Below are 69,580 nucleotides of genomic sequence, written 5' to 3' on the forward strand. Positions count from 1 at the left end.
CTACGTGGAAAGGCTAAGATGGGTGTTAGCCATGGCTTTGAACACTGCTGACCTCTCGTGAGCCCTTCCTGAAGAACCTTCTAGAAAACTGACTTCAGACAACAAACATGACAGGAAGGGCATCAATACCAGGCCAGGCAGTAAGCATAAAGCCACAGGCATTGAATATGAGGGAGACTGACCAAGGCCAAGCAAAGATGGGAAGAATCAAGACATAGTTCATTTAGTTAAGTGTTTGCCTTCAAGCATGAGGAACTGAGTTCAATCCCCGGCATGGCGGCACTTGTATGTAACCCCAATATCAAGGACCAGAAAGAGGGGATCCCTGCTGCCTAGCCTGATTGCTGAGCCCCAGGTCCCAGTGAGAGACAAGAATTGGATGGCTCCTGAGAACTTAAGGATGACCTCTGACTTCTACATGAACATGTGTGTGCATACATGAGCACACACAAAACATGCAACACACTCAGGGAAGGGGGCACCACCAAGGCAGAAGAAGAAAGCTGCATGTTGCCTCAGGTTACATTCTGGGGGGACATAGAGGGGAGAGGCAGAGAAGAGCTTACTTGCTAATCCTAACACTGCTGAGTAGAGAACAAACAGAAAATAGTCAAAACATAACAGGACTGTATATAGGAATAAAGACACAGGCTGGAGAGGTGGCCCTGCAGTTAAGAGCACAGGCTGATCTTGCAGAGGACCCAGGTTCAATTCCCAGCACCCATGCGGTGGCTCACAAGGGTCCATAAATACAGTGTCCTCTTGTGGCCTCCATGGGCAACAGGCACTCACACGGAAAAGTAAACAAATGGGTTTTTTTAAATGTAAAATTGTAAACCTTCATAAACACTGAAAGAATAAAACTGCTCCTCCTGACATCCAAGATGGAGCTGCTTATGTATATCACATGACAACATATGTGATAACACACTGTGACAGACTGAGTTCAGACATATAACACATAAGTCATGTCAATCAATGTAACTGTGAGCCACTCGCCTATTAAAAGAAAAAGATATCTGCATTGGTTTAAAATAAAAAGGCCAAAACCCAATAGTATGCTCTATACCATATATTTCTAAAAACTGAGATTTATAAAGGAAAAAAAAAAAACCCAAAAACAAAATCAGAAAAATTTGTTGAGGTTGTGTGGGTGGAGAGGTGGGAAGGGTCTGGGAGGAGTTGAGGAAGAGTAAAGAATACGATCAATTACATTGTATGACCTCAAAACATTATAAAAAACAACAGGATATAATGTGCAATAGGCAAATAACAGGTAAAAAGAAATTTTGTTGAGCCAGCAAGATAATTCAGGGTGCCTGCTGCCAAGCTTGCGGACCTGAGCTCAATGTCCGGGAGCCACAAGTTCTCCTCTGACCGCCACATGTACCCAACAAAAATAAATAAATAAAATATAATATAATAAAAAATATTTTAAAACATGGTTACCACTTCAATAGGCTGCCAGTTTTGGTGAAAATTGTATAGTAAGTGCTGTGTGAAAATGTGGTGCTTGGTGGCAACCTCCGGAAACAGGAAGTGTAGGAGGGAGAGAGAGAGACAGAGAGAGAGAGAGATCACGTGGGTTGTCCTCTGGAAATGAGAGGCTTCTGACCCATCTCCTGCATAGGCCAAGGATATCCCTCAGCTGCCAGCCACCTGGATTTGCTTCTGCAGAAGAAAGTGAAGGTGACACCTCCCAGGGCAGCTCATACCTGATGATGGATTACCTGAGCACTGAGCCTGGGTACTGGCTCAGCATCTCTGGAGGTCTTCGCCAGCCCCACAGGTGCCTGTGGCCTTGGCGAGGTCCCCTGCTGAGACGGCCTTACTTGCCCCCAGCCCCTACCTGCCCCTACTTCCTCCTCTTCCTTCAATCGCTGAGAACCTGTTCCCAGGAGCTTCAACCCAGGACAGAAACACACACTTTTAAGACACTGAGATACTGTTTGTCATCTATCCAAAAGTGTAGCAGAGCATCTGCTGGCAAGGTTAGAGGAAGGATTCCCATGTTGCCAGTAGGAAATTAATCAGTATCTCACAAATTACACGAGCATTAACCTTTGATCCAGAAAATCATGGGATTTGTTCTGAAGATATCTAGTAAAAACATGAAAAAATACACGCACTAAGATAGAGATTTCTTGTAGAGCAAATTCTGTAGTAGCAGCTAAACATTGTAAAAAGAGTTAACTATGAGTAGGGGACTGGTTAGGTCACCTATGCATGCCCACCTGAGGTGACATGAAGCCGCTGGGAAGAACCAATGGCGTTTTGAAGTAATGTACTGTGCTTTCCTGGCCCTGAAAGGAGAAGGAAGAGGAAAATGTGTGTGGATGTTCTCACTCATTTAAAACATTCATAGAAGCTAGAAACCAAACGTCACAGTGATCCCAGCACTTGGGAGGTAGAGGCAGGAGGATCAGATGTTCAAGGTCATCCTTGGCCACATAGCCAGTTAGAAGCCAGCCTGGGCCACAGGAGTGCCTGTTTTACAAAAGCAAGAATGGGGCTGGGGAGAGGGGTCTCTAGGTAAAGTGCTCAATGCTCAAGCACGAGGACCTGAGTTCAAATCCGCAGACAGCACGTAAAGCTGGGCACAGTAGCATGCGTCTATAGTCCCTGGGCTCATACAGAGAGATGAGGGGTAGGGACAGAAGAACCCCCAGAAGTTCAAGGGCCAATTAGCCTGGCGAACACAGCTGGTAAACAAGAGACCCTGTCTCAGTCAAGGTGGATTTTGAGATGATAAATTAGAAGATCACAGAAGAAGAGGGGATGGAAGGAGGAAGGGGAGGAAAAGGGGAAGGAGGGAGGAGGGATGGAAAAACAAGGGGGCAATGGTGTCTTTTGATGCCGTAGCAGGCAACTGTGGTCATTAGCAGCCCTAGCCGCTTCATGAGATCCACAGGAATGGCTTACAGTCAGCCTAGCCGCTACTGTGGGCATTCGCACTGTGGTCCAGGGACAGGAGGCACTTCCTGGATTACTTGCATTACCCTTTCCTCGGGTTTGTTTGTGAAGCTCATCTGCTACTTCCATAACCAATGTCCCTAACTTTCCCTAAGCCACTTTCCTCCTTGCTTGCAGACCTGGACTGAAGATTGACCCTGAGTAATGTACCACTGCCCTTAGGATGCGCAGCCACAGCAAGGGCACAGCTGGTGAGAAAGGCTGGCATGGGAGCATCAGGGAGGGGGAGGGGCTGAGCCAGAATGGTCTCAGGAATTAGTCCCAGAGTGCTGAGGTTGACACACGGATGCACAAAGAAGGCAGCATTGTCTTCTTCCACTCTGGGCAAAGGAAAGGATGCCTAAGGAGAGAAGCAGACCATACACATCCCTAATTCCATTCTTTCCCCTGTGCCCCCAAGCTGTGGGGTGCAGGCACAGAGAAGGGTAGTCAGAGCTGGTATGACTGCCCATCAGGCATCAGCTATGGTGTGCTTCAGTCTCTGGTTCTCCCCTCTCAGCAATGATGGCTCACACTTCAGCCTGCAGAGAAGAGGAAAGGAACTTTCCCAAAGATAGGGCGGGAGCCCTCTCACCTTAAAAAGACATTGAAGAGATGTTGACCGGAACTCTCTCAGGTAGGCATAAACTTATTGTGTGATTCAAATGCTGATATCTGTATCCCCCATGTCTGGTTGCAATCCTTGTTCTGAGAATCTCCTGCCTCAATGTTGTGTAGACACTGCTCCTCCATTATCCCCTGATATGCCAATAAAGCAGCTTAACAGCCAATCACTGAGCCTGGGAGAGAATAGGGCTGGACTTCCTGCCACCAGAGGAGGAGGAGCTAGAGGAGGAAGTTGGGGATTAATCCAGGGAATTCAGCTAGAGGTAGTGTCCAAGAAAGATCTGGAAGGAGCTGGAGCTGAGGAAAGCTACAAAGTGCAAGTATCACTGGGATGTTTGCTGGGAGTAAGACAAAATAACATAGAGGGTTAAGTAAGAAAAGACTAAAACTGCTCAAGATTGTGTTGTACAGCGTTATAAACAAATATAAAAGAGTCTCAATTATTTGTGTGATAGCCGGGTTAAGAAAGAAGCTAAGAGAAACTAACAGAGTTTTATAAAACTAATTCCAATGCTCTCACCTAGAAGAACACCTCTCAGGTGTTCCACATGACACTTTTATGCTCACCTCATTGGTCAAACATAATGGCTGAGATTCCTGATACCCACCCCTCAGAAGCTTGTGGGCTGAAGGCATGGTTTCCGAGTGACAGGCCTATGAGAAAATAAGAGGCAGTGCCCAATGAAAAGGACTTAGGTCATTGGGAATGTGTGCCTGAGCAGTATATAGGGACCTGACCTCCTCCTTGCTTCTCACTGCTTCCTTCATGAGATGAGCAGTCTCCCCCTACCACACATTCCTGCCACGATGCACCATGTTGCCATAGACACAAACAAACCTGACTGAGCAACCATTGTCTGGACCCTCTAAAGCCAAGAACCCAAATAAACCTAACAGTTTTGTTCACAGCCATCAAAAGGTGCCTAACACCAGATCTTAATCACAGAGTGTGGTGGTTCGAATAAAAATGGGCCCATGGGCTCATATATTTGGATACTTGCTCACCAGGGAGTGACACTACTTGAGAGGGATTAGGAGGTGTGGCCTTGCTGGAGGAGGTGTGGCCTTGTTAGAGGAGGTGTGGCCTTTGGAGGAAGGTGTCACTGGGAATGGGCTTTGAGGTTTTAAAAGCCCAAGCCCAGCCCAGTGTCTCTCTCTCTCTCTCTCTCTCTCTCTCTCTCTCTCTCTCTCTACTCGTTGCCTGCAGCTCCAGATACAGAACTCTCAACTGCTTCTCCAGCGCCATGGCTGCCCGCACACCACCATGCTTACCGCCATGATGAGAGACTTCTGAAACTGTAAGCCAGGCCCAATTAAATGTCTTCTTTCGTTAGAGTTGCCACGGTCGTGGTGCCTCTCCACAGCAATAGAACAGTGACTAAGACGCAGGGTAACACTAAGCTGCAAAAGTGGTGGTTAACGTAGTCCTCATTCTCGGAGCCCATAAGCTCAGCTCAAAATAGGAGCTTCCACGTTAAAGAGGAATCATATACACGGAGAACAAGTGTGCTGCAGAACTTGGCAGTACAGAGCTGGGATGGTCGTCTGCTGTCTGGGAGGCCCTACACACGTGAGGTCAGCCCTGGCCTGGGGTTCCCATTCTTTCTCCACACCCCTAAGAAGCCACTTTCAAGGCTAGAGAGATCCTCTACCATGAGGATCGAACTTCTACAGATAGTGCCTCACAGATGCCTGTGACTCAGGTCCACAGGCTCTAACACCGCCTTCTGATCTCCAGGGCAAACATACACATGTGTACACATGTATTTACACGCAGTAAATAATGTTTAAAGTCATCCTCGCTAGCATACTTGGGGATCAAGGAGATGTTCCGCTCCTGGTGGGGACACAGGGCAGCCGTGACCTTGTGATGACCTTGTGATGGTGCCTGGCTCCTAACCACCTCCCTCTGCCCCACTGTACCTACTGGGTGGCCTTCATCCTAGAAATGTCCCCTTGCTCTGTCACCTCTACTACACAGCAGAGTGTGTTGCAGACTTTTACGGAAGATACATATACCTATGGAAGATACATAACCCAGCACTAAATGCCAACACCAATCTCCTGAAAATGTCACCTGACACTTCCATCCAAAAATAATGTGCCTCCTGGGTCCTTCTTCTCACACTAGGCCTCCCACCCCCTCTCCCAGGATGCCTATGAAATCCCAAAGGTGATTCCCGTTGTGCCCTCTCTGGCCTGAGCTCACCGGGGCCACTGTCTGGGAACTTTAATAATCAGCGGGCTAAAAAAAAAAAAAAAAAAAAAAAAAAACATTGTAAACAAAAGAACCTCTTCTTCCCAAAATGCAAATTCTGCTTCTAGCCATGCTCAGCTCAGAGGACAGCGAACCTCCTAAAGCTCAGCTCAGAGGACAGCGAACCTCCTAAAGCCTTTGCTCTGCTGCATAGAGAAGTTAGGCATGATGGCTCCACTTCTGGTGAGAAAGTTTGGCAGGAGGGAGGGAGGGAGGGACAGACACATGACAATCACATCACAGCCTGAGGGAGGGTAGAGCAGGGCTGCTCAGCCACAGCCCTGTCGCAGTTTAGGTCAAGTGGGTCTATGTGTGTGAGGGGGCGGCCTGTCTTGGGCCTCATGTGGTGTTTAGCGACATGCCAGCCTTACCCCTCACATGCCACCTCCACCCCTAGCTATAACAACCAAAACTCTACGGAAACATTTTCAGATCTATCCCAGGGGAGCAAGCTCTCCCCCAACAGAGGACGGTGGCTACATGAAGAACATGCCTGTTTAGACACAGGGGCAGGACAAGTCTCTGTCTGGCGCTGTCCCTTCTGACATGAACACGTCCTCTCAGGTCATTTGAGGCTCTGCTGGCAGGAGCCCAAAATGAGGAGTTAGAGGGGGAAGGAGTCTGATGGTGGAAAGCTAAGATGGAGGGCTGTCATCCAAAGAGAGGGTGACAGAACGGATTCCATGCCACTTCTCCCAGGAAGAACAGTACCTTCTGAGGTATTCTAGTTACGTTTCTGTCGTCGTAATAAAACACCCTGACAAAACACAGCATGAAGGCAGGAGAGGGTTTATTTGGCCAATCATTCTGCCTTCATCAATGGTCTGTGGCTGTGAAGAGACACCATGACCGTTGCAACTCTTATAAAAGAAAGCATCCAACTGGGGCTGGCTTACAGTTTCAGAGGCTTAGTCTGTTGTCACCACGGCAGGGAGCATGGCAGCACACAGGCAGACATGGTGCTGGAGGAGCTGAGAGTTCTACACCTTGATCCGCAGGCAGCAGACAGAGAGACACTAGGACCGGCCTGGGATTTTGAAACCCTAAAGTCCACTCCCAGTGATGCACTTCCTCTAGCAAGGCCACCCCTCCTAACCCCTCTCAAGTAGTGTCACTCCCTAATGGCGAAGCATTCAAATATATGAGCCTACAGGGCCACTCTTACTCAACCCACCACAAATTCCAAGTTACAATCTATAATTGAGGGGAAATCGAGGCAGGAACTTGAGCATCTAGTCACATCACAGTCAAGAGCAACGAGAGAACACACACATATACCTTGATTACTTGCTTGCCCTCAGCTAGCTTGCTTTTCTTCAACATCATTCAAGATCTCCCGCCTAAGGAATGGTGCTGCCTACAGTGGCCTAGGTCTTCCTACACCAAGTAGCAATCAGGCAAGACCATCCCTTATAGACATGCCCCCAGGCCAGTCTGGTCTACATAGCTCTTTGTGGTTTTTTTGTTTGGTTGCGTTTTCATTTTTGTTTTTGTTTTTTGTTTTAGTTTTTTTTGAGACAGGATTTCTCTGTGTAGCCTTGGCTGTCCTGGACTTGCTTTGTAGACCAGACTGGCCTCGAACTCACAGAGATCCACCTGCCTCTGCCTCCCTCTCCTAAGTGATGGAATTAAAGGCATGCGCCACTACCTCCTGGCTACATAGTTCTTTGTTAAGACACTCTTCCCAGATGATTCTAGATTGTATCAAGTTGACAGTTACACCAATCAGCACATAAGGAGATGTGGAGTCACAGACTGAAGACTCGGGGTCAATGCCTTCTTACCCAGAGGAAAACACCCCAATCCAGGCCAGTAGTGAGAGAGCTGATCAGATCGTACCAAGGTGTGCTCCAAGGACTAGAAGCATCATAGACTAACCGCTTAGTAGGAGGAAGTAGCCAGAAGACCTGCATTCTAGACCTGACCCTGCTCTTACTTGTCCTATGACCTGGGACAGCCACATACATGCCCCTCCATCTCTGTAACAAATAGGCAAGGCCTTGACTCTGAAGAGACTCCTAGCCTTTAGTTCTCTGTCACCCATCAAATGCCCAGGTTTAAAATTTTCAAACAGCCAGCCTCCACTGAGCTCAGTGACAAGTGACAGTTGACAACCATGGGGACAACCTCAGGCTTCTATTTCCTAGACTCAGAAGCAAGGACGTCAGTCAAGATGCATCCAAGAAGCACCATCCTGAGGCTGTTTTGCCTGCCTGCCGTTAGTGAGAGAACCCACCCCTACCCCCTTGTTACAACTGCAGTCTCAGACTCAAGGGATTTATAGCCGTGTTAGGGAGAGAAGACTCCCTCACACTCATTCCTACTCACCCCCTCCCCACAGCAGCCTTTGCCAAACTTATCCCCAAATAACTTGGTTTCCATCAGGTCTGTTTTACAATGTTTAACCTGTGCTTTAAAAATCTACCCAAAAGAAACTAAGAAAACCATTTTACAGCCGGCCTGTGGTCCCCAGCTCCCTCCTGTTCCATCCAACACCATGCTAGTTGGGTTACCAGATGTTCGCCCTTGCCCCCAAATCTCCTCCTGCAGTTTCTGCTTTCCCAGGTACTTGCAAGCTCCTAAAAGAGCTCCGCACCCTGCCCAACCCTGCAGAGCCACAGTGTCACATTGCCAGCTAGTGCTGTGCATTAGCATGTGACTTCAGATAAATTATATTGGACTGGCCCTCAGTGAGCACCCCAGGGACCATTGCCACTTTTAAGGGGTGTTTGAGAATTTTTCCCCTGCTGAAGTCTGGATGTTGAATGTCCCCTCAAGGAGCAGAATGGAAGGGGAGCAAGGGTGATTGCAGGGGGGGGGGGGGGGGGGATGGGCTGTTTCCTGAACTTGAGCCCGCCCTGCCATCTGCATAGACTCCAGGTGAGATGAGAATTTCAGGTAACCAGGCAACATAAGAGGTTGAGGAAGGAAATAGCTTCTGCTTGGAGTTTACCTGCGACCCAGGCTATAACCCACGCAGGGGCCATGGTCTGACATAGGAACCATTTTCAGGATTCTGTGGGAAGAGATTATTGCAATATGGCAGGTAGGCAGTGGATGCTCTCTGCGAGTGAAGAAAAGGTGACTCTCCTTCCCTCAAATCATAAGCTTTACTTCACCAACACAGAGCTAGGGCCTCCCCAGAACTGGTGGCACCCCACAGCCAGGGACAAAACTGGAAATTAGAAAGATGGGGCACAGGTGTAACCAGATGAAAGAGGAGACACCAGGTGGCTCTTAGCTGCTTCTTGCTAAAACTCTGGTCAGTGGGAACCCTGCCCCACCTCAGGGGAACCCCTGGGTGGAGCAGAGCTGAAAACACAGGAATATGTTTAGGCAAGAACTTTTAAAGGAGTAGACACTGTCATTATTGGGGCATGTTTCCTCTGTGTTGTTACCCATGTCCCCCAAACCCAACTAAGCTTGACAACACAGTTCTTAAAGTTAAGATTTGTCACAGATAGTGTGCTGTGAATGCCACTGTGGACCACTGTGGACTGACAAGGCCCCCAGGAGCCAGGTGTTGGAAGAAGAGGGAAAAAAAAATGTCTCTGCTGAGTGCAATAGAAGTGGGCCCATGTGGGCATGGATTGACAAAATGGGCCACAGTGGTTGTGGTGGTCTGAATAAAAATGTCCCACATAGGTCCATAGGGCGGGGCACTACTTGCTGAATGTAGTGTGTCACTGGGGGTGGGCTTTGCGGTTTCAGATGCTCAAGCCAGGCCCAGAGTCACTCTATCTTCCTGCTGCCTGAGGATACAGATGTAGAACCCTCAGCTCTTCCTCCAGCACCGTCTGGCTGCATGCCACCATGCTCCCCCATGACCATGATAGACTAAGCCAGCCCCAGTTAAATGTTTTCCTTTATAAGAGTTGCCGTGGTCATAGTGTCTCTTCACAGGAATAGAAACCCTACCTAAGACAATGGTGCATACCTGTAATTCCAGCACTGCATAAACCAGGTGTGATATGCACCTCTGTAATCCCAGAACTGCATAAACCAGGTGTGGTGTGCACCCCTGTAATCCCAGAACTGCATAAACCAGGTGTGATATACACCCCTGTAATCCCAGAACTGCATAAACCAGGCATGGTGTGCACCCCTGTAATCTCAGCACTGTATAAACCAGGTGTGGTGTGCACCCCTGTAATCCCAGTACTGCATAAACCATGTGTGGTGTGCACCCCTGTAAATCCCAGTACTGCATAAACCAGGTGTGGTGTGCACCCCTGTAATCCCAGAACTGCATAAACCAGGTGTGGTATGCACCCCTGTAAATCCCAGTACTGCATAAACCATGTGTGGTGTGCACCCCTGTAATCCCAGTACTGCAGAGGTGAAGGCAAGAAGGTCATCCTCAGCTTCATAAGAAGTTTAAGGCCAGCCTGGGCTAGAGACCTTGCCTTTTAAGAAAGCGAGCCAGCCCATGGCTCTTTTCTACTCCTCTCATGTCTTGCCAACTATTGATATCACCAGTCACTCCTGCCTCCCATCAGTCCTTGCACCTGGCCTAGCTCCCAGCATACTGGTCGGCCATTAGCTCATTCTGTTTTAATCTACCACTTACTAGGCCTTCTGGCCACTCACTCTCCAATCTTGGGCAGAGATTGTTGCCGAAGGATCTTTCTTAACTCTGAGGATCTAGACGGGGCTCATAAAAAAACAAATTTTATTTGCAAACAATCCTACTTTGTTCCAATAGTGAAGTCAGTCATAGGAGAAGGCCTGAAGGAGCTGTGGGGGTGGGGGGGGGAGGGCACAGGATGACCACCCAGTCAGCTAGAGTGCATCCTGTCCCAGAAGCAAGCATCATCGTTGTCCCTGCTGCAGAGAGTAACCAAGGCCAATGGAGAGCCAGAGAGATGGACGGTGCCCAGGATATTTGCTTTGGCTACTTCTCTCATTGTGTGAGAAAAGCAACGTTTTTGACTCACAGCTTCAGAGGGGTTTCAGGACAAGGCAGAGGGAAGACAGAGGGGAAAAAACTGTCCATGGCAGAGGCAGCATGGATCAAGAGAGAGAGAGAGAGCAGGCTGAGCCAGATGCAGGTATAGCTCCTGTTACATTTGCATATGAAGTGTCCCCCATAGGCTTAAGGGTTTGAGACCCCCCCCCTCACTGGTAACACTGTTTGAGGAAACTATGAAACTTCTAGGAGGTAGGGCCTCCTGGAAGTTATGGGTCACTGGGGGTGAGCCCAACCCTCTTCTAACTTGAGCTCTCTGCTTCTGACTATAGCATCACGCCTTTCCCACACTGATGCTCTGTGTCCCCAGAGCCAGGATAGCCCTTCCTCCCTGAGGTGTTCTGTCACAGCAAGGAGAAAAGAAACCAATACAACCTCCAGTGCGTACCACCAGATACAGCCTTCTGCCAGCAAGGCCCTACAGTCTAAGATAGCGCCAGTGGCCAGAGACCACACATTCAGACACATGAGCCTGTCGACCATATTCCATATAGTGTGCAGACACACGGAAGTGGCCCTGTCCCATGGGTCTGGGTTAATCCCGACAGGTTGAGCATAGCATTTAATTCATCTCCAAACCACGAAGCTAGCTACCCAAAACAGTCACGTGCACAAGTCAGCTGATGTTAGCAATAAGCCTCAGGTGCCTGGCCTCAGCCAGCAGCACTGGGAGCCTTCCTGGGAATGCTTCCTTCCAGATTCCAGCTGGGGTTGTCATTGTCATTGGCAGTGGTTACCAGAGTCCCTCCAGCCTTTACCAAGTAGCTGAGCCGCAGCCTGTGCCACTGCAGGACAGGGACACACAGTCCCCAATGGATTTCCTCCCTAAGACCCAGCCTTGCTATGCTACAGCTAAAGACAGGAGCCACTGAAGCAAATCCAGCCTCCCCCTCAGACAGTAGACCAGCTCTGGTGAGCTCCCTGCCTCCCATCTCCTCCACTGTCACTTTATGTCTCCTTCGCTTTCTCTCTAATGTCCCCATCCCTGCAACTGGATGCTACGTTGTAATTCATTGTTGGATTTTCATTGTTGGAAAACTGCTAATAGCAATAAGGAAAAACGAAACACACACACATACAAACACACATACACACACACATTGTAGCCTCTCTCTCTCAAAATAGCATGGTATAATTCATCTCTATGGTGTGCCGTCTGATCTTTGCATAGCATCTCAATGGCCTGGGGAAGGTGGAGAAAGAAATCAACCAGTTAGAAAAGCCTGGGGCTGGGATGCCTGAAGTCATCTCTTAGGCTGCTTTATGGCTGTCCAAGAAGATGGCATCCTCAGGGTCATTATACCCTCCAAAGAGGTCATTGGTCATCCACCGCATACAACAAGCCTTTGACTAGTGACATTTTGGGGTCATGAAGGGGGAAGGGAATACCCAGCTGCAGCCAAGGTGGCATGGAAGAGAAGGTGAAAACAGTATCTGGGGTCATGAACAGAAACGTGAGCCATATGTGGGTTGGCCCAGAGGACAGGTCTCACTCAGTCACAACAGCCCCAGGGCCGGGGGCAGCCCTAGGCACCCCCTACTCTACCTGGGATGGAGCTCGGCTCACTTTCTAACATCCACAGAGAGGGCTGCAGTGAGGTAAAGGAGAACTGAGTTCCATCATTTACGTCAGCCCTAATTAGCACTGATTATGGTCACGCAGAGACCTACATGGAGCAAAACTTCCTGTGAGCAGTCACAGTGCCAGCACCCAGAGCAACTTGACCAAGCGCTCCATGGCCATTGCCCACATAAGAGGTCGGTTCTGTTGAGCCACCCAAGCTCACCTGGCCAGCCTCATTTGGGAGGATGCCGTCCCTGCTCAGCGAGCGCGAGCTGCCACAGCCTCTCTGCCTGCCGTCACCTGGAAGAGCAGGAAGGAAGGGAAACACAAGTTTGCACATGGCAGCAGCTCCAGGAACTCGCTCCAGACTGTCTCCCCAGGGAGAACCTTCCCTGCCAGTTCGCGCTGAGCCTTTTACAGCCAGGCCACATGCTGCTGCTTCGTTAAAGGAGTAATAAGGCAGACGTGCAAAGTAAGACAGCTGTGCTAAATGCTCCTGTTTCTTGGCCACAGCTCCTACAGGCTTCTACCTCACTTACAAGGTGTGATCAGAAAATAACAAGGCTGATTATTCAAGCAGTTGTCTCATAAGATGCTCTCTTGGTGGTTTCCTTTAAGGTAAGAGTTGATCTTGCTCTCTACGTGGACCTTCAGAGCATGAAGTAACAGAAACATTACTTTGGGCTGCCTGGTATGGTGGCACATGCCTTTAATCCCAGCACTCAAGAGGCAGAGCCCGGTGGATCTCTGTGAGTTCGAGGCCAGCCTGGTCTATAAAATAAGTCTAAGACAGCCAGGACTACACAGAGAAACCTTGTTCCAAAAAAAAAAAAAAAAAAACACAAAAAACAAAAACAAACAAACAAAATTACTTTGTTTTTAGTGCTAGTTCAGAAGGACAAGAAAAAATAGTTTGTATTCCCTAATAGTGTGTATATAGGTATCTTTAAGAAAAATAACTAGAGCAGCTGGAGAGATGGCTCGGCAGCTAAGAGCACAGAGTACACACTGACCTTACAGAGGACTTCAGATCCTTTGCCTGGAAAAGTAACTTTTATTCTCCTGGCTCAGTTGTTGTCTGGGAGGCTCACTGCCTCCTTCTGCTAACCTAGGCCTGTCCTGGAAGCTTCTACCCTCTCTACAATCAAACCTAGGCCTAGATTTTTTTTTTAATTTCTTATTTATGTGCATTGGTGTGGGGGTATCAGATCTTGGAGTTACAGACAGTTATAAACTGTCATGTGGGTGCTGGGAATTGAACCCAGGTCCTTTGGGCGAGCAGGCAGTGCTCTTAACCACTGAGCCATCTCTCCAAACCCCAGGCCTAGATATTTTCAGTCTAAGACTTACTGCTGAATAAGCTCGCCCTTTTCTTGTTTTTTTCTGAGCTCTGTGCTGGCTGGTTCAACTCAGCTGTTCTGGCTCAAACTCTTCTCCCAGTTGATTTATTTAATCTGGCTTCTCTCTCAGCCCAGAATTGCTCTGCTTGGCCTCAAACTAACTCATCAATCTGCTCTAATCTTCTGGCTTCTTCTCATTTTCTGGCCTGTTCCGTCTTCACCTGAGTTCTCTCTCTGCAACCCACCTCACTATTACTGTCCTGGTAAAACTGCCTGCTCTCTCTGAAAAACTGCCTCTTAAGTAGCTTCCCTTTCCTCTCTCTTTTTGGTAGAGTTGGGCATTTCCTATTCTGTCAAATCTTCTCTGATTTGTCACCTTTTCTGCCACTCAGTTAGACATCCCTTTCAAACATGGACGGGTCCTTCCACAAACTATCCTCATTCGGGATTAAAGGCATGCACCACCACGCCTGGACCTAAGCTTTTCTTTACCTGATACTTGCTCTATACCAGGCTGGCCCTGAACTCAGATATGTTTGCCTCTGTCTCCTGGATGAAAGGCCTGTTTGTACTCTAGCTGGACCACACAGACCTAGAAGGTCTTTGGATGTGATCTCTTGCCAGAGCAGCCATGTTCTGAATTAACATTTCTCTACAGCTTCCCCCTTTCTGTTTAAGCTAAAAATTGCACACAGTTTAAATTTTACAACAGAAACAATTATCAATCCCCCAATCTTAACAGTCCGAATGTCCTTGTGAAGATCCACTGAGCCACTGACGCGATGAGCCTTCATAACTGCAGTCTCCATCATCTGTCCTTCAGCAGCAGTGCACGTCAGCATCAAGGTTGCCAGTCTGCCGGTCTGAGGAACTGTCTGTCCCTCTTCCGCTGGTTTGTTACGCTGTCTCCATGCAAAGGATTTGCTTCCTGCATCATCTGCCTTGCTGTCTTTTTGTGTGTCTTCCTTGAGTCATGACTTTCATTTGGAAGCTTTTCATCCTCTCTCTCTCTCTCTCTCTCTCTCTCTCTCTCTCTCTCTCTTTCTCTGCTCTGTCTCTGTCTCTGTTTCTCTGTCTCTGTCTGTCCGTCTCTCTCTCTCTCTCTCTCTCTCTCTCTCTCTCTCTCTCTCTCTCTCTCTCTCTCTCTCTGTGTCTCTCTCTGTGTGTCTCTCTCTCTGTCTCTCTCTCTCTGCAGAATTTATCTGTGTTGCCTTGGCTATCCTGGACTCACTATGTAGACCAGGCTGACCTCTAACTCATAGAGATCTGCCTGCAGTTGCCTCTCTGAGTGCTGGGATTAAAGGTGTGCCAGGGCCACACAGAGAAACCCTGTTTCAAAAAGCAAAAACAAAACAAAACAAAAAAACTTTGGTTTTAGTGCTACTTCAAAAGAATAAGAAAAAGATAGTTTGTATTCCCTAATAGTGTGTATATATGGATCTTTAAGAAAAATAACTAGAGCAGCTAGAGAGATGGCTTGGCAGTTAAGAGCACAGAGCATAGACTGACATTACAGAGAACTTGAGATCCTTTTCCAGCACCCACATCAGGCGGGTCACTACTGCCAGCAATGCCAGCTCCTGGGTCTTCTCCCTCCGAGGAGTGCACTCACATGCACAAACCCACACTCACATACACATATAATTTAAAAATAAAAAGAAAGTGGTGGTTTGTAGTGGAAGTTTTGGTTTCTTTAAAAACTCAGTTATGTTATGTAAACAGGTTTTTGTTTTGTTTTGTTTGCTTGCTTTTGGTTATTGGAGAAAGGGTTTCTCTGTGTAGCCTTGGACTCACTCTGTAGGCCAGCCTCGAACTCATAGCGATCCACCTGCCTCTGCCTCCCAAGTGCTGGGATTAAAGGCGTGTGCCACCACGCCCGGCTAACAGGTTTCTGTTTTAATACCAAGTTTGGGATATGGAGATGCTTTAGTTAATCCACAGCTGATAATTGCCTCCTGAGGGGCATGGTCTTTACCAGCTGCAGTTAGTTTAATTCTGAGAACTCTGAGAGGATATAAATATCAGAGCCCAGAGAGAGGAAAGATGCTTTAAGGAGACACTGAAAGAGAGAAAGAAGACAGCTTCTGGTTCTGCTGGATATCCTGATGGCTTAGATTGGTATTTTCCCGAAGAACCCAGCTAACTTAACCAGCCAGAGCTAAGTCTAAAGATGTCTACATCCCCTGTCCCTTCTTTCTTTCTCTCCTACCTAGGGTCAGGGGTTGGAAGGGAGGTAGAGGCATTAAAGAACCCCAAATAAAATAGTTTTTAAAATAATACGAACAGTTAGTAGAACTGTTTGGGAAGGATTAGGAGGCATGGCCTTGTTGGAAGAGGTATGGCCTTGGAGGGGGTGTGGCCTTGTTGGAGGGGGTGTGACCTTCTGAAGGACCTGTGTCACTGGGCTTTGAGGTTTCAAAACCACACACCATTCCAAGTCTTCTCCACCGCCATACACACACACACACACACACACACACACACACACACACCAGAACTACTTGTGAATCAAGTGGGCTCTCAGCTACTGCTCTAGCCCCATGGGCCTTGCCATGATGATCATGGACTGACCCTCTGAAACTGTAAGCAAGTATACAATTAAACATTTCCCTTTAAAAGTTGCCTTGGTCACAGTGCCTCTTCATAGCAATGGAACACTGACAAGAACGGAAGGTGACCAGACCGTCATTAATTTTTATATTACCTAAAATTGTCTCAGAATGATCCCCTCAGAAGTCCTCTGCTTCACATTTGTTTCACTATTTAGAGTATACGAGGATAGCCAACACTGAGTCCTCCACATGGAGATGCCAGGGTGGAAAGACTCCCTCCTAGAGGCCAGTGTGAGTTCGCACCAATGGCAAGGCTGGCAGAGTTTCAGTGTTCACAAGACTATCTGCCACCTAAGGAGCAAAGTGGGTCCCAAACCCGAGGTATTACCTGCTCTCCTCCTAGCCCTTAAAGGACACATGAGCCTCACACACAGGGTAGGCTACCACCCCCTACACAAAAGGGAGAGAGACCCTGCAGTGCCCCCACCCCCATCCCAGGTGGAGCCCAGACCTTGTTCCGAGGCAGCACAGACAGGCCCGAGGAGGCTTCTGTTTACAGACTGAATCCGCTCTAGGGCTCCAGATCTCCAGGTCCTCCACTGGTCTCTCTCAAAGAGTTAACCCAGGCATTCTCAAAATGCCAACCTGTTTCCATTGTAGGGTGATGCTTTTAAACATATGCACATTTGTTAGTGAAGGGCTTAGAAGGGGCTGGAGAGGTGGCTCAGAGGTTAAGAGCACTGGCTGCTTGCTCCTCCAGAGGTCCTGAGTTCAATTCCTAGCAACCACATGGTGGCTCACAACCATCTCTAATGTGATCTGATGCCCTCTTCTGGCCTGCAGGTGTACATGCAGGCAGAGCACTACATACATAATATCTTTAGAAAAAAAAAAAAAGAAGAGAACTTACAGGCTTAGTATATATTACAAGAGGTCATTATAAGATTGGCTTACATAAAATGCACTGGGCAGTCTAACAGTGGCCACCTGCCCCCATGCAAGAACTGGTAACTACTCAAGTCCAGGGAGGCTGTAGCCATGCTATAGCCCGAAAGCCTGGAAGACCTCAGAGACCTGGTATTCTAAAAAAGCTGGGTTTCGTGGTGTATAAAATTCTCAGAGAACAATATAAAGTTGTAAAACATAAAGACTTCCCATGACCATGGATGACATACAAGACTGATGAAACAGAAAAGGAGAGAGAAAAGAAGAATGGGCTGAGTTTCAATGTCAGTGAAGGATGGCAGCTGCAGCAGCAACAGTAAGGTAGATGCACTTGCCTCCTGGAGAGAAGGCAGGCAAGCAGGAGGAGGAGGAGGAAGAGGAAGCAGCTTTCCCCTCAGATGGCTTTTTATCCTGGTTTCTGGAAGGCACTGCTCACTCCTGAGGAGGAGCCCCACCCCACCCACCCCCACTCAGTTCATCTTTCTGGAAATACCTTCACTCCTGCACAAAGGCATGCCTGTCCGTTGATCCCAAATCTGACCAAGTTGAAAACCAAGATTTAAGCATCACAGAGTGGAACCTGTGCTCCCCGTAGAATGGGGTGGGGGAGGCAGTAAGTCTAGAACACCATCTGCCAAGCAGCCATCTTCACCTGTGCCTCACCTCAAGCAGCCATCAGGAGCAAGCCTGTGGACTGTAGGCATTCCCTCAGAAGAGGAGGGTGTGGGGAGGGTCATCAGAACTTCACCCGAGATTGCTGCTGCACCTCCCAACTTATGTATGCAACTCCGCCCCAAGTGCACAGCCTCCTCTTAGCCTCACGGTTCTGGGGGATATTAGTGTGTATATAAGCTGTAGGAGGGCCACTCAAAGGGACCCCATCAATGCAGCTATGGGGGAAAAAACAACATCCATGCTGAGGGAAGACTTTCCAACACAGCTGCGGAGGGGCCACCCACGCTCCTCATCCACATTTTATAAGTAACCCTAATAAATCTGTCAATGCCTAGGGTAAACTTTGGTGGAATGGTACTGTTGTGAGGTGCTCACAAGTGAAGACTACTCAGGCACAAGTCCAAGCCAGTAGAAAGTCTTTATAGGCAGCTGGTGAACTACCCTCGGCGTTCAGGCCCAAGTGCTGTCCCGAGGTTTTTCTCAGGATGAGCTTATAAGCACAAAACAACCACATCCTGGGTTAACACACCTCAGTTGGCAAGAACAGCAAGCCAGATGGAGAAGTACAGAAGCCAAAAAGCAAGGTTGGACACTCAGAAACTTTCCCAGAACTGTGGGCTTTGACGGATTAGATCTTTGTTCTCGTTTCAGCAGGTGGTGCTGCCTACGTGCCGTGCCGGTGTCAAAGTCTCAGTGGCATTTCCATTATGACGTCAGTTGTGCCGAGGACTGGGGCCCTGTTGCACTCCCCACTGGTTCGACGGGCTTGAGCCAAATTGCAGATTCATCGGGGAGTATATTGTCTCCTTAGCATTAGTGTTTTAACAGAATTTATTCTCCGTTTTACATGGCCGAGTGGGCAGGTGAGCAAGCAGGGTCCTGTAGGGAGTGAAAGGACCAACAGCCCAGACATGGCCCTAGGAGTTAGCCAGGAGAGCAAAGACTGAGAGCAGATGATAGATTTTTTGACATCTCCTTTTTTTCTTGAAGTTTTTTTTTTTTTTTTTTTTTTTTTTTTTTTTTTTTTTTTTTTTTTTGAGACAGGGTTTCTCTGTATAACAGCAGCTCTGGCTGTCCTGGAACTCGCTCTGTAGACCAGGCTGACCTTGAACTCACAGAGATCCACCTGTCTCTGCCTCCCAAGTGCTGGGATTAAAGGCATGCGCCATCACTGCCCAGCCTCTTGAAGGTTTTTTTGTTTGCTTGGTTTGGTTTTGGTTTTTTTGTTTGTTTGTTTGTTTGTTTTGTTTTGTTTTGCTTTGCTTTGCTTTGCTTTGGTTTTTGGTTTTCCAAGACAGGGTTTCTTTGTGTAGTCTTGACTGTTCTGGACTTGCTTTGTAGTCCAGACTGGCCTTGAACTCACAGCGATCCGCCTGCCTCTGCCTCCTTGAGTGTTGGGATTAAAGACATGCACCACCACACCTGGCTCTTGGAGGTTATTTCTGACAGTAGCTAAACTTTTTCTAATTATCCCTGGATGATTGACATAGAAGCAGCAAATTCCTCCCATTGCCATGGAGCAGGAACTATTGAGGACTTACTTACCCTGTCTTGGCAGAGTTTGGCCATCGACTCTGCCTGAATCCAAGCTTGCTCTTTTTTAATCAGAATTCTGTCTGTGGTAGAAATGAGGACATTTTCCCCAGGAGCTTGTTTGCCACGTTTGAAGCCATCTCCATAAGGAGGTTCTTTGATGCTCATCATCCTCTTTGAGGTAGGCTAGGTGTTAACAAGAGTTAACTCATTGTCAGTGAATCTTTAAAATAATAAAAACATTTTAAAATGCCATATTCGGACTGGAGAGATGGCTCAGAGGTTAAGGACATTGGCTGTTCCTCCAGAGGTCCTGAGTTCAATTCCCAGCAACCACATGGTGGCTCACAACCATCTATAATATGATCTGTTGCCCTCTTCTGACCTGCAGGTGTAAATGCAGGCAGAGCACTGTATGCATAATAAATAAATTAATTAATTAAAAATAAAATAAAATGCCATATTCTGCATGTCTCTGAGGTGTTTGAAGACCTTATCTAACTCTCCTACCTTATCTTCTATAGAATCACAGCCATTTGCCACACCTAAGATGTATATTCTTGTGATAAAAGTAGACTAATAAATGACATGGCCATGATTTGGTCAACTAACAATTAACTTATAGAACTTATTTATCCTTATTTTCAAAGTATTGGAAGTAAACCTTGTATTCTAACTGAGTTGTTCTTCACATTTTTATACTCAAGGTCCTGGTTTATGGGAGGATGCAGCCTTTCTCACAGGAAGGCAAAAGAGAGGATGTAGAGCAACCAATAGGGCCTGTGTCAGTCTTACATCTTTAGGGGGTCAGAGGACTCATCTGTCATTATCTTTGCAGCCTCCTTTAGCTGGGTCCATGGGGTGAAAGTGATAATCTTCATTGTTGAGAGAGTGGTGAGGAACACAGACTCCAGACTCTGGGTTAGGATCCTCTTTACCTACCAAGGCCCTCCAGCTGGGACTTGTGGACAGGCTCAGACACGGGAAGGGCACAGCCTCTCTACCCATCCGATGAACAGTTCGCTGGGTCTGCTGAGCGTCTACATGGACTTGAGGGGGAAACGATTAGTGAGTTCCACCCTAGGAACTTCTTGACATGCGTGCACCTGGCTCTTAGGATGACAAAAGGTAGGAGGTTGGCCCAGTTTTTGTCGGTTTCAAGGATACACTTAGTTTACCTGTCCTGAGCTTTGTGCACAGTGTAGTTTTAAATCAACATTCGTCAGATTAAGGGTAACTTTGGCCATGAAGGCCAGGCCATTGCTGGATCCTGAGGAGAGAGAGAGTCAATCCAATCTAGAAATAATATCTGGGGCTGAGTAGCTCAGCAGTTTTGTTGCCCCAAGGTAGGTGGCCTGGTGGAATTTGGCAACCATCTGTTTTCCCATAAATGGCAGGGAGTACAAGTCTCTTGTCTGGCAAAAAACTACCAGCCATGGCTCCTTTTTGTCCACTTGGAGCAACTCAAGTTCCGGCAGGGTAACCAAGATAAAGAGGTCCTACTGGTTCTAGGGCCTCCAACTCCGCTGCCCTGCTCCCTGTGCCTCAGAGAGTTCCCCCTTTGGTGCCCTGTGTAACGGGCAATGGCTAGTTCTCTTGGCAGTTGTATGGCCTCTAGTAAGTCTCCGACTTTGTTGTTGTTTCTTTCCTTTTCAGCTGAGGTGGGGACCCCCTCTCCCTATAGAGGGCCCATGGACATGGGCTATACCGACTGTGTACACAGTGCTGGCTTTACTCTTCCCCACAGTGAAGTACCTAGGTTAATGCCAGAGGCTCGTCCCTGCACTGAGGGGCCAAGCCCACAGCATCGTGTCCAAGGGACAACTGTGGCCCCAGCATACCTGATTTCATCTTGAACAAAACTGCCCCAGGCTTTCTCTAGGCCTTGGCAGCCAAATTGCTCCCTTTTCTTGGCAAACACCAGTCCTGCAGCTCCCACCCACCACACCCTCTGGCTCTTTTGTTTTGGGAGAACTCGGTAATGTGGAAGATTGGTCTCTAACCCGCAGGGGGAGACAGGGTTGCACCTGAGATTACAGAATTGGGCAGAAGACCAGGGTCCAGATTCAGCCCAGAGGACAATTAGTCGCTTGAGTTCAAAGCCCTGCAGATGTAAGAAGGGGCTGGGGGTTGGGGAGGGGGTGGACACAGGAGTCAGACACACCTGCCTGCTACTAGCAATGTGACCCCCCAGCCAGCTAGTCACAGCCACCTAACTCAGGGTGCTCACTTCCCGGGAGACTCCAGGTGTTGCTGCTACAGATGCAAAGCACCTGAGCCAGGCGTGGTGGCACATGCATGTAACCCCAGCATCAGGAGACAGAGGCAGGTAGATCTTTGTAAGTTCGAGGCCAGCCTGGTCTACACAGTGAGTTCTGGGATGGGGGGGGAGGATGGGGGGGAGCCCCTGGGAATGTAAATGGACGCATCCACTATGAAAATTAGTGTGAAGGTTTCTCAAAAACTAAAACCACAACATGACCTGGCTGTACCCCTCCTTGATGCCAAATGATTCCATCTCCCACTACAGAGACACTTGCTCATTCATATTCATTGCTGTTATGTTCATGATCACTCAGACACGGACTTACCCGAGAGGGAGCAGCTGATAATGAAAATGCGGCACGTACACAATGAAGCTGCTCAGCTCTAAGGAAAAGTGAAGTTGTAAATCTTCAGGAAAATAAATGGAACTGAAATATATTACACTGAGGGAGGGAACCCAGACCCAAAAGGACCAACTCCACGTGTCCTCTCTCATGTGTGGATCCCAGCCTCAAGGCTTTTATTCTTTGTTTAACTTGGAGTGCTTGTAGAGGCCAGGAAGCTGGGAATGGGTTACTGGGAGGAAGGCAGGGGAGCTTAAGTCAGGTAAAATAGTAGAACAGGTGTTCTATAAAGGGGGTAGAGAGATGAGGAAGGTAGGCCATGAGGGTGATGCGCATGGAAAGGCCACGTGAAGGTCGGAGGGATGGGTCAACAGGGAAGAATACTCTCTGCTCTCCCAGAGGCCCACAGCTTGGTTCCCAGCACCCGTGTCACAACTGCCTATTAAGTACAGCTCTATGGGAACTGCTGGCATACACTCACATAGACACACAGACAAAGCATAAACTCTCTTAATTTTTAACGTTAAAAAACAGTATGGTGAGAGAGGAGGAGGAAGGATTGTAGGAGGCAGAGGGGTGGAAGACAGGAGAACAGGGCTCACAGACTCACAGAGACTGAGGCGACAGCCACTGAGCCTGCATGGGACCATGTTAGGTCCTCTGCATATAAGTCATGGTTGTGTGGCTTGGTGTCCTTGTGGGACTCCTAACAGTGGAGTATGGATGTCTCTGACTGTGTTGCCTGCTCTTGGGGCCCTTTTCTTCTTTCTGGGTTGCTTTGTCCAACCTTGATATGCAAGTTTGTGCTATCTTATTGTTATCTGTTATGCCATGTTTGGTTAATATCCCTGGGAGGCCTGCTCTTTCCTGAAGGGAAAAGGGGTGGATCTGGAGGCAGGGGAAGCAGAAGGAGAGAGTGGGGAGGAATCGAGGGAGGGGACATTGTAGTATGAGAAAAGGATAAATGAAAAAATAAAACAAAAAAGTATTATGGACACCTACTATTTCAGCTAAGCAGGAAAAGGCACTGCTCACCTGAGTTCAGCCCCTGGGATCCAACTGGAAGAAGGAGAAAACTGATTTCCATAAGTTATCCTCTGATCTCTACACATACACCATGGTGTGTACACACTCTAAATGTAAAAATATAAATTCTTAAAGAGAGTTTGCAGGGAGGTACCCTACATGGGTAGACAACACTGCTCCAAGAAGCAATACATTATTTTTCTTTAACATTTATTTTGCTTTTATCTTATGTATCTGTTCAAGTGGTTGCATGTATGGCCATACACCACATGCATGCCTGGTGCTCACAGAAGCCAGAAGAGGTCATCAGGCCTCCCCGGGAACTGGAGTTACAGATGATTGTGAGCAGCCTGATGTGGGGGCTGGGAACTAAATTCAGATCCTCTGTAAGAGCAGTACGTGCTCTTAACCACTGAGCCATCTCTCCAATTCTAGAAGCCATGCGTTTTTAAATAAAATCCCAGTGCCAGGTATGGGACACCATCCTATGCATTTGGGATCATGTAGGACCCAAAAGATTCCGAAATCATACAAGCGATGGCCACTTCTCTTGGCTGACCACCAGCACCAGATGATAAGGCTGGTGTCAAACACACCATGCATGTTGGTAGCAGGACAGAGAAAAATCAAGCGAAAACTGATCTGGAAGCTTCCTCTATGCTGCCGTCTTTCACGGTGCTGGAAGATGCTCTGTAGGCCACTGGGGAGAAAAGACACCAAGTCTCACCTATGAGAACCTTGCAGAATACAATAGCAATGCACCACGGAAGCCCTGTCTACGGAAGAACTGTGGCATAAACGTTATGGGAATGGTCAACTGCTTTTCCCCCTTGGTTTTTTTAGGGCAGGGTTTCTCTGTGTAGACTGGCTGTCCTGGAACTCACCCTGTAGACCACGCTGGACTCAAGCCAAGAGATCTACCTGCCTCTGTGCTGGGATTAAAGGTGTGTGCTACCACTGCCCAGCTCAAATGCTTTCTTGATTAGTCTTTAAGCCCACTCCACAGGAAGAATTCATACTTAGTGCTATAAACCAGGTCAAAACACATGACCAGGGAGCTTGTATATAGGCTCCTACTAGTGTTGTTCTGTTAAATGGACTCAAAATCCCTTCTAAATATTGGTTTATCCCATAGATTAGTGCTGCCCTCAACATTGGTCAGCTTCAAGGATGGGAGTAATGCAGAGACTCCTAAGTGCTCAGTGTTGAGGGCTCAGCCCTAAATGCGGCATCTACATCCCCATCCTCCAAGGCTCAGAACAGAAAGGAAGAAGAAACGGATGTAAGGGCCGGAGAGTAGAGAGGAATGCTGGGAAATGCTGTCTTCTGGACCTCACTGCTGCCCATGAAGCCACAACAGCACCGGCCACTGCATAGACCTGTTCAAGACTGTGACCATCAACACCCCATCACAGATGGCGAGGGGCTTCTGAGGAGCAACAAGTAGTTAGGGGGGATGATATTTGTCTGTGATGTAACCACCCATGAGTTACGTTTGCTCAAGTAAATAACCCACATACACACGTGCCCACGCAAGCAACCCTATTAAATGCTAGAGACACACATCTACAAAAACAAAAGCATGAAATAGGAGAGGCTTGGAAGAAGGGGCAAGGGGATATGAAAGGATAATGGAAGAGAGTACGACCAAAGTGTTATAGGCTCTGATGGCCTCTGGCAGCACAGTCAACTAGGAGCTGGCCTAACCAGGCACAACTGGCCACTGCCTTTGGCTGCCACATGGCAGGCAGCATGTCAGGAGAATGTGTTCACAAACTCAGCAACACAAGTGTACACATGAGTAAAGGGGAAACGTCACTGTCAAGATATGGCTCAGAGGTTAAGGGCACCGACTGCTCCTCCAGAGGTCCTGAGTTCAATTCCCAGCAACTACATGGTGGCTCACAACCATCTATAATGAGATGATGCCCTCTTCTGGCCTTCAAGTGTAAATGCAGGCAGAGTGAGCGCTGTATACACAATAAATAAATAAATAAATCTTTTTTAAAAAAGATATCAATAGAATGAGCCACTTTTCAACCTGCATCTCCTTCAGCAACCCCTCTGTGACCAATAGTCACAAGGAGCCAAGGTAATCAGGGTCAGATCCACCCAGAGCCAGATACAGGTGTGTGCTGGTCACAGTGGCAAAGCCAGTGTATCCAAAGCTAGGCCCATGTGAGGCCCAATTATACAGGGTCAACATAAAGCCAACTCAGGGTAGGGAGGGTGGACTCAGACCAAAGAGAACCTCAGGTGAGAATAGGTAGGATGCTGAAATTGTGAGCTATGAAAGAGGGCTTTATTAATGTGGGGCTGACTCTGGGAGCCAGTGTGAGTGTGCCACGAAGCAAATCCACATGGTTGTGAAGGGTTGAACTCAGGGTAGAAAGTATCCTATTAGACTCAAAGTAGTCCACAGGGCTTTGTGATCTGGCCCCAGGGAGTATCCCCCATCTTTCAAGTACATGGTATACACACACACATACGCACATGCACGCATGCACACTTGCACACATACAGAAGCTCTTACTCTCCCACGCAAGCACATTCAGAACATAAACATAAGATAAAGCTGGTGATGGCTGAAGCCAACCAGCACCCAGAGTGTCCTCAGGATAATTATTTATTATTCATAGTCATCAGCATCTTCATTAATTATTCATATGATCCTTAATTATAATCCTTAACAATAAGAGCAGTAAATAGCAGAAAAGTCCTTGAGGTGCCTAAGGCCCAGGGCCGGGTGCCTCCGGGCAGTTAGACCAGCTAATGCCCCCAGGGCAGTGGGGGGACCACAGACCCCCTGTCCACTGCCCAGCTCTGCCCCTCCCAGTGGGGCCCAGGGTATTGCAGGAGGAGCTGCTCCGGCACTGTTCTCCCCTCCGAACCAAGGTCTCCAAGGAGAGCGGTCAGGTAATGCCCTGAACCCAGGTGAGCTATGAGTCCACACTGGGCAACATCACTAACTGCCGGGATCTGAACCATGTCTGTGCAGGGGCTGGGAGGTGAGGGCCCCCAGCTGGCCGGGCAGGGAGAGGCGTCGAGTGGGGCCATCTTGGGGGAGCTCTGGGGCTCCTGCAGGAAGCTCCTCAAACGCCATGAACTGGGAAACCTACAAAGAACACAGAGCATGAACAGGCAGGAAAAACTGGGGGAGGAGAAAAGGGGCAGAGACAAAAACAGCAAGACTGACGTCAGAGGGGAGGGGTGGGTGGGCATAACAGGGACCTGAGGGGACAAGAGACTGCAATTGGAAGAAAAGGTGTGCAGTTTGAGGACAAGAGTCAAATTAAAGAGCTAAGAGCCACTACTGAGCCACCCTGAGAGAGGGCCTTGCTCTGGGCCCAGGGAAGATGGATTCCACGCTCTCGCCTTTCCCTTCCCTACGGAATGTGGCAGGGCAGCCAGCGCCAAACCCCCAAGTGGAATAAGAAGTCCCTGCTTCGGGGTGGCAGCTGGGACAAAGAGAGACAAGGTGCCTTCTTGCCATTCTCCAAAGAACCCTGGGGCCCTAGAAACAGCAGCGGGCCAGCAGCCAGGCGTCTGAGGCCAGGGAGAGCGCCAGGGCAGGCGGGAGGGGGTTGTGGGTGCTGACGTGTCTACTGGTGAGATCCCTGCGGGGGAGGTTGCGAAGGGAGACTGGCACATTTGCTGACGTGGGCCCTGGTGTCTGCAAACAGGAGCGAGCAGCATATGGGAGGGGGAGCAGTGCCAGGGGAAGGGGAGTAGATTCCAGGGCACCTCTGTGAGGCCCAGGAGGGCCCCTCAACCACCAGTCAAAGCTGGAGCTGTCCCTCAGGACGCTACTCAAGGACAAGAGATGGAGATCCAGGAGGTCCCATCTCAGAGTCTTGACTCTGGCACCCTGGAAATGCCAGCAGCCTTCAAGATGGTGCTATAACCCTGCTAGAGTAAGAGGCAAGATGAGAAGTAGCAAAGCCAGGCCAGTGTAACCACAGCCAGGACCCAGATGCTCTCCTGAGGCACACTAGCAAGCAGCATGCAGACCCAAGTCCCAGGATCAGGACGCTGTGTTTACATCTATCCCTGTGAACCACCGTTGCTGGCAGGTTCCCTGCCTCCTGCCCTCTTCTGCACTGCTTCCAGAGCAGAGGCAGGAGGAAAGCAGAAGAGGTAGAGGAGGGGAGGGGAAGGTGAACTGGCTTCACTCCATGCCCAGCTGAGAGGGGTGGTGCTGGGGCAGAAAGGGTGCGGCTGGGGGCTGGGAGTGGGCTGGGAGTGGGCGTCAGAATGTACCTGAGAAAGCGAGTCCAGGGTGAGAGTGGGGATGGGGCCAACAGACAACAAAGGGGATGTGGAGGTGGGGCCAGGCCCAGGGGTGGTCACAGCACTGTAGGCAGGAGGAACCAGTGTCATTTGCCTCTGTAGCAGCTGTAGGACAGTGGCCATGTCTGCACTTAGCCGGGTTTCCAGCCTGGGCAGGAAGGAAGGAGAGCACTCAGAGAAGTGGAGACAGGGATGTCAACTTAGGTGGTAACTCTTCACCTAGCTGAGGATGGAGAGGCTGCCTGGCACCCTACAGTTCAGCCTACCCTGTGCCCTCACCCTGGGCAGCCCCTCTTCACCTGTTCAGCTGTCTCTGGAGAGCATCCAGCCTGCTCTCCACGTCGCCGCGAGAACGCCGACCCGGGCTGGACAAGGGGATGTTGAGGAGGCTAGGGGCTGGGGCAGGGCATCGAGGCAGCTCCTGGTACTGGCGCCCCCGACTGTCCCCCCAGAAGCTGAAAATATTGGACACCCCAGAGAAGGCACCTGGAGCAAGAGAGGAGGTCAGAAAGAAAAGTCAAGCACCCGCCCATCCCTCACATCCATTCCCACCTCCAGGGCCCAGGCCTACCTGATAAGGGGTTACAGGTGTCACTGCTTTTCTCTCGGTCCTCTGTCAAAGACTCCCCACCTGGCGGGTCTCCAGGGGGCCTGGGGCTGGAGAAGGGCAGCAGGCGGAGGGGGCTGGAGCTGCGACCTGGGCCCTCATCCTCACTGCTCTCTGGGCTGGACGGGCCGCTGGATGGACTCTCCCCCCATGGCCCTCCTGGCTGACCCCGGCAGCTTGGCCCTGCCCCAACTCGGACAGGGCCTTGCCCCAAGGCTGACACCTCCCCCTGCTGTTCTGTGTCTGTGGGAAACAAAGAACAGATCTCAGAGGGAAGAACAGGGGAGGGACAGAGGAGCTGAGTGAGCCTGGGAAGGAGCCACGGGGAGTGGGGGAGTGGGGGGGGGGGGGTGGGGGGAGTTAGGAGGGGTGGGGGAGGGGTGTATATCCTCAGTTGTTTTGTCTCCCTCCCACTCTCAACCTGCCTGAGAACTCCCTTGCCACACCCTGGCTGCTCAGCAGCCTCTGGGCACTGCTGATTCTGGATTTCTGGCTCTCTATAGCCTGCCACTCAAGTTCCTTTGTTCTTGTGCTCCCTCCCACCCCTTCCCTCCCCTCTTTAAGGGTCAAGGCCTGGTAGACAACACTCAAGCCTAATAAAGGCCAAAAGCCTGCCTTTGTCCTTGAAGTAAGAGAGGTCTACCCAAAGGAGACCCTAGTTCAAACATGGCATGAAAAGGTGACTGTGTTTGGTCACCAGGAAGGAGGCTTTGGGGGCGGGGGAGGGGGTGAGGGGGGGTGCACCGGTGGACTGCATGCCAGTCTGATGGGCAGAGGTGGAACCTGCACAGCCTGACCCTGCCCTCACTCCCCTCTGCCCTCCACTCTCCTCCTGCCCTCCCCTTGGCCACCTCACCCTTGTCCGTGCGCCTGCGGAATGACAGCTTGCGCTTGCGTTGCCTGTTAAAGCCGCTCTCTAGTTCCGCACTGCTGGGGGAGCCTGGAATCATGTTGGTCTGCAACCAAGAGCAGAATCAGGGCCCTTAGGTGCATCCTGTGTGGCTTGCCTGGAACGGGGAGGGGCAACTACACCCCTTCACTAGCATAGAGAGGTGGGGCTGTAGAAAGAACTGCCTCCCCCTAAGTAGCTGTCCCTGAACAGCTAAAGGTTGGGACTTTCAGAACCGGATCTGACTGTGATGCCAAGTGACAGGCAGAGGAAGAGGCAGAGAAGCTGCGTGTTCAGAGTCACACAGGGAAGGGGCAGCCTCTCAGGGAGCTCTCCTGGGGATGACGGCAGCTCAGGACGACCCACTCACATCGCGAAGGTTGAAGGTGATCTCCAGGCTAGACCAAAAGTGATCTGAGAACTCAGGGTACATGTCCAACACCTCCAGCAGATCGTCGCGGTGGATCTTGTGCAGGTCGCAGTAGGTAAGGGCCCTCACGTCGCCATTGGACTTTCCAGGACGTGCATACAGGTTCAGAGGTTCTCCAAAGATGTCATTCTTCCCTGGGGGCCATGGGGAAGACAGAGGCTTCAGCCCACAACACCAGCATGGAGATTAGCAGGTACCCTCCTTTGGGTAAACTCCACCCTGGACAGGAGCATCTCCAGTCATCCAGCTCCCAGCCACACAGCCAAGTATGCATAAGCCAGCCCATGTTCTCAGGGATCTCGGCAGATGGGGCAGCACCAGTGGCTGGAGGTGACAGCAGAAGGGGGCAGGGATTTGGAGTCTCTCAGGAACTACTCAACAAGCAGGAACCACCCAGAATGCCCCGGCTCTGCCTGTAGCCATGACATCCTTGGGACAACCCTACCTCTACCCTCAACAACATCCTAGCAAACTGCAGTGCCCTATAAACAATGGTCTTCCAAGCTATGACATCACGATGGTTAATCAGAGCCAGCACTGTTCTACTGAAAGAAAACCTCTGCGATGGCTCAGAGGTTAAGAGCACTGGCTGCTCTTCCAAAGGTCCTGAGTTCAATTCCCAGCAACCCCATAGTGGCTCAAGACCATCTACAATGAGATCTGGTGCCCTCTTCTGGCGTACAGGAGTACATGCAGGCAAAACACTGCTGTATACATAATAAATAAAGCTTAAAAAGAGAAGGAGAAAACAGAACAGCATAGCTTAGAACAGCCAAGCACAGAAAAGACCAAAATGTGTGCACGTGTGTAGGAAAACTTGATTTAGTTGGGAGAGGAGTTAAGGTGTGCATGTTTGGGCTGAACGTTGAAATAAGTCTAAAATGCTCTACTGTGAGCCTTGGCCAAAAATTTGGTGTGTACAGGATCAAAGAAAGAACTTGAGACGACTGGAAGTCTCTACTGTCCGAGTGCAACCCATACACACAATGCCATAGGCAGGGACAGAAGGGACAAGACTCCCTCTGGACACTCTATGCTGCCTGAAGCTTCCAGGAACCACATCCTTAATGAACCTGGATGCTCGGCTATATTTCCGACTCCCTTACCAGGTAATGTTCGAGTTTAAGGAAACACTAGATGCCTGCCTATGAGTAGATCCCGGGTCCCCTCAAGGTCAGGCGAGGCTAAGCAGTCTCCCAGCCCAACAGCCCCACGTCCTGCAGGGCTTCCCTCTGCCCACCTTGAAGGCCCACCCTCAGGCGAGTTAAAGGAACCCAAGTATCCTGCCAGCAACCCCACACCCCCAGTGTATTCAGAGAGCTCAGGGTCTCTCTGCATTTCAGTGGGCGTTCCCACCCCATACCCAAGATGGCCACCACGACATCACCCCGCAGGATCTCGATGGAGCCCCTGGAGATGAAGTAGAGGGCAGTAAGCAGGTCCCCAGCGTGCACCAACGTGTCCCCTGGAGGTGCGTGTGTGGTCTTGAACTTCATGGCCAGGGCCCGCAGGCAGCCTTTAGTGGCCCCTCGGAAGGGTTTGCAGTGCTGCAGCAGCGAGCGGTTCAGGTGGAGGCAGATGTCAGCCTGCAGGCACTCAGGGAAGCCCTTCAGCACCTGGGGATCAGGGCGGTTCAGGACACTCTCTTGGGACTCAGTCCAAACACTAGTCCAGTGCCTCACACCTCTGGGGAAAAACTGCCCCATCCGATTCCTTCCTCTGAAGAAACCTGGGGGGCCAGAACTCCCTCACACCTGGGTTGCCACTCTGACCAAGTTCTTATCTGGGAGTGTTAATAATTGATTCCTCACCCCCTCAGGCTGAAGGGGAAAAGTGTGAAGAAGCTGGCCTCTCCCAGTGGGAGAACTCCAGGTGAAGTAATTCTCAGGTTCTTTAATACTAACTACACCCGTCTGAGGCATGCTGGGTGCACCACGAGCCCCCCCCGCCCCCCCCGCACCGCTGGTGCCTCACCGCGTTCATGTCGATGCCGTTGGTGTAGGACCAGGCATGCTGAAAGTACTCCTCGAGGCGCTGGCGTAGCGGGTTGGGAATCTGGTGGAAGCGAATAAACTCCCGCACCCGGAGCATCTGTGTGTGGTAGCGGGCCGTGCCCGAGTACAGCCGCTGGATGATGGCGGACACGTTGCCGAAGATGCTGGCATACATGAGGGCTGGGGGCGTGGGTGAGTGGGGCCGTCAGCATCCGCAGGGACCCCGCCCGCCCACGGGGACCCTCTGCTCAGGCCCCGCACCAGGTCAACGACACTCGCGGTCCGGTCACGTCTCAGTCTGAGAGTGGACATACACATGCTCAAACACACGCCAACCTTCAGCATTTCCTGCCCTGGTGTCCCAGCCTCCAAACTATATTGTGAACCCAGGACGCTAGGAGGGGAAGAGGAGGGGGCGGGGCAAGTGCTCTGACTTCCTCTTGGCTCCTTAGGATTTTCACTACCTCTTCTACCCAGCCATGGCTCCGCCCCCACCCACCTCCAGGACGCACTCACAGCCAATGAGCATGACGCAGATGGAGAAGATCTTCTCTGAGTTGGTGTTGGGGGAGACATTGCCGAAGCCCACGCTGGTGAGGCTGCTGAAGGTGAAGTAGAGCGCTGTAACATACTTGTCCTTGATGGAGGGGCCGCCTAGGCCGCTGCTGTTGTAGGGCTTGCCGATCTGGGCGCCCAGGTTGTGCAGCCAGCCGATGTGCGAGTCCATGTGAGGCTGTTCCATGTTGCCGATGGCGTACCAGATGCAGGCCAACCAGTGTGCAATGAGCGCGAAGGTGCACATGAGCAGGAAGAGCACCGCTGCCCCATACTCCGAGTAGCGGTCCAGCTTCCGGGCCACACGCACCAGCCGCAGCAACCTCGCAGTTTTCAGCAGCCCGATCAGCTAGAGGAGGAGGCAGGTTCAGTGTGAGGGCACCTGAGTAAGAGCGCTGCAGCTGAGGGTACTGAATGATGCCATAACAGACTTCGTCCTAGAGGCACTCCCTGATGATGAAAACCATCCAGTAGAGAGTGCCTCCCACGCGGCTCCCACACAGGTGCCACATTAATCTCCGCCAGTGCTAAGACAGAGTAGTAAGGGTCTCCACGCTGAGAATGAGGAAACAGAGACTCTGAAAGAACCAACAGTCACCTCAAGGTCCTAGGCCAAAATTCTAACTAGCTTTTGAGGGAGCTTTTGTGTAGCTACAAAATGGTATCACACACACACACACACACACACACACACTTTCATAGACAAATTAGGGGGAGAAAGCCACTTCCAGGTCCTTATGACCCTGTGGATGAACAAGCATGGATTTGTTAGGGATCCTCCTTTCCTGTGTACTATCTCCCCCTTTTCCCCCTTCCCCCTACTCCCTCCTGGCTGCCTTTTGCCAGGCCTACCTCCTCAGAGCCAGAGCCGAAGATGAGCAGGTCGAAGGGGATGGCAGCCACCATGTCAATGAGGAACCAGCCCTTGAAGTAGTGGACAGCGATGCGGCCAGGATGGCTGACCACCTCCTCGTTGGCGTTGACGTAGGTGGTGCGGAAGTTGATGAGGATGTCCACAATGAACATGATGTCCACGATGAGGTCCACCACGGCCAGGGGCTGGCAGGCATAGCCGCAGTCGGGGGCTTGCGGCCCGTCCTCCGTCTCCTTCAGCAGGAAAGCAGCCGAGTAGGGTGTGAAGACAGCCGTGTAGATGACCAGGAGCAGAATGAGCCAGTCCCACACAGCCTTGAAGGGGCTGTAGTGCAGGATGGTCCAGCGGTGTATTCTGGGGGCCTGCAGCTTATACTCAGGAAGCACATCAGCTCCCAGGGACAGGACCTAGACAGGGAGGGAAGGTGTGGCTGCTGAGGAAGGGCCAAGGGACTTCAGAGCAGAAGCTGGTGGCCTCCTTACCAAATGTGGCCAAAGAGAGCACATTTCCATCACGGTGTTCACCCTTCGGCCAAGTAGCCATAGCAACTGACTACCCTCAGACCTGGGCACTACAGTTCCCAGAATGCTAGCCAGCAGGGTTGTTAGCTCCACACAGTTCTGACAGTACCCAAAATACTTGACTTAGGTCATCATGCAGGAAGACCCCATATTGTTTTCCACCAGCCAGGCAGCCCAGACAGACCCACAGACCACACAACTCTCGCCATGCATGCAATCTTACCCCACAGCCCAAAACACACCATACACACACACACACACACACACACACACACACACACACACCCTGTCTCAGTCCAGAATATGTTCCAAGGACTGCAGTTCCCAGCTGGGCAGTGAGCCCAGGAGCTAGAGTCCCAACACATAAAATAGTCCTTGCAGCTCCCTCACGCCTCCCTTCATACCACTTGTCCAAGGACACCAGCCACCACCATTCCCTTGGCTTCCCTGAGGGGAGAAACCCTTTCCCTGCCGATACTCTCTTTCTCTCAGGCCCCTCTCCACCCTGGCCCAGAGTAGCTGCCACACACACCCTTACAAAGGGAAACAAGGGACAGAGTCCAACACAGAGAACCTGGTACCTCAATTTTACAGAGGAGTGTACACCCAGGATGGCTCAGAGGTGCACATGTGGCCTGCACAGAACCCCATCTTCAGACAACAGTCAGGCAAAAGCAGCCCACCACAGGGTCAAGGGCCACAAACACAGACAGTGTTCTCGCTTCCAAACCAGGCTAGGTGAGAGGTGTCAGAAGCCCCCATGCCCACCCAGCCTTTAAGAGCCTCTAGTAGACATCTGACTCAGCCAGAATGCCCCACCCAGCCAGACCCTAAGACTTCCCCTTCCTCAGAGTTCTTAGCCCTGTGCCAGAAGCACTGAATCCCAGGGCCCCACAGCCTCAGGTCTCTGGATTCAATGAAGTCCCAAAGACTCTCATTCCCCTTCAAATGGGAATCCCCTAACCCCATCTGCATAGGTGGGGCTGTTCAGAGAGCATCTTAGGGAAAGGAGCTAGTAAAAATGATAGTTCCTGTGTGTGAGGGGGGTGGGGTGGCCACCCTGGGATGGACACTGAGACTTCAGAGAAACCAGATGGGGTGAGGATGCGATCCTAGGTCTGCCCTGACTTCAGTCTGAGGGCTTGTTCATTAACAGAGGGTTAATATACATGAGGTTAGTGACCTCTCAGGCATCAAAAAAGAAACAGGCTAGGCCCCACAGACAAGAGGCAAAAAGAAGTCGCTGTCACTCATTGGAGCCCTCCCTCTCTGTGCATGAGCAGCCAGGCCTGGGGAGCTATCCTGGACAATCTCAGACAGCAGTGACCCTGTCCCCAGGTCTGCCCACAGCCCCAGTGCACATCTGCATTCATATGTATGGCAAGTCTTGGACACAAGGCCCAAATCTGCTAACGTAATCTACCCAAGGGTCACTCCTATCTCTCAAACCGCTGGTTTACCACATGGCCTCAGGCCAGGTCTATAATCCCTGCGATTTGCTGTCCTGTAGAAGACTGACTCAACCTTGGATCTTTACCTTGGAAGGGAAAACCTCTCACCTGGGCCTGTTCCCCAGCTGGGAGAAGCATAGAAACCCTAACAAAGGGAGGCGGGGGGGGGGGGGGGGGGGGGGGGGGAGCAGTGACAGTGGCAGGGGTAGGAGTCTCAGAATCACCGGGAACTACCTCCAGTTCTAAAGCAAGAGGACCTGTGGGGCAGAGAGGCAGCTCCCAGGAGGCCACCACCAGCTGAGGGGGACAAAGAAGTGAGCCAGTGCTTCATTTCAATCTGCTCTGGATGCCCATTGAGCAACCTCTGACCCCTGCCCTCCTGAGACGCCCCCTCAGAGTAATCCAAGCATCCATTGCGGACCACAACTCTCAGCGTGAGGGGGCCCCAGCACCTCTGTGTCAGGTCTAGCTGCTGTGTTGGTTCCTGTCTCTCTCCAACTCCCCAGCGTCCTCTCCAGACACCTATCTTTCTTTCTCTTCCCTTTAGGTTCTGAACTAGAAGACTGTGGGCCACAGAAGCCATAGGAAAGGGGTTGCCAAGGCAAGGGAAACCCCGGGAACCTAGCCAGTGGCCAGGAGGAGAGCAGCGAGGAGCTCAGGGGTGGGCCACACGGGTGGGCCACACTGAAGAACACGGGGCTCCCAAACTGTCCTGCTTCTCAGAAGCCCTCTCCCCAACTGCAGCCAGAGCCCTCTGGCCACACCCCCACTACCTCTATTCCAGCCCCAAAAAAGGATAAAGTGCTGAGGGGATCACCTACCTCCTGGGCCACCAGGCTGGAGATGCGCACTGCCCGCCTCACCCGGCCTTTCTGGGCCCTGGGCTGCAGAGTCCCTGTCCTGCTCTCCTTCCCTGCTGGGATCGCCATGGAGGACTTGACTCCCCACAGCCTAAATGCCCTAGGGCCCCAGGGCCCGGCCTCACTTGTGCCCCAGCAGCAGTCCCAGCCCAGGCTGCCAGCCCAGGGCTGACCGACTGGCAGCCAGGACCGCCTCTGGCATGAAGCCAGAATGGCTGGTGCTGGGCCCTGGGGCTGGGGTCACCTAGACAGTAAAAATGGATAGCTGCCTGCTTGGCTCTTGCTCCACATGGCCCTTTGGTGTGGGCCCCCTCTACCAGGGTGCCGTGCTCTGCCCGCCTGCCGCCAGCCCGGCACCCGCGGTGGGAACCGCAGTTCCTCTGCCGGGCCTGCCCCTCCTCCTCTCAGGTTCCCACCCCCACTCCGCCACTCTGCCCCTCCACCCCACCCCCGCCCAGCCCGTGCCCGCCCTCTGCCCCGTGCCCGGCCAGCGGCCCCCTCCCTCCCGAGCTCCTGCTGCAGCCGCTCCTGCAGCCCTAGCCCCTCCCCCTCCACCCGGCAGCCTGGCCTGTCACCGCAGATTAATGGTCTCCCCGACACCCCCGCCCCGCCAGTCCAGTGCCGAGCCAGCCAGAGTCAGGCAGAGAGACACCCAGAGATGGAGAGACGCCAGGTGACTGGCAGGGGCACCACAGGCAATCACACGGGGATCCATACACCCTAGGCATACGCACTTTGGGTACAGGAACAGGCAGATACCAGGCACCCAGGTGGGAAGAGAGAGGTGGGACCCAGAGGGGGGAGGAGTGAGCCAGATAAAGGCTCTGGGGCGAGGGGCATGCTCTGGAGGCAAAGCAAAGGGGCTGCAGACCTGGCAAGGACCCAGAGAGTGAGAGGCATGGGCAGCTCCCTCACAGGGCAGATGTTACAGGGCAGCTTAGGGCAGCAGTGCCCTCTCCTCAGGGCATTCTCATTGCTGACCTCACCACTGCCTAGATGGGAAAGAGCTGTGGCTGAGTAGACAATGGGGGGTCTTGTAAGGCACCTAGCTGTCAGGAGGAAGGAGAAGAGCAGAAGAGCCCTCAAACAGGGCCACAGAAGTCAGAAGCTTGTGTTTCTTCTCTGGGCTAAGATGCAGGGACTTGATGCCTGAACAGCTTTATACCCACCAACAGTGCTCCCCACCCACCCAAGAGGGAAACCCTACCCCCACACTAGGGTGGACATGGTGGACACCCCAGGCCACCTGGCACACCACCCTGGCCTACAAGAATGAGGACTGTGACTTACTTACGTGGTCCTTTCTGAGGCCCACTCCTGTTACCACAGTGACCCCTCATATACATCCCTCTGCTGGCCTTCTCTCACCCACCATGGCCTGCCCAGTGTCCTAGGTTAAAGTACCTCACCTTCACCCTGTATCATAAAGCCACACATTCCATCCATTGGTCATCTGCCCATCCTAAAAGCTGCCTCCCTCTCCACCAGCCTCTTTCTCTACTAGCCTACTTATCTCAAACGCTTCCTTCTTGTATCCCAGCTCTGAGCATGCTCCCCACCTGCCCCAACAGCTTCCCTTACTGATTAACCTTTCAACCCCCACCTTTGACCCCCACCTTGCCCCTCCTCCCCAACTCAAATTTCCTCCAAGGGGAGCAGAGAACCATGCATGCACTTGGACACCTACCTGGGTGACCTTCTCGGTGACGTTGTGGGTCCGCTCTTTTATCTTGGGCGCTATAATTTCGCGGTCACTGGTGGGTGAAGCCAGGAAAGGGTCACCTTTGAGGTCCACAAAGTTGAGGGTGATTTGGGGGATCTTGCTAATGGTACGGTAGCGCACAAGGTCCGAGTCTGAGGTGGAGTTAAGCAGGCCACTGCGCAGGGGGTGCATGGCCCCTGAGACGAAGAGACAAGGCTCAGTCAGTCGGTCAGGCCAAGGGCTGATGGGAAGCCAGGCCACCGACACAAAAACTGCAACGAGACCAAGCCCTAACTGGCAAGGGCCAATCGGGTGGGATAATAAGCAATGACGTAGCTCAGAAGACCCATGAAAACAAGCAAGGGCCAAACCCCTCTTAGCATGCCACAGTGGGAAGGCAGGAGTAGAAAGGATCAGACAGTGTCAGGAGCCTCTAATCTCTCTTGTCTCTTTCCAGTTCCATGGCCACCCTTGTTCTAGGATGTCCTGGGACAGCTAGCCCATGGGCCAGCAGGGGCCCTGTGAGTGCAAGAATGTCATGGGTTGAATGGACAGTTAATAGAGTAAAAGGCCACTTAATGAGATTAAATAAGTACTTAATGGGGTTTCCATCTCCCAGACTCCCAGGCACCTAAGAGGTAGGAGGGAAAAAGAAAATGATGGGCCTGGGACAGGGCAGGCTTGGCGGACAGGCAGGAAGCAAGGGGCTAGAGTAGGGCCTCCTGGGCCTGCGCCCTCACCAGTGCTCGCATGACGGGGTGGAGGGGGCAGCACCCCAGTTCTCATTGCCTCGATGTCATCCGCAGAAGATGCTCGGCGCACACTAGCGCAGCTCTCTCGGGAGCGTGTCCTTGCAAGACTGCAGCTGGAACCTGAGGCATCAGGGTTGAGGCTCTGAGCTCTTGGCGATGGGTGAGGGCCTCGGACGCTGGCCACAGGTGAAGCAGACCCCGGGCCCACCAGTGCACGCCTCTCTTCTGCAGGCCCAAGCCCTGCCACATGGTTGTCCATGGCAGACACCTCGTCCAGGGCCAGGGACTCACTGCTGGGTGCTGCAGGCGTCAGGTCCACATCCACCACCACTGCCCCAGGGGCTCCGGCACTGCCCACACTTCCTGTCCGCACTGATGATTCCCTGGCAGTCAGCGCCAATAAGGCAGGCAGCTTCAGACGAAAGGTCTTGGCCCGGCCTGTGGGGAAAGGGAGGCCTATGGAGTGTGGGGTGACCAAAAAGAACTGGGGACCATGAGAGTGGAAGGCCCTCGCCCCACCCCATGCACAGAACCTGATTCCTCAAACCCAGACAACTCTATCTAAATCTAGTCAGTCGTCAACTGCCCTTCCCCACCACACTTGAGGCAGATTCCATGAATTTTCCAAGACTCCACAATCTCACTGGTTGGCACTGTAACATTCAGAGATTGATCCATGCCTTGGGTGGGTCACTGAAGGTCACACAGTAGGTGAGGTGGGGGATGATGCCAAGAGCTCTCTCCCACACCCTGCCACCTAGCATCCATAGGGCTAGTGCCATTAAAACCCAAGAGGTGAGCTTTGTTGTCATGCCTCTGAGGGGATTTTTTTTTTTTTTAAATCAAATCCAAAAAACGCCATGTGAGGAAGGCAGAGGCTCTGAGCCTCTGGGCCATGGGGAGGGGGGGATGAGGGGGGCTGTTGAAGCTGCTGTGTTTACAGCCGAGGCCAGCATGCCTTCCATCCTCTCCACCATTAACCTCCACTCTTGGGACTTGGCCAGACCACAGGAGAGCTGAGGCCATGAGACAGAGCTTTCTAATGAGCCAGCGGCCAGTGCTGCTTAAGCAAGCACCTATTCTTCCTCCAGGGTGCTGGGTGGGGATCCTGAAGCAAGGCTAGAAAACACGTGTTCCGCCTGAAGAACCTGTGGCTCTGGGCCGTGCTGCTGCACTGGCGGGTCTCCATCCTGGTCCCAGCGGGCCTGACCAGCTCACCCCTTGCTGTTCCTCGCACCCTCACACATGCATGCAGCTCAAGGAGGCGAGGCTTACCAGAGGCCAGCCAGCTGGTGGGGGCCCCTCTGTGATTGGTGTCGCGAGCCGGGGACCCCACCATGTCCTTTTCCATCACTACTTCAAAGTTGAGGATGAACATGATGACAGCCCCATCCTCATTTTTCACCGGTACCACGTCCACTAGACACAGGAAGCAGCTCCCTGCGGGGTAGGGAGGAAGGGGACGTGCCATGGTGAAACCAGACCCTCCTCCCAACCAGACCCTCCCTCCCCAAAGCTGCCAGGAAGGACCTCTGAACCCTGCGCCACCGCCACAGCCCTCACCTTCAATTCCTGACTTGCACCTGGCTCGGCCACTCTGCACTTCTTCCTCACGCTGCCTGTTTACCTCCCTGCCCATCTCATGTCTCGGCCTTCTTTCCCTGCCTCTCCTCTCTTCAATCCCTTCTTCCTCCATGTTTTCATCTATGTCCCCATCTTTTCAATGTGCCTGTGCTTTTCCCTCCACCAAGGGCCACACCCCATTCTTTAGTGCAGAATCTCCGAGCCCAGCCCTAGCTCTACAGCTCTTCAGCATCCCTGCACCTCATGTCCCTCGCCCACAGAGTGGAATGGTAGTCACTCTCCCAGGAGCTGCGAAGATTCATTAAGTCCACACTTGTACAGGCAAGCCCTGGCACATGGACACTATAGACGATCGGTCACTGTGCCCATCTTGCCTCTGCTCTCTTTAGATTAGTTTCCAGGCATTGCGTGGAGCCACAAGATAGTATGCAGCTTGAAATCAAGAGTTTCAAAAACTTTACTGTGCCAGGCGGTGGTGGTGCACGCCTTTAATCCCAGCACTTGGGCGGCAGAGGCAAGAGGATCTACATAAGTTCCAGGCCAGCCTGGTCTACAGAGCTGGTTCCAGAACAGCCAAGGCTATTCAGAGAAACCCTGTCTCAAAAAAACCAAGGGGGGAAAAAAACCAACAAACTTTACAGCATTTTGGGACTTCCACAGTACCCAAGCATGCAGTCTCCCATGTCATCAGAGTACTGGACTGAGGCATGGCAGAAACCAAGAACCAGAGGCTGGACAACACTGCTGCGAGATCTTTCTTTGTTCTTATTCTTGACTCCTTCTCTCCTTCCCCTAGAGTCTGTGCAGCAGGCCAAATCAGCCCACCAGTTCCCTTAAGCTCTCTGAGGAATACACAGTCCAATGCCACCCATGCTGACTTCTGAACTGAGGTGACCTCAGAGCCAGTGCCCCTGCCAGGGCCAAGCTAAGGGTCCTGCCTACAAGAAGTCCTCCTTGATGAATCAGAAGGGCACAATGACATCCTGGTCCTCTCACAGGGACCCAGGCAGGTCGCCATCTCCTGTCCATCATTGTCCAGGCTTCCTTTCCCCTGCCCATCTGACCTCTACCTCCCAATGGTCACATCCCTTCTGAAGGCCTAATGCACCTTGAAAGCCAGTGACGAACTGTGGTGTCAGTAGTACAGCAACAGTAGCATGGAAGAGAAAACCGAGGAGGAGGAAGAGGAAGAGGAGGAGAGGGGGAGGAGGAAGAAGAGGAGGAGGAGGAGGTTGTGAAAGAAACGAAGAGCCACATGGTCTCAGGAGAGCTCCATCGGCCCAGCCTCAACCTTCTGCTTACCTCCTTGACTTGGAACCTTCCTAGGCTGGTCTCCTTGCTTCTGTCTGTCCCCTGACCCTCCCCTTACCCTGTTCCCTGGCCCACGTGTGCAGGCAGGGTGGTGACTGGAGTCAAGGAAAGACTGGAACCTGGGACTCACTTGATGCCTGTCAGCCAGGCCTGAGGGGGTGAGCACCAAGGGTGCAGAACAGTGCAAGCTGTGGCTAAGCCAGCCAGCCAGCCATGCAGGGCAGGGCTCTTGGAGACACTGGCCAACCACAGTGCAGACATGCTGGGTAGGGGACTGAGACCACAGCAGACAAGTGATTCTAGGACCTGTGGATTCCCCAGCCAAATGAGAGCCTCTGAAACCCACTCAGACAGGCTGGTACAGAGGTGAGGGCAAGACCCAGGAGGAGCCAGTCAGGAGCTCTCTGCCCCACTCACCACCTCTGCACTCACCATAGCCAGGGCCCTCCTGCCCCTACCTGAGGGCCCTGAGCTCAGGAGCTCTGCTTGGGTGTCCCTTTAGCAGCTGCTCTTGTCCCCTGACCTCCGGCCTCTGACACACAGCTGTGGTGTGGAAGCTGTGGGGGGGTGGCGGGGGGGGGGGCATGATGCCTGAGCCCAGCTGGAGGCTGTTTGGCACCCAGACAGCCTGCCTGGAGTTTATGCCCTAATATGGTGATGGCCAGCAACGGCCTGAGCAGGAACTGGCCTCCTCAGGACTGTAGAGACACAAAAGACCAGACACCTCGGCATAAGGACCCCAGCACCTATCCCCAAGAGCCCCAGAGATCTAGGCCCCAAACCACTGTGGTCACCAGGACATGTTTCAAAGAAGCCTGGAGTCTAGAGCCAAGATGACTCTGCCTCTTCTAGATGACTTAGGGGTTCTGTCCCTAAAAAAGGGCCAGGAAATTCTGACCTGGCATCTTCAGAGCTCTACCCCTGCCCCTTCAGGCCAGGCTACAAGAGAAATCACACAGCCTAGGACCCTATATCTCAGATGGCTACCTCAAAACCTGGCATCTCAGACAGTGATCCCAGGTCCCCGCATCTGAAAAGAATTGTTTTAATTCTCCCATTGAGAAACTTCCAGATATGCCCCTGTCACGTGACAAGCCCACTTCCAGATACACAGAACCCTGACACTCCTCCTTTGTGGACATTCAAGGAATGTTCCTTTTCAAATATCCTGTCAAAGGTCTGAGTGTTCCAAAGATGTGGCCCGCCCCAGGCCTATATGATCACTGAGGGAAATAGAGATTGCAATACAGTGCATGGAAACAAAGAAAGATGAAGACCAAGCAGGCCCCAGGCTCTTGGGAGTACCATCTCACTGGCCAAGTTGGCAGAGTTTTATGTGACCTACCATGTCACCAACCCCAGCTCTTTGCCAGGCCTGCCACAGGACCGCACCCTGTAGTTTTTGAGAAGTATGGAGGGAGTTCCTGAGGGTAAGGGAAGAATGGCCAGGCTTCGGGCAGGGCCCACAGGTGGCTGAAACCATGGACTAGCCAGAACAGATGGCCTGTGGTCAGCAGAGAAGAAAGGTTTTGAACAAGTGGCTGGACTGTCCCCAGGGAGCCTGGAACACTGCCTATCTACCCAGTTTCTACTCAGCCCCAGGACCCCAGACCCCATCCTCTTCCTCCCTCCTTCCCACTCTACTTGGGATCCCGCCAATGAACCAGCTCATCCAAAGAAGAGACAGTCTCAAGAAGGGCCCTGGGGCCAGAGCTGGACAAGGCTGCAGTTCCACCCAGCGCCACTCTGTGGCAGGCACGGCCCACATTCAAGAGGCAGACAGCTCCTGGAGTACTCCAGAAAGGATGGGTGGGACTGGGAGTGGGGTGGGGGGGGGGGGGGGGGGGGGGCAGGGACAGCAGGGAGGAACTAGCACAAGCTATGGGAAAGTCACCTTACAGGATGTTTATCTGCCATACAAGGTTGATCACACCTACTCCACTGGGCCAAAGCCTGGATGACATGATATCGTGTATATATATATGCCAGGCTTGGAGCTCTGCATACTCAGAAGAAAGATGAACCTCATCAACTGTCCCCTGGGGCAGTCTGATTTAAGTGGCTAATACCAAAACATACATGGACACCCACCAGCTCCAGCCAGGCTTTAGAGCCCCCATTTGAGTGGTGAGGCCGCCCTGCCCAGTCTAAGCCTATCCTTGACCCCTCAGGACAGTGACAGCAAGCATGCTAGTAACCGCATACCTATAAGATCTGGCAGAGCCTTTGGTCTTGATGACCCAGGCCAGCCAGGGTCCCAGCAGTCTTCAGAGGTCAAACTGCTCACTGTAGGTCACTAAGAGAGGAAGCACTGGAAGAGGCCATGGTGTGGCAGACTCAGCTCTCTGACAGCAGAAAAAGTCCCATTCAGACTACAGACTCTGGCTTGCTTGCATCTGGTGCTAGGTCACACAGAGGGGTCCACTCTGGAGTAACATGGCCCTGCCTGGCATCCTCACTCATCTAGGTCTGGCACCCTTCCAATGTGCCAAAACCTAATTTCCCGCCTCTGGGTACCAGTGGACCGGCCAGGCCTACCTCAGCAGAAGTTATGGGCAGTTGGGGAAAGAAGACTTACAGATGACCTGAGCAGCCTTGGGCAACTTGGTGAGGTCAGGGTCTCACCTGGCACACCTGTACAGCAGCAGCAACAGCAGGCTTCACGGCTTCCCTGTCACTCCATGGTACCTGAGCATGCCAGCACAAGTGAAACATCTGGGAACAACATGACCAGGAAGATGGCCCCGGTGCCTACCCTGACTGAAGCAAGTTTTAAGTCGGACACTAATCTGGCATCTGGACAAGACAGAGCAAGACAGAACAAACCAAACAGTGGGTGTGCCCTGGGAAACTGAAGTATTCTGCCCCAACAACCAGGAGACCTGGACCCTTGCTCTCCCTCACATTTGCTGTGTGGCTACAGACACGTCACCCACCTCTCTGAGCTTAGACGCTCTGTGGGTACCACAGGGACAAGAGATTCCTGCTCTGGGTGCCAGATGAGGTGCCAGATGGCCTTATAGAAGCATCTGGAGCTGTAATGAGGCAGAGTAGCAGGTCCCTGCAGGGAAGGTGACCTCCAGCACCCTCATCCTGGTTGCCTCCCCTTGCCCCACTCCCAGCAGGAGGAGCTGTGCCAAAATGGGCCCAAAGTCACACAGAGGGCAGGGAGGCTGAGGCTGCAGTCGGCCCTGTCCGCCCCCCAGGCAGAGGCTGTCTCCGGAGGAGCGGCCCAGGGATGTGCAGTGTCAGGTTATATTTAGCCTGGTGGCGGCGACAGGAAGATGCAGCGGGAGCCGCTTCTGGCCAAGGGCCACTGTGTCACTAACACCACTCTCATGGACAGCCAGGGGGGCTAGGGAAGGCCAGGGACATTGAGGGCTCAAGGGACAGGATAGAGGAGTCTGAGGCCAGCCACTCCATGAGTTTGTGTCCCTGTGTGAGAGCATGTGTATGTATGTATGTGTGTCAGAAAAAGAGACCAACCCTGGGCTCCTGAATCCAGGAGCTGAGCTACGTGGGGTCCTAGGGGCTCCCTGCCAGGCAGGTTTGGGAAACCACAAGCCAGACTCCAAGTCTCAAAGAAACATCACCTCCAGACTCGCTCCTGCACCATGCTTGCACCCTGCCAACAATCTCTGCATAGGGCCAGGGCCTCTGTAGGCTTCCAGTTTCCTGCTAAAACCAATAGCCTATGGCATGCTTGAGTCATCTCAGACTACAACGCCTCAAAAGACAACCTCCACCCAGGAAAGCTCAAGCTGGCCATGCTACCACCTGGCTCATAAGCGAGTACCGTACCCTATGCCGTAAGAAGAAAAGGCAAGGCCCTGAGAGAACTCGGCAGGTGAAGATGCCTGCCACCAAGCCAGGCCATCTAAGCTTGGTCCCTGGGGCCCAAAAGGGTGGAGAGAAAGGACCCCTACAACTTGTCCTCTGACCTACCCAAACATGACACGTACATATCACACACACACACACACGATGATGTCATATTGACCTGGGGAAAGCTGCCTCTACCACCATCCTTCTGCTGCTGACTCCCCACTTCCTCCCATCCCCATCCCTCCCAGACCCCTCTGCAGAGAGTCTCCTGAATCAGCCTACATGGGTGCTTCTCTCTGGGAACTCATTAATACCATACCCTTTGCAGGGGATATGTCCATAAGCTGGCTTGTGGGGCGAGGACCCAACCCTAGCATCCAGACCTGCCCCAGGGAGACTGGCTTCACAGCAGGTGGTGAGTGGACAGCAGTGGACAATCTGCTGCTCATCTCTGGTGACCTGCAGTTTTTGGCCAGAGTGAACCAGTGTTCCTACCCTTTCACCTCCCTTCTAGATCCATGGGCACTGACCACTCAACACAGGGTTACCCCACATCTTGAGTGTGAACAGTAGAGCCACCATGGGAATTCAGGTGTTTTCCCCAAAGCAACATTGCATCTGGTCTCCCATTACTATCAGACAAGATGGCACTTGGAAACTACGTGAACTATGCCTGCTGTGTGATTTCTGAACCTTGTCCCTTTCTGACCCCTTCGGTATGACCGTGACCCCTGCATTTGCTGCTGTCACAGAACAGCAGGGGCACAGAGCTGTCACCATTCACTAGAGAGACAACCCTGGTGTCGCTGCCATCTTCTGAGGCTCTGCAAACTCCGGCAACTATCCTCCACCTTGGCTCCCAAACACAAACATGACAAAGACCTGGAAAGGCTGTATGCCATAAGACTCTGCCATTGGTCTTCGAGCAGGCACACCTGTCTGATCATTAACTCAAAAGGACAATTCCCCATGGCTTGTCCTCCCATGGGACACTGTGAAACACACACAGCAAATATACTTGTCAGTAAAGTCCCCCTGAAAAGTCTGATGACACATTCAAGAATGGAAACATGCAACCACGACCCAAACAAACACAAAGCCTGGCATTATTTGCAGGGTACAGAGTCATCTCCCCAGAGAACCAACAAAGTCAACAGATGAACACCAAGAATCAACAAAAGAGCTCCACCAGATAGGTCAGCCCACAAAACACCCAGCTTCAAACGATTAGAAAGTAGAGTCAGAAAACAGGACAGCAGCAGTGTTGTGGTCCACACCTGTAACCCCAGCGCTCAAAGTCAGCCCTGGCTTCATAGTGAGCCTGGGGTTTCAGAAAACAGGGAAGGGCCAGGAAAATGGCTCTTTGAATAAAAGCACTCGCTGGGCATGCATGAGGCATTGCATTTGATTCCCAGAACCAACAGTAGACAGAGAGAGCCAACTCCCCAAAGTTGTCTTCCAGCCTCTACACAATCACCATGACATGTACAATCACATAAATTAAGTGATATTTTCCGTGTGTGTGTGTGTGTGTGTGTGTGTGTGAGCGCGCGCGCGCACGCGCGCGCACATCTGTGTGTGAGTATGGATGCATATGTCCCATGATATGCTGTGGGTGTCAGAGGACAACCTTGGGCACTGTTTTGCCTCTGCACACACCATGGGCTAACAGCCCGTGGGCTTCTGAGGATTTGCCTGTTCCCCACCTTCCGTTTTTACCTAGAAGCACGGATATCACTCATATGCTACTGTGCCCAGAGTTCGCATGGGTTCTAGAGATTCAAACTCAGGTCCTCACACTTTTCCAGCAAGCACTTTATCCAGTGAGTCATCTGGCCAGCCACAAAATCCCTTTCTCAATAACAATGACTACAGAGTAGCTGGGATGATCAAGAACACACCAGGTGAGAAAACAAGGCTGTAGAGTGAGAAAGTATATGGAAATGAGACAGCTGGTAGAAAGATGGCCGGGATCTTACTGAAACTTGCAAGGCTGTTGACTCTTCTAAAGTAACCTAATTCCGACCGAGGCATTGGTGAGGCCAGCCGTGATGTACACTTGTTAGCTGAACATGCAGAAGACAGAAGCAGGATAGTGAGGTCCAAGCCAGCCTAAGATACAGAGAGATATTGACTCAAGATAAACAAACAAACAAACAAAGTTTAAAAGGAGTCAGGGGAAGCCAGATATGGCTTGCTGTTATCCAAGCCCCTAGGAGGCTCAGCAGTAGCACTGCCACAATTCAAGACAAGCCTGGGATGCTGCATACACACTAAGTTCCAAGCTGCAGTGTAAGAAATTACCTAGTAAACAAACAAACAAACCATTTTTTAAATTAAAAAACTGGGAGAATTTGCCTTTTTTGGGCACTGAGACACAGTAAACAAACAGTACAGCACTGCACTTGTTGTTGGTTTACAGAGTTCTGATGAACAAACTGACAGAGTGCCGTGTTCAGAGGCAGATCCATGGTTACACGGCAAAGTAACCCATGCCAAAGGTGCCCCACAAAGCAATGGAAAAAAACAGACTAGATGTGTTGGGAAAGTTGGCTCCTTACATGGAAAAAATAAAACTTGATCCTTACTTGACACTACATCCAAGGAGGGCTCAGGGTGGACCCAACACCCAACTGAGGAAGGTGAGGCCAGGGAACCAGAGGAGAACAGTGGACCTGTGGGGGCCTCTCAGCCTTTGCAAAGGAAAGCATCTTCAGGGAAACTTCAAAAGCACAAACAAAGCCAAAAGTCAATGATTCATTTTTATCAAAACTAAGAACCTTTGTTTTATTAACTGAAGAGAGACCAAGAGGGAGACGGTATTCATAAACAAGAAATAGACATGTAGAATACATACTGTGTTCCTTTGTATTTCCAGACTACACGAGCAACCCCTGGAAACACACAGGGACAGAAGAGAGCAGTCTCAGAAAGATAAGCAAGGGATACAACCATGCAGTTGGCAGGGGCAAAAGCTCAACAGCTATCAAGCCTAAAAGAGATACTGTGGCTAACAAAAAGCCAAAGAGATACAAATTAAAGCAGCAAGCCCACAGGACAGGCAAAAGTTACAAAGAGATGATGCAGCATGTGGCAGGGGTGGGAGAATATGAGAGTTTCTATTCTGGCGGCAGATAACAGGGTTGGCTGTTCAGGTGCACAGTGGGGCAACAGTTTGCTAAGAGTTCCCATATTCTGCAATCCAGCAGTTTCACTTCCAGGCCTGGATGGAGGCTGCAGACCCTCTCACGGGAGTCAGGAACAGCCTGTGTAAGAGAATGTTCACTGTGGCACTGTCTGGTAGCAGAGGGGTGGAAGACTGTCTGGGGTCCTTCGCGAGGACAGTAAACAAGTAAAACAGGGAGATACATGCTCCGGGGTGGGAAACCACAGCCCGGACACTCTCTGGCAACCCGCCTGCACTGAAAGTCATGCTCCTGGGTAAGAAGAGGGAATCCTAGAATACAACACACAGCACAACCATTTGCATAAATTAAATCCATATGCATATACCCAGTCAAAATACACATTTGCAAGAACATATGTGAGCAGCATATTCATAGGGAGTATATTTGAATGCAGGCCTATACGGAGTGTCATGGAACTAAGAAATGAGATCAAAAGAAAAGGCAGAGAAGAAAAAGAGAAAAAGACTGACATGCATATTGGGGCCTGACTTGGTTTGAGGAGCGGAGCCAACAGGAACCTGGAGAGGAAAAGATGGCCAAAAGTGCTGTGAAGGCCACACAGCCCTTACTTTCCACAGTCTCGGCTGTGACCACGAGGTGACGCCTGCTGAGTGACTATCACGGCACGCTGCTGTGCTGGTACTTGTTTAAGGAATGCCCTCAACCCACCATGCAGGGAACAAGTGCTTTGATCCACTTTAGAAACAAGAGCCACCACAGCGCTCAGGAACTCAGGCCTCCTGAGGCCCTGAGCTCATGGCTCCCCAGGAGCAGCTGCTGCTGCAAGGTCCACACAGGGCTCTAGATCAGAGACAACTGAGCCAGAGGTCCAGTTCAGGTCCCCACTTGCTAAATCGGCCCCTTAGCCTCCACTAGCAAGAGTTTCCCTCCTAGGAAATGACTGAGAGATTTTACCCACAAAAGGCTGCAGGGACCACCACTTATCCACTGTAAAGGGAAGTCACCTGGCTGTACCTAAGTGCTTCCGGGGCTGCCAGCTCCCAGCTGGCTTTGCCAAAGTGTTGTTCCTCTCTCAGACCTCCTCTCATTCCCTGAGGGAAGAGTCTAGGAGGCGCAGCACACTCCGTGCACTCTATGAAGCCTCCCACACTCGGCAGAGCAGGAGGGCACCCAGCTACTCCTCTGGCCTTCACCCCTTCTTCCACGCTAGCATTCAAACACCCCAAGGCCTTCACAGGACGGGACACTAAGGCCCAGAGATAAGAAGTGATTTTCCCAAGGCTACACAGCCCACAATCAAGCTAGAAATTGAACCCTAGTCATCTAACGCCAAGAATAAGGCTTCAGGCACACAGTGCTGTCCAGTTTGTTCATTCATTTAGCAAAAACATGCAGATATTGAGCTCCTACAATGTACTAGGCATGTAGATACAAACAAAGCCCACTCGGCTTAGTGGGGATGATGGGTGCTGCAAACTCATCCAGGGTCAAACTACGGCAAAGGCACGATACTGCCCAGCCTACTGGGTAATCCTAAACCAGCTGACAAGTGCCCAAGCGCAGAACGGAGTCCAGAGATCTTTAGGGACAATGAGGGGTGTCAGCAGCCACTGAGACCCTCCCAAGCTGGCACCTGGTCCAGAATTGCTCCTGGCTCTTCTGACTCTCACCTCAGCTCTCTCTGCATGTCACAGAGAAGTCTGTCATCCCCTCACCCAAACACCACTGCTCTGCAGTTGGCACACAAGGTGGGGGCAGGTTTTAGAGAAGGGCCAGGAATGTTTTCTAGGAGAGGTGGCTGGCATCCTCAGGAAGGCTAAGTAGGAAAGGGCTTCCTTGGAACTCCCAGATCTCGAGGCACAGGAAAGCCACCCAAGCTCACCCCATCTCACACCACCCAGCTGGCCCTCCTGCTGTTCCAGCCCCCTCCCCAGAGCCCAAGGCCACTGTCAACGCTGCTTCCACCTCGACAGCTCTGCACAAATATTTACATAGTTCCTCCGGGGCTTCGGAGACACCACACACAGGAGCAGGAGGCACCCTCCCGATACTGTCCAGGCCCAGGGGCTCTGAGGAAACAGCACCCCCTCTAGCCTCCTAGACAGGAAGCCCCTGGCAGCCCAGGGCAGCCCACCACAAGGAAGCTAAGAGGAAAATACTCAGCAGAAGACAGACAGCTGGAGGCAGGCCCTGCCAGAAGCTACCACCTGCCCAGGCTCCAGACTGCACCAGATCCTGACCAGGACCTGACAGGGAAATCTGCTCCCAAGTTGGGCGGGGAGGGGGGGGGGGGATCCTTGTCAATCCCAGCACAGCCAGCCTGATCTACATAGCTAGGACCACACAGAGAATTTTTAAAGGGGGAAGAGGTGCAGAGGGAAGCAGTCCAGTGGCTTTGGCCCCATGGAAAACCCCTATCTTTAAGCCCTTGGCTTCTCCTAGGAAGGCTTCAGGCTGCTTCCATGAGCAGCGCACAGAAATAGCTAGGCACTGACCTCTGAACTCTGACTTCCCCTCAAAACCTTCCCCTTCAGAGAAAGCATCTTTTCACCAACTCAGACACCACATGACCGGGAGGGGAGAGTGGGGGTCTGATAGAGGAGGCCACAGCAATGGCAGAGCAGGGCCTGTGACTTAAGTGAACAGAGAAGGCAGAGAAGAGAGAAGACCTGGGCTATAGAAGGTGATGGAATGCCCAGAGGTTGGGGACTGGTACCCCCCATGGCCTGCCTGAGCACCTGGAAGACCATGGTGTGAGTCAGGGTACAGCAGTATAGCACACTGGGGACTCTGGACTGAAGGTCTCAACCCCTCCCCTCAGCCACAGCATCAGCTGTAACAGTGGGGACCCTCTGACCTTGTTGCCATGGCAACTGGCCTACAGCTGGAGTGGAGAAGCCAATAGACTCATCTCCAGAGACACCACCATCTCCACCCACACACAGGCTCCTGGGGACACAGGGACAGAGAGCCGGCCAGGACAGTCAGAGGTATGGTAAGACAGATAAAGCCTTGGAGACAAAGGCCTAGACTAGGGAATGGGGCTGGGGGAGGGGGGCGGTGAGTAAACAGGACAGAGGAGTCAGGGAAAGAAGCTAGAAGGCTCCAGCGTGCTGGAGGAATAGGAGAAATAGACAGACAAAAGGAGACAAAGGCAGAAACTGAAGGGACAGAGCTAGGCAGGCAGGTCGGGAGACAAAGGCAGGGAGGCCTGCCTGAGCAAGGGGAGGGAGAGCTGCCGAGAGGATGGGGCCACAGCAGGCAGGAGGAGAAGCAGCAGGGAGGTAGGAACAAAGAGCAAAGACAATGGAAGGAACAGGGACAGGAAGAGCTACATCTTCTCCACCCCCACTATGGCTGTGCAGGGCAAGGTGTGCACCCGGCCAGCACCTGCTGTCTGAGGTGCCTCCCCAGAAATGCTGCATCCTGCTAGACACCCACTGCAGGGTTCTGCTATTCCCTTCTGATCCTGGGCCTGTCTTAAGGGGCAACAGCCTAAGGCCAGTGAACTGGGCACACTGTGTCTTCTCCTTCCACACTCCCCTCGTCAAACCTCCCCACTTCCCAGAAGCCCCAGCAACTAAATAATGGGGCTGTCTGGCTCCAGACCCTGAGACTGCACAGAGCTGAGTTAGAGGCTCCGACACAGCACAGCTGTCCTTAGTGGCGCCTGCCAACAAAAGGCCCAGCCTCCTCCCTAGCCCTCCGCCATCCCTGGGGCTACAACCCAGGGACCTATTCTCCCAGGGCTGGTCCCCAGGCAGACACCCTGGGAAAGGTTTGGACAAAAACAGGTGGTGGCGCTGGCACAGTTTTCCTCCCACTGTGTACATGCTCTGCACATCAATACACATACACACACACACACACACACACACACACACACACACACACACAGAGAGAGACAGGCAGCCCAGGTCAGGCAACAAAGATGGCACGAGGAACTTTGTATCAGAAAGGAGAGGACTTAGCAGCAAAGGCATCTGTCTGCATTACCCTCAGCCTGGAATGCCAAGGTAAGCAGGGGCCCCAGGTGGCTGAGGTCCTAAGGCCAACCTGTTGGCCACTCAGAGAGTTATCTGACCCCCATGGAAACTAGGTGAGAACAAAGAAGGGGCAGGAGGCAGCAGCTGGCGTAGGGTTTCCTGGGTCAATGCTCCGTTTGGAGTAGTACCCTGGAGAAGGCAAGAGTTCAGGCTTGCACAGGGACCTGGATGATAGGCCCACCTCCTCCACGGATGCACTAGTAAAAGGGCCTCCGCCACGTAGCTTCTCCACGGGCTGCCTAGCAACTAGATTAGGTGGGCCTCAAGACTCCACCACAACTTCTTTTCAGGAGTCTCCACACTACAGCCAAAGGCAAAGCCAGCCTGACCTCTCAGCTGCCAAGGGGTCAAAGCCACAAACACAAGTGATGTCCCCCATGGGACTGGAGTGTGGCTCTCACAGTGGAAGTCCCTGTGTTGGGAGCATCTTCTCAAAGGCTCAGCAGCCTTGCCGGGCCTAGGGGTGCAGGCTCATTATCCCAGCTACTCTAGAGGCTGAAAGAGTTTAGGGCCACCTAGGTCATGGGGTGAGCTCAAGTCCATTGCAGACGACTTAGTGACATACTATCTCAAAACCAATTTAGGACCAGGTGTGCTGGTGCACACCTTTAAGGCCAGAGCTTGGGAACGTGGAATGCAGAGACTGGGAGGGCACACTGAGTCAAAGCCAGCTCAATTTCGTAGTGTGAGGCCCTGTCAAAAAACAAATGTGTGTGTGTGTGAGAGGGGGGGGGTGAGGGGAGGCCACGAGTGCACTGACAAGATGGCTCAGCAGGTAAAGGTGCTTCCCACATAAGCCTAAGAACTCGAGTTGGACCCTGGAACTCTCATGTAAAGCTTGAAGGAGAGAGCCAACTATATAAAATTGTCCTCTGACCTCCAAACACGTATGTGGTAGATGCATCCCCATCACACACAGCCCTGGCTGTGAAGAAAAAAGAAAAAAACAAACAAACTCAGCATCCCAAGTAAGCATTAAAACAGATTTGTGGAAAGCAACTTATTTGGCTACTGGGAGATTTCCCACAATACACCTGACCCCAGTACTTATGGGCTCATACGCATACACCTGTGGTTTGGAGGCTTACTTTTTTTTCACTTGTGTGAAGCACAGACAGCCCTCTAGTTCTCTGGTGTCCTTGTCAGTACATGACACACAGCAGAACTGTGTGGCACGGCTGTGGTCAGACAGACATGACCACCACTCAGAGCACTGATGCTTTCAATCAAAGTGTGGCTCAGGGAACACTCTTAATTTCTCTGAGCTTCAGTTTCATCGTCCTTGGGAGGAGATAAAAGGTGGTATCTGTATCTCAGGGATGCTCTGAGGATTATACAAGATAACACATAGCCCAGTAGCTTCCCACTCTACATGCTCCATCTGCCTGCCAACCATTAGTGCTGCATGCCCCCCAAGTGTTGTCCAAGGAAGCCCCTTAGGGAAGCCACCTTTCACAGGCAGCCTCGGCCCCCCTGGAGCACGCACAGCAGAGGCCTGCAGCTTGCAGGTTCCATTTGCCACTGCAAGAGGCAGGGTGTGCTCACTGTGGCTAGCCAACAAGCTCCCTGAGGACAGGCACCCACCGTGCCCTTCCTGTAGGCAGCTATTCAAAAGCTGGGTCCCAGCAATGTAGCGAAGCTTATGAGACACTCACTGGTGAACAACAGAATTCTGGAGCCCCTTCTGAGACCTCCAATATCCACTACCCCGCCATTTCACTGACCTCGGCGAGCAGAGCCCACCCAGCAGCACGGGCTTAGTGTCAGAGCCGCTCCACCCACTGTGTTTATCCGCTCTTGCTCTCTACTTTGCTCTCCGGAAGCCCAGAGCAGCTGGGTTGAGAGGTGGTGGCTGAGCAGAGACACCTGGCTGAGAGGGAGCTGAGGGGCGGGGCGGGGTATTCTGCAGACCAGACAAAGGAAACTGGGCTTGCAGGAAGAGGTGTAGTTGAGTGTAGAGAGAAGGCAGAAGAGTGGCAGCAGAAACAATCCCTCCGCCTCACGCGCCATATCTTCCAAGAAGTCACCTGGCACAGGCTGCCCTACAGGTAGCTAGAATCCTGTGCCTAGGAACCGGCCCCAGTCCCTAGCTTGCCCTATTACCACCATCTGCGCACTCACCTATCATCTCAGCCTAGTCAAATGCCAGCTACCTAGCTCAACATAATGACACCTGGCTAAGAGGAAGGGCCCCTCAGCCTTAGCAGCTCCAAGACCATCCGCAATGCCCACCCATTAGAGTTCAGACCGAGGCCACACCCGCCCCCAGACATAGGGCCACGCCCCCGTATGGGTCCCGCCCCCCAAAGACCCACAGGTTCGCCAGCCATCCGCAACCACAGATCATAGATCCCCACCCACTGCTTCCCTTCCCCACCCCCATCCCCATCCCCGCGGGTTCTCTCGAGGCCCAGCCCTCGACACAGCCACGCCCCGGCCCCGCCTACCATCTTTCCGGTAGAAGGCAATCTCCACTTTGCGCTCCTCCGCGCCCAGCAGGGCCTGCGCGATCTGCGCGGCGGCACGGCGCTGCGTGCGCGGCCCGTGCAGGAAATCGCAGGTGCAGGGCCGCTGCATCACCTCGGCCCGCGAATAGCCGCACAGCTCGCAGAAGCCGTCGTTGCAGTAGATGACGGCGCAGTTCTCTACGCGAGCATTAGCGATGATGAACTTGCGGCCTGAGGGGGGAAGGCGGGGATGAATGCACACGTGAGAGCGGGGACACCAGTTTACGGGGCTCCTGGCCCTTCCCCACATTCGCTCCTCACACTGCTGCCCGACAGTCCACCACACCAGGGAGGGGCTCCCAATCCAGGCCGTATGCAGCTGTGCCGAGACACAGGTGCTTCCACCGGGCAAGGCCTGGCGACACGCCCCCCACCCCCTGGCCCGCCGGCTGGCTGCATGGCTTCCCCCGGGCAGAGAGCCAGCGGCCAAGGCCCCTGGGCGGGTGTCAGCAACGCGTGTCAGCAGCCGCAGCGGAGTGGATAAACACAGCCTGGAAAGGGAGCCTGGGAAGGGCAGGAGATGGCGGCCAGCCTCCCCTTTGAACCAGCTCCTCTGGCTTCTACCTCTTGATGAGGGGGACGCTCCCTAGAAAATCAGTCCCTCAAACACCCTCAGACTCCCTCTGGTCAGTGCCTAGTACGACTTCGACGTCCTATCCAGAAGCAGTCACAAGCTGGAGAGTGGGTGAACCAGAGGCTGAAGGAGTGGGCTTGTAGACCTGAACAACCCAGCAATATAGTTAGCATCGTCATTTTATGATGAAGAAACTGGGGCCCAAGAGAAGTTCGGCCCAATGCCCAAGTCTAGCAGTTCATTCATAGTGAGTGAATCCAGCTTTTGAATCTTGTCTGCCAGGGCAGCTAAGGGTCACAGGATCAAGTCCAAGGTCATACAGAGCAACCAAGGCTACCTAAATCTGCATACCCTGGAACTCCCTAAGAGCCAAGAGGTGGGCCCAAAACAAACCTGAGCAGGACGGCCACCTCCAGGGATATGAAGCCTTTTCTCTGTGACTCCATTAAAGAAGGGAGCCAATAGATGCATTTCAGCTAGACTAGGCTCTTCCACCCTATACCTGTCCCAAAGGCCAGGCAGGTGGATCAGCAGCAAGTCAAGGGCAGCCTCAGTCTGCATCCGAGTAAGATGTTCCAGGAATAGTGCTTTCTATAAACAGGAATTCTGTCCACTTTGGCCTCCAGTGCAGGGGTGTCCCCTCCTCACCCTGCACAGCCCTGCAATCCCCAGGATGCCGCAGGAAGGCTCCCCGAAGCAAGGCCAGGCTATCAGGATCTTGCTGCCTGACTTTGGCCATCTTTCCTCTGCCTTCAAGGAAGTTACTTTTGAGAGTTGGGTCATCTTCAGGTCAGTTCCCAAGGCCTACTGGAACTCCCCAGCAAGCGTCAACCCCAGGTCAGAGAATCTTGCCATATGAAAAGACCTTCCCCCTCTGCCTCCATCCCCACTTGAGCCTAAGATGGTCCACAGTACCACCCACCCACGGGAGAAAAGGGACCCACTGTCCCCACTCCCAGACAAGGAAAGTAGAGCAAGTTCCTTTGAAGGCAAGCCCCACCCTACCCCACCCCCTCAACTGAACTTCTAGAATACAGACACTGCAGAGACCTCAGAAGCCCTGTAGCTTGTGCCCTTGTTCACAGATGTGGAAACTGAGGCTTAAGAGTGGGAGAAATCACTCAAGGTTGTCCGGCAGTCAGTGGCAGAGGTGGAGCCAGAAGCCAAGCCTCTAGGACCCAGTCCACGGGCTTCTCTGAGTCTGCCTGTGCCTACCCAGCTGGTAGGAAAAGAAAGCCAGGGGACCTGCCCCCAGCCCCTAGGCCTGCACCACCCCCTCAGGATCGCCCTGTTCTTCATCACAGGACAATGCCCATCCAACTGACCCCTCCCTCCCACCACAGTACAAGCACACGGTGTCCTGTGTGCACAGGGTCACGGGCAAGGAATGTCACTTTCCAGCTCCCAAAGCCCTTTGCAGTCACACCCTCTGTGGCACATGCAGCCTTGAGGACAGGCACACCAATACCAAAACCTTCACCTAGCCTAGGACACATTGCAGGAAGTCTCTCTTGCCAGGTCTGCACAAGGGGTGCTGTAATCTGCACAATTGGGTTTGGGGCACTATCCACAGCAGGAAAGCCCACCACGCAGCAGCTCCACAGCCAGCCTGTTAGCCCCAAAGCCAGCTTCCTGTCTGCAGCACCCTCTCAGCAGCAGACCCACAATCTTAGGGACTTGCGGGAGACACCTCTCCACTGCCTATGCAGACTCAAATTCATAAGTGACACAGGGATTTGGCTGTATTCTTGTCACACGCTCAAGAGCAGATTGGTCACTGATCCTACAACCCCTCGCTTCAGGCTCCCACATACAGCACAGTCAAGACTGGAGCGTGTACTATACTTTTAGGGCCCAACAGCTGGGGTCATATAGATTCTCATAGCAGCATACACACAATCCCGTCAACTCCGGACCTTTAGGGTTGGGAACAACTGAATATCTCATCCCACCCCTCTTTCCTGCCACACACACTCTCTGACCCCAAGCTGCAACACTAGGCCCCTTGGTCTCAAGCCAATGCTCCCCTGACACCAAGCCTTGTCCCCTCGGCTCCCGGCATAAGTCTCAGGGCCCACCAGCCCCTACTGACTCATATTTTGCACTGCACACGGCCCGGGCACGCCCCCCATCCACACTAGGCAGGACTGGACCCACCCCCCAAACCCCTTCCCCGCCTTGCCCCCTCCCCCACTCACTCTGGCCCTCAAACTTGCGGATGATGGTGTCGAGGAAGGTGTTCTGCGGCGCGACGTGGCCCCTCCGCACAGGCATCCTGAGCCCATGGGCGGGCCGGGCGGGCCCCCACCCACCCTGGCCCGGCCCGGCCCAGCACTAGGCTTCGGGTGGCCTGGCCGGGCCGTGGTCTCCGCACTCGGCACCCAAGCTGAGTGCGGGCGGGGCCGGAACTTGAGGGCGCAAGGTCCCTGCTGGGCTAGCGGCTGCCGGCTCCGGACCGCCAGCCGGGCCTGAAGCGGCTGGAGCTGCGGCGCCGGCACACCTGTCTGTCGCCCCGGGCTGGCAGTGCCACGGGCCCTGCTCCGCCTCGTCCTGGCGCTGCACTCCACTCCGCCCGCCCGAGCGCCCGGCTCCCGGCTCGCGCCCGCCCGCCGCCACCGCCGCCGCGCCGACAGCCGCTCCAGCGCCCGCGGCTCGGGCAGCGCCTGCGGCTTGGTCCGGCGGCTGAAGGGTTAATGCAGCGCGCGCCCCTCCGGCTCCGGCCCCCGCCTCCCGGCCCCCTCCTGCCGCCGCGCGCCTGCAGCGCCGCCCTCTCCCCGCCACCCCGAGCGCCCGCCCTTCTCATTGGCTGAGCCGTGCGGAGCGCTCCCGGGGCCCCAACCCCTAGCTCGGCTACTGAGCCCCCGAGACTCGCGCTCCTCCGAGAGGGGGGGAAGGGACCCTTGGGTAGGGGAACCATGAGGACAGGTGCGACGGCCGGTTTGAAGGTGGCCGGGGCAAGGGGCATAGGGATGTCGCCCCCTCCCAGACTCAGGACTAGGAAACCTGATTTGATGGGACAGGGCCAAGCTTTTATCCCCAGCTTCCCTCCTGCGCCTAGGACAGGCTGAGTACACACAGAATCTGCTGGGGGTGACAGGGCTGAGTGAGGCCTAGGCTCTGAGAAGATGGGCCCCAGGGCCAGAGGACACCCGGGAAATGGAAAGAACCGGCAATATAAACCTTTGAGACACCGGTGGGTGAGCCGTAGGAGAGTCGCACCCTCCTCAATCGCAACTTTCTCCAGCATACACAAGGACAGGGCCCTCTGCGGGGGGGCGGGGCATGGGGTTATTCGAATTTCTTCATGGGTGACACGCACAGAGACGCACAGTGACAAGAGTTGCGGCCTCCTAGCTGTGAGATCAAAGAAAGGTCCTTGAGCGCGAGGTCCCAGCCCTGGGATCCCCCGTTTGCTAGAGGCCTACCCTCCCTCTGTAGTGCAGGACCAACCTCATAGGCCCAATAGGAGAGCTTGGGGCCCAGAGGCAGCCGGGGCGGCCCAGCCCCTCGGAAAACCCTGGCCTAGCCTCAGGCCCCTCCCCCTGCCAGCTGGCTCGCTCCAGCTGCAGCTCCCTTATTTAGGCAAGGAGGTCTAAGGATGCTCAAGGGCAGGCAGGGTGTCTGCCCGCCGCCTGCCCACTGCCTGCCCACCGCCTGTTGGGGCCTGAGTAGGGGTCTACGGCCGCCTGAGGTGTCCTTGGTTTGAGCAGCTAAGCAACGCCTGGGGCAGGACTAGGGCGAGAGGCGAGTGTTGACAGCTGAGCAGGCCTGCTGTAGGGAGGAGCCGGCAGCTGGAGTTGAGGCGGCCTTGAATCCCCTCCCCTGCCTGCAACCCGGATCAGAGGCCTGTCTGGATGGATGGGGCCATGTGGGGGCTCCTGAGGGCTTGCAGCTGCCTCTGTCCTTGGAGCAAGAGGCTGGGTCTTGTCACCAGCGAGAACCACTATGGAATGGGGGGGTGGGTGGGGGGATGGGAGGAACAATGGCTGAAGAAGCCGGCTGGAAGGGAGGTAGGCCGGTGGAAGAAAGGTCGCCTTGAGACCACTCCAGCCAGACTCTCACCTTCACTCCAGAAGCAAAAACCTGCGAACATGAGGCCAGACAGGGCCACTGGCCAGAAGATGACACTCTTTTTTATTTGCTAGTGGGTGGGCAGTGACTCAGGGAGGCAGCCGGTGGGAGAGAAGGAGGTGGCTCCACCAGCTGATGCTAAAAAAGTCCAGAGGCTCCTGCCTGCACAGTCATCCCTCAGACCCTGTCCACCTCCATCAGCTTCGTCGCTCACACGCAGGGTGCCCAGGGCCTTCCCCAACTTGTAATTTGCCATGAGAGGCATCGGCACATCTGAGTTCATGACTGGTCTGGGTCTTGTCCCGACACCTGGCCTGTATGAGTGAAGGGTCATCTTTTCCAAGCCTGGGGACTGAACGTGAGAAAAGGCTGGGGATGGCGTGGAGAGGAAGGCAGAAGACGCCTCTGCAGCCCCTTTCCTTCCAGACCAAGGCTTCAGGAAAGCCAGGCCCCAAAAGGACAGGATTCCTCACCTGGCCTGGCCAGCTGACCTTATGACAGGGAACCACTTGCTGAGAAAGGCTTTTGGTCTTATCCCAGAAGGAAGAAGACATGGCGTCCCTGAGGCCCTTTATCATGCTAGTAAGAGGGGGCCCAGACACAGAGAAGCTCTCCTAAAATTCTGAGAGAGCTGCTTGCTTCTTCAAGCTAAAGAAAGCCAAATCTCAATATCTCTCTCTCTCCACACACACAAACACACCACCACCACCACCACCACCACCACCAAGCAACACACAGAGAAAGGTGTGTGTCAGAGCCAATTGCAAATTTCTACCTTCCTAGGAAGTCAGGCGCACAGAGATGAGGATGAAGAAGGCCTGAGCCAGATGAGCTGTCCTCATCGCAGCATCGTTCTGAAGTTGCTGCTGGTACCAGGCATTAAGGAGCCTCCTCATGTCCCCCACTGCTGGGAGACTCAGCTAAAGACAACCCCTGTGTCCTCCCTGTAGTCTACCCTGTGGAAGATCTTGTCTCACTGATGCCCCTATCTTCTGTTTCCCTTTTCTCTTTAATCCCTCACATCTCCCCTCCTCACTCTCCCCATATCTGATCCCCTCCCCCCAGTTTCCCTCCCCGTACCTTTGCCTGTGCAGTTCCCTCTATTTCCCCATCTCAGTGAGGTTCAGGGAGGAGGCCACCTTCTAGCCAGGCAGGACCTATAGGGTGAGAGAGGAACACCAGTCCACCTTCAAAACCCTCAACCCAAAATCTACCCAGAGATAAAGATAGAGACTGAAGGAATGTCCAACCAATGTCTGACCCAACCTGAGACCCACCTCATGGGAGACAGCCAACCCCTGACACCATTAACGATGCTTCTACTATGCTTACAGACAGGAGCTTAGCTTAACTGCTCTCTGAAAGGCCCCACCCAACAGCTGATCAAGTCAGTTGCTGAGACTCCCAGTCAAGCATTAGAAGGACTCAAGGAGTCCCATGGAAGAGTGGGGGAGAAGGACAGAAGGACAAGAAGGCTGCAAGACCAATAGAGTCAGCTAAACTAGACACATAGAGACTTACAGAGATGGACGCACCATCCAAAAAGCATGCATGGACTGGACCTGGGCCCTATACACATGTGTAACCAATGGGCACTTTGATCTTCTTGTGGGTCCCCCAGTAAGTTGAGAGGGTGGTGTCTATGACATAGACTCTGTTGCCTGCTTTCAGCACTTGCCCCATGGTGGGGCTGCCTTGTCTGGCCTCAGTGGATGCGGATGAGCTCAGTCCTGATGTGACTTGAAGTGCTGATGTGGGTGGTGGGAGGGGGATCCCCTTTTCTGAGGACAAAGGAAGGAGGCATAGGGGGAAGAGGGGAAGAGGGAGGGAGCTACAATCAGGATGTAAAGTGAATACATTTTTTTAAGGAAGAAAAAATAAAAAAGACCACCTCATACAGAAGTCCCTCTGGTCTCTATTGCACCAACCTCCCACTTAAAGATGCAGGCAAATCCCAGAACATCCACACTGGCCCCAACCCCACAACAGGCCCCCAAGGATCATTCCCAGGAAGACTCTCCCCCACCCTGCCTGTGACTGAGGGTAGAGAGAGACCGCATTTACAGAGAGACACAGTGGGCTCCACCCAGCTCCCAGAAAGAGCTGATTGGGAAGAAAAGTCTAAATAAACCATCCTAACCCACCCCACTCTCTGTTCCTGCTCAGCCAGAGGGAGAGGAGTGAGGACTTCTGAGGGAAGAGGGAGAAATGAAAGCTGCCCTTGTTGGTAGTCCCCCCAAGGACCAGGCGAGGAGAGACACTGCCAAAATCAGACCCAGGAGAGTAAGTGGCACTCACAGGGGACTGTCAAGCAATTCCAGTCCAACAGACTTAAGAGACAGATGACAGAGAATGAACTCTTTGGAAGCCTAGGGGAGGGAGAACAGCAACAGCAATCCCTCAGTTTCAAGGGCAACCAAATTTTGGGGGTATGGGGGACTTCTCTACCAACTGGGCTTTCAGAATAATGGTGTTGGGGAGGAGACAAGCAAGGGGCGATGTGTCTTCCCCCACCCCAGGAACAGGTACTTAGGACCAATTGAGAGGAAGATGTGAGAGAGGGCAGGAAGGGGAGGGGAGCTGAATCAGCAGAGGAGGAACACACCTCTACCCTATACTGAGAAGCCAGGGCCTCCTCACTCACTGCCACCTGCGGTTCCATATGAAGCAATCCTGTCACACACATGCCCCCCAGCCCATTCCAAGGTCTTTTCCTACCAACCTGATACTTACCCTTGGCATATGTTCCTGACTTGGTGGCATAGAAAGTGAGTAAAGTGCTGGAGGCTGGGATTCAGGAGACTGGCTTCCGATTCTAAGTCAATAAATGTTTCCTGGGGACCTCTTTTGTTCTAGGCCTTGTGCCAGATCCTGGTGGGGGAGGGTTGACAAGAGGGCTAAGCCAGTCTCCCTCCTCCAGGGACTCACAGTCTAGTGGTGTCTGAGAGAGGCGGTGGGCAGACTAAACTGTAGTCTGTAATGAGTGCTGTGGGATCACAGCAAGGTGCAGGCTCATTTCTACTGCAGAAGAAGAGGAGGGGCCTGGGGAGGCTTTGGGGCAGGCCCTTGAAGGTTGAAGTGGGCAAGGAAGAAGCATTGCAGATGGATGTTACATTAGCCAAGGTCTAGAGACTGGTCTCGGGTGTCAGGTCTAGGGAGAAAACAAGTATGGGGGTAGGACCATTTCCAGAACTCTAAGGTTGCTCTTCAGTCTGAAGGAAGTGTAGTAACAGCCAAAACACACACACACACACACACACACACACACACACACACACACACACACACACACAGACCTATATACCAATAAAGATTTGTTGAATTAATGAAACATGTAGCATAGTTTAGAGAAACTAAGGTAGATGCAAGAACATTTTACTAAACTGCCGCTGCCCAATGGCCATCCCCAAACCAATGACAGCATTTGTTTTGCTTGTTTGTGGACCTATAGGTTCAGCCAAGACAAAATGACCAGAAGGCAGCCATGCTTGATAGTGGAGGTTGGCTGTCATTAGGACCTCAGGACATGTAAGGTCAGTTACCCATGAAGCCTTTCCACATGGCTACCTGGATTCCTCGCAGCATAGCTGCTGTGTTGCAAGGATAAATGTCTGCAGAAAAGGCCAGCCAGAACTGAATGAGCTGTGATGACTACGTTTTGAAAGTCACACCAACAATCCCTGATATCAGCACGGCCCATCTAATTGGGGCCATGACCTCAATTTGACCCCAGTTCTTAACAAATGCCACTGCCATGTAGGAAGAAAGGCATGAGCAGCGGGGCACATGGGCATGACCACCTTGCAAAAACATAACCTGCCAAATGAAGCTACCCAACAGTCCAAGGGAGAGACTTAGGATGGATCAGAAGTGACAGAAAGGAGTGTGTTTGCTGTGTAACTTTGGAAGCGTTGCTAAATCTCACTTTCCTTACCTGTAAAATGAGACTAAACAAGCTGGTGTCTGGGACCCTTTCCTTAATCCTACACAACCTATAGCCCTTTAAACTTACAACCATCCTGCAAGCCCCATTCCCAACGGCCCCTTCATTTCTCTTGACCCCTACCTCACTGCACGGCTTGCCCCTGCTCTCTTGTCCTGAGTGCTCCTGGAACCAATGGCTACTCCACAGGCCACATCCTGAGCCATTTGACATAGTTGTTTCAGATGTAAAGTGAGCAGAGGGAAAAAGAGTACATGTGAGAAACCTTTAAGAGTCATCAGTCACCAGGCACGATGGCACACACCTGTAATTCCAGCACTTGGGAGAGGCAGTGAGTTTGAGGCCAGCCTGGTCTACAGAGTGAGTCCAGGACAGCCAAGGCTACACAGAGAAACCCGGCCTCAAAAAGACTCACCAGAGCCCCGCACTTGCTAGGGAGTATCACTGTGGGGTCTGCAGCAAGTAAACATAGGAGATTGCCGGTCTTCTAACAAGGGCATAGACACCATGAAGGAGCTTGTTGCTTCCAGATATATTTGCATGAAAAGAAGATCAAAGCAGGGAGCACCCTAGATGGCTGGGCAGCCAAAAGGGCTGCCAGGAAAAGCTGGGCCCAGCCAGTTGGAAAGGATTCTCCCTCCCGGGCACACAGAAAGATGGTTAACAGCTTCATAAAGCCAGATGCCAGTGGGACTCAGGTGTGGGTTTTCTCACCAATTTATTCTTGTTCCAAATGAGGAAGTGAAGCTGCTAGTGTGCTTCCTCTGGCTGAGAACCTGTTAGCCATCTGTCCCTTTGAACTAGGGGTGGGCTTTCCACACACACAGAAGGGGCTCCAAGAGCGTTCTAGAAGTCAGTGGGTTGTAGAGCCAAGTTGGCATGACCACAGAAGGTGGCTGGCTGGGCCATGGATGAGTGGGAGCTGCACATTTGCCTATATCTGAATGTATCCCTGTAAAATTACGTATAAAGTATCTAAAACCTACCTTGCAATATCCTAGAATATAGGTTAGCTTTTGTTGTCTGCTTTGGTTTGGTCATTTGTTTGAGAGATTTGCTGCTTGGTTTGGTTTGGTTAGGTTATTTTTTTTTTTTTTGAGTCAGGTCTCACTATACAGCCCACATTAGCCTTAAAATTGCTAGCCTCCTGCCTCAGCATCCCAAGTGAGGGGATGATGGGTGTGCATCAAGCCGCCTGGCTTTTGTTGTCATTTAAATGATACCCTCAGAGTTTGACAAACAGGTACAGCTCTGACATTGACTTGGAGTTTATATTATAGTGACCTTAAAAGACTGATAAATATTAAGAAATGTGCCATGCCCTGCCCTGCTAGGGAAATTGCCTAGACAACACTGCAAGCCCTCTGGGCGCCCAGAGCCTCGGCCTGACAGACACTCTGCCTCTGTCCAAGGTGCTGAAATCCCTTCGTGCCAGGCTCTGCAGCAAGCCAGAAGGGCAACCCAGGTGACCAAGCTGAGGGCCCTCTTCTGGACACTGTGAACTCAACAGCTTTCCCAAGCCATGAAAATCCTTCTGAAACTGCCCTGGCTCCACTGGGCAGTAAATGGCACAGTAAGACCTGGTTTTCCATGAGCGCTGAAAAGCTCAGGTCTCATGTATACCCAGAGCTCTCCTACCTCTCTCACCCTCCCCCAACAAACACCACAGAACAATGTCGCTCTGCCCTGGATTTTATACATAACATTCTGGATTCCTCAGGGGGTTGGGGGTTGGCTGACACTTTAGAAAACACCAGAGCTGAAAGCAAACACTTTCTTACTCTGGGTGTCAGGGACACAAAGTAGCAAAGACTTCCTGGAGCTGATACAAGTTAGAAATGGAGGTGAGTCTCCTGTTCCGAAGCCAAGCAATTCAACCACCATAACAAGGCATAACGACATAGCAACCTGTGGCATATACATCACATCCATCAGGAAGCATAAGAACAGGGAATCAATCCAAGGAGAGAGGGAGGTGGGAGGCTGAAAATATGAATATGAACGTGAACTACAGTCGTATCCATGTCAGAGGTGGCTGACAGGCCAAATTCAGAGCCACTTTGGGGTGGGAGGAGCATAAGGGCGAGAATGCTAACCCACCCCTGCTCTATGTTGTGAAGGAAATCATGTTTTCTCCATGGATCAGGAAGCAGCAAGTTGTAAGGACCACAGAAGAGATTTGAGATATAATTTGATGACCTCTGGCCCTGTCATTTCCTGACCCTACTCACAATCACTTCCCCAAATACTGCTACCTTCATTTACTTAGTTACAGCCCATGTAGAGGTTGGAGAACAGTCTGCACGAGTTTTATCATGTGGGTCCCAGGGATCAGACTCAGGTCACCAGGCTTGGCAGCAAGCCTGCTGAGTCACCCTCTCCCACCCATAGCCTCTGTGTGTGCTGTATTAACGTGAGGGCTACAGTCCATCCCCTGACCTTGAAGAGTTGCAGTCTATTAAGAAGAAAGGATGTTCACACATGAAGAAAATACTGTGGGAACTACATACAAACGCCTTCTGACAAGAGAAGCCGCCGCACACTCCCGACCCGGTGGGGCTGAGAACCGGGGTCAGGACTCCATCTCTGTCCTTATGGAAATCGCCAGTGAGTGTAGGAAGGTGACAGTAGAACCCCATGCCAGTGTGGGGTTAAGTCCTCTTACCCTGAAAAAGAAGGGCCCCAGGCACTCTGCCTTCTGGATCTGTGGGGGCATAACCCCATTTACTTTAGATTCCTCTAGAAAGGGGTCGGCCTTACCTGAAGCAGCATAGGCTGGGGTTTAGGAAACCAGAGCTCAAATGGGAATCCCCAAAAGACTCAGACTACCAGCAGCAAACACATTGAGCTGCCTTGCTCAGTGGTCCTTGACTGGGAACTGGGAGTCGGCTTGGAAGGACAGAAGGACATCCAGAGTGCTTTGTTGTTCAGCCAGCGTGAAATAAGCAGCTTTGTTCCATCATATCTGTGATTTGCTGTCTGGCCACCAGCATAAAGCAACAAACCAACCAACAGTGGGCTGGAACCTCCAAAACCATGTGTCATAATAGACCCTTCCTCAAAAAAACCAAAAGACAGCAACTTCAGGATGATCAGAATGCCTTCGTGTTTATGGTCACAGTGCCCTTGTCTTCACATCTGCGGGGGCTCTCAGGACTGATCCTCCCTCCTCGGTGTGTAGAGGAGGTTCAGCCCCTCCCTAGGGCACCCGGGAGACTCAGGAAGCACCCCACCCCAGCTGATCTCCAGGGCTGGTTGCTACGGAATTTCCATGCTTGGCATACTTGATGCTTAAAACCCTGGTTCCCAAGGGACCCAGCACCACAGCAACAACACCAGGAAACTGGGCCAGCCCGAGGGACTGGAGGGAAGAGGAGAGGAGACATTGCAGGGCTGTGAGGCAGGTCCCTGACAGCTGTCTGTCTCGGGCCTAGGTTCATCGCAGAGCCTTGCACTGGCTTGTGAGAACACAGTTCCATGCCTGAAGCAGAGACCTTGCCATCACTCAGGAGGTGTCAGCTTGAAACTCTAACACTCACACCAGGTACCAAGAACGAAAAGCATTTTCAGTCCCTATGGATGTTAAAGTGTTCACATTCACATCCACAGCCATGATTTTTTAGACTAAATAAGCTTTGAAAGCACAAGGACCAGATGATGAGACAGGTCAGTGAGACAGCCCCAGAACATATTGGTCATGGGCACAGATATGTGCTTGCATACATATTGCAGCCTCTCTCTCACACATACACACATGCACCCACACATACATACATACATGCATATATATATGCACACACATATATACATGCATAAGCATACATACATATACACATGTACACACATACATGCATACACACACACACCTTTTTTTCACACACACTTTTGTCCTTTACCACCATCACCACCAAATTTCTTTTTGTTTGTTTGTTTTTGTTTTTTGTTTGTTTGTTTGTTTGAGATGGGGTTTTTCTGTGTAGCCTTGGCTGTCCTGGACTCACTTTGTAGACCACGCTGGCCTTGAACTCACAGCAATCCACCAGCCTCTACCTCCCGAGTGCTGGGATTACAGGCATGTGCCACCATGCCCGGCTACCACCACCAAATTTCTATTCTGAGATCCTGCTTCCTAGTGTGAAATTTTAGCTGGGGCTGGTGGTGGATATCAGTTACCATGGCATCCAGCAAACTGAGGCAGAAAGATCTCAAGTTCAAGGCTAGCCTGTGTGCTACAACTAACCTGTAAAATCCTACCACTCCAAAAGAAAGGAAGGAAGTAGGCTCTCTGGGCAGTTATTGGACCATGGTGGTAGAACCCTTCTGAACATAATCGGTGTTTTTATGAAACAGACCGCTGGGAGCCACCCAGTTGGCAGGGTTACTGCCAGGGCAGGTAGAGAGGATCCAAGAGCCTTGGTGTCACAAGGCTTTCTCAGGAGGCTGAGAGCCAGGAGACAGATGTGGTTCCAGAGAATATTGGGTGAGAACAGGAAACTCACTGAGTTCTGTCCTTGGGAGCCCACCGGGGGGATGGGTACAGCTCAAAGGGTCCATTCCCTGGGTCCCCAAACTGCAAAACTGCCTCCTCTTACAAAAGTGATGGTATCTGATGCTTCACTCTCCTAGCTATGGTGTACATGGCTTCCTGTGCCTTTGGCTTGCCAAGCCCTGTAAGGGTTTGTGCAAGAAGTGGGGCAGGAAGCCGGGAGTGGTGGTGCACGCCTTTAATCCCAGCACTCGGGAGGCAGAGGCAGGCGGATCGCTGTGAGTTCGAGGCCAGCCTGGTCTACAAAGTGAGTCCAGGACAGCCAAGGCTACACAGAGAAACTCTGTCTCGAAAAACCAAAAAAAAAAAAAAAAAAAAAAGAAGAAGAAGAAGAAGTGGGGCAGGAAACAGTTGACCCTCAGAAGGGAGCCTTACTCTTACTCCCTTCCTCGGGAAATGGGCTTCAGATAGAGTCACAAGTGGGAGCTTTGGCCAAGTGAGTCACTTCAGAGGCCCCAGAAGGCCACTGTGGACACACCATTAAATCAGAGACCCAAGACAGTTGGCTGCTTCCCTGGCTGTCACTGGCTGTTTGGCATCTGACCCCAAGATTTAGCAGCACAGATTATTTCTCATTGGCTCTCTGCTTCCCTCGTGTGGCTATCTCCGGAATCGCAACGGCAGCTAGAGGGCGCCCAAGGCCAACAAAGCTGCCCTTTTCAGACAAGCAAAAAACCCCCTTCTTTGCGTACAGCCAGCACCTGCGTTTCCTTGGCTCTTACCCCAAAGTCCTCCTAAAGGCTCCGCCCCACCAAGCAATCTGGAAGCAGAGCAGACCTCTCCCCACACACAGCATGAGTTACATCCTGAGTATGAGGGAGGCCTCTAGGCTGGCAGACCCTCCTCCCTTCCCTCCTCTTCCCTCTGCTCCCCACCCAGTCCTTGCCAGCAAGCAGGAAGGAAGTTGCTCATAGTGGGGAGGGTGGGGCACTTCCAGCTCACACTGAACAACTTAGGGTTGGGCTAGAAGGAGTCAGAGCCTTCTGCTCCTGCCCCCACCATCCTCCTTGCCTCCCCCACCCCACCCCCCCCCCATCCAGCCTCTACACACACACCCTGGACCTCCTTTTCCCAACATAGATAACCCAAGATCAGAGCAATCACTCCCCTCCCAGACTTGCACAGACATCTGGTCTAAGCTAAAAGGCAAGATTGGAGTCTGGTGGATGGGGGCACTGTGCACGAGGTACAGGAGGCACCAGAGACTTAGCCCTCCCTAGGAGGGGACCCTACTCACCCACAGAAACCTGCTAACCTTCCCACTAGCTGCGACACTGCCAATATCAGAGACAGAGGAGCCAAACTCCTAACCAGGCCGTCAGGAAAGCCCCATCTAGTTTTTGATATCCTACAACTTAAATTTGTGGTTTCCTTTCAATGGTGATACACCTCTAAAACCTTCTTTTTTTTCCCCTCAGATATTATTCTTTAAAATGCAGTTATTAAACAAATACCGTAGAGTTGCCCATATAAGCAGCCAGTCACTAAGATGGGATTGAGGTCCCACAGGGCTGTGGGCAAATGGCAGAAACAGGACCTCTTGGTGGTCTGGGAGAGAGACAATCCCATCCTATAGATGAAAAATCGGCAGCTGACAGAGGGGCCACTGGCCTTTGACTTGCTTTGGGTTTTTTGCTTTGTTTTTGTTTTATTTGGATGAGTTGCTCTTTTTGTTTTGGTTTGGGTTTTGGGTTTTGGTTTTGAGACAGTCTTGCTGGGTAGCTCTGGCTAGTCTGGAACTTTCTTATGGTGACCAGGCTGGCCTCGAGCTCACAGAAACCTGCCTGCCTTTCCAATGCTAGGATTAAGAGTGTATGCACTACCACATCCAGCCTTGTACCTTGCCTTGGTTTAGTTTTTAATTGGCAAGCAAAGCTACACAATACATAAACATACAGGGTATGCACTATGTGATGTTTGAATGCATAAACACCTTTGCCATACTGAAATTCAGGTGAGCCAGACATGGTGGAACATGCCTGTAATCCTAGCACTTGGGAAGTAGAAGCAGGAGACCCAGGGGTTCAAGATCACCCTTGGCTATATTGCA

General features: G+C 52.2%; 1 protein-coding gene across 2 annotated transcripts; it reads right to left on the reverse strand.

Moving 5' to 3' along the window:
• Positions 1-25,629: 25,629 nt before the first annotated feature.
• Kcnh2 (potassium voltage-gated channel subfamily H member 2) lies at positions 25,630-57,534 on the reverse strand. 2 transcript variants are annotated; one of them, XM_051152140.1, is made up of 15 exons: positions 57,169-57,534; positions 54,337-54,567; positions 39,250-39,414; positions 37,963-38,412; positions 37,208-37,419; positions 32,667-33,095; positions 31,776-32,163; positions 31,240-31,439; positions 30,629-30,881; positions 29,206-29,399; positions 28,803-28,902; positions 27,911-28,189; positions 27,639-27,825; positions 27,310-27,487; positions 25,630-26,164 (listed from the first exon to the last, which is right to left on the reverse strand). In XM_051152140.1, exons 1-15 carry the CDS (start codon positions 57,242-57,244, stop codon positions 26,015-26,017), a joined length of 3,492 nt encoding a protein of 1,163 aa, XP_051008097.1. In that variant the 5' UTR covers positions 57,245-57,534; the 3' UTR covers positions 25,630-26,014. The 2 variants fall into 2 exon arrangements, with proteins under 2 accessions (XP_051008097.1, XP_051008096.1); XM_051152139.1 differs by lacking the exons at positions 37,208-37,419; positions 37,963-38,412; positions 39,250-39,414; positions 54,337-54,567; positions 57,169-57,534 and adding an exon at positions 35,482-35,914 and having other exon boundaries at positions 25,632-26,164.
• Between the last annotated feature and the right edge of the window lie 12,046 nt (positions 57,535-69,580).

The sequence above is a fragment of the Acomys russatus genome, chromosome 10 (genome assembly GCF_903995435.1).
Source record: "Acomys russatus chromosome 10, mAcoRus1.1, whole genome shotgun sequence".
Lineage (NCBI taxonomy): Eukaryota > Metazoa > Chordata > Mammalia > Rodentia > Muridae > Acomys > Acomys russatus.

Excerpts from the sequence above, each read along its gene's own strand:
- Kcnh2 (XM_051152140.1), bottom strand. The coding sequence starts at position 57,244 with ATGCCTGTGCGGAGGGGCCACGTCGCGCCGCAGAACACCTTCCTCGAC. Across the intron at positions 39,415-54,336 it reads TGCCTTCTACCGGAAAGATG|GGAGCTGCTTCCTGTGTCTA; the intron begins GTAGGCGGGGCC and ends CCTACCCCGCAG. Across the intron at positions 30,882-31,239 it reads ACGGCATCGACATGAACGCG|GTGCTGAAGGGCTTCCCTGA; the intron begins GTGAGGCACCAG and ends CCTGATCCCCAG.